The sequence below is a fragment of the Canis aureus genome, chromosome 26, assembly GCF_053574225.1.
Source record: "Canis aureus isolate CA01 chromosome 26, VMU_Caureus_v.1.0, whole genome shotgun sequence".
In the NCBI taxonomy this organism is placed as follows: Eukaryota; Metazoa; Chordata; class Mammalia; order Carnivora; family Canidae; genus Canis; species Canis aureus.
The window spans coordinates 31,587,318-31,657,243 of record NC_135636.1 but is presented as its reverse complement, the minus strand read 5'-3'; the positions used below and the strand labels follow the sequence as shown (position 1 = coordinate 31,657,243).

The 69,926-nt window shown below is 46.8% G+C and overlaps 2 protein-coding genes and 4 long non-coding RNA genes across 11 annotated transcripts; 3 read left to right on the top strand and 3 right to left on the bottom strand.

Moving 5' to 3' along the window:
• Positions 1-11,274: 11,274 nt before the first annotated feature.
• On the bottom strand, positions 11,275-14,427 carry LOC144298319 (uncharacterized). The gene is made up of 2 exons (XR_013365247.1): positions 13,467-14,427; positions 11,275-11,717 (listed from the first exon to the last, which is right to left on the bottom strand). It is a non-coding gene; the product is annotated as an uncharacterized LOC144298319 (long non-coding RNA).
• BLCAP (BLCAP apoptosis inducing factor) lies at positions 13,732-24,369 on the top strand. Its single transcript, XM_077873115.1, has 2 exons — positions 13,732-13,886; positions 22,405-24,369. Exon 2 carries the CDS (start codon positions 22,581-22,583, stop codon positions 22,842-22,844), a length of 264 nt encoding a protein of 87 aa, XP_077729241.1. The 5' UTR covers positions 13,732-13,886; positions 22,405-22,580; the 3' UTR covers positions 22,845-24,369.
• On the bottom strand, positions 18,150-20,577 carry NNAT (neuronatin). 3 transcript variants are annotated; one of them, XM_077873118.1, is made up of 3 exons: positions 20,401-20,577; positions 19,395-19,470; positions 18,150-19,167 (listed from the first exon to the last, which is right to left on the bottom strand). In XM_077873118.1, exons 1-3 carry the CDS (start codon positions 20,470-20,472, stop codon positions 18,938-18,940), a joined length of 378 nt encoding a protein of 125 aa, XP_077729244.1. In that variant the 5' UTR covers positions 20,473-20,577; the 3' UTR covers positions 18,150-18,937. The 3 variants fall into 3 exon arrangements, with proteins under 3 accessions (XP_077729244.1, XP_077729242.1, XP_077729243.1); XM_077873116.1 differs by having other exon boundaries at positions 18,935-19,167; positions 19,390-19,470; XM_077873117.1 differs by lacking the exon at positions 19,395-19,470 and having other exon boundaries at positions 18,935-19,167; positions 20,401-20,575.
• On the bottom strand, positions 23,769-55,065 carry LOC144298317 (uncharacterized). 2 transcript variants are annotated; one of them, XR_013365246.1, is made up of 4 exons: positions 54,498-55,065; positions 50,460-50,666; positions 25,828-25,929; positions 23,769-25,332 (listed from the first exon to the last, which is right to left on the bottom strand). It is a non-coding gene; the product is annotated as an uncharacterized LOC144298317 (long non-coding RNA). The 2 variants fall into 2 exon arrangements; XR_013365245.1 differs by lacking the exon at positions 54,498-55,065 and having other exon boundaries at positions 50,460-51,383.
• Positions 24,551-45,792, top strand: LOC144298320 (uncharacterized). Of its 3 annotated transcripts, none has more exons than XR_013365250.1 (3): positions 24,551-32,188; positions 35,900-36,052; positions 36,138-36,710. It is a non-coding gene; the product is annotated as an uncharacterized LOC144298320 (long non-coding RNA). The 3 variants fall into 3 exon arrangements; XR_013365248.1 differs by lacking the exon at positions 36,138-36,710 and adding an exon at positions 43,174-45,792 and having other exon boundaries at positions 24,554-32,188; XR_013365249.1 differs by lacking the exons at positions 24,551-32,188; positions 36,138-36,710 and adding exons at positions 32,202-33,316; positions 36,819-45,792.
• LOC144298321 (uncharacterized) lies at positions 51,766-58,022 on the top strand. Its single transcript, XR_013365251.1, has 2 exons — positions 51,766-55,216; positions 57,588-58,022. It is a non-coding gene; the product is annotated as an uncharacterized LOC144298321 (long non-coding RNA).
• The last annotated feature ends 11,904 nt before the right edge of the window (positions 58,023-69,926 follow it).

Genomic DNA, 69,926 nt, shown 5'->3' with positions numbered 1-69,926 from the left:
TGTCAATTTTGTTAATCTTTTCAAAGAATCAACTTTTGGCTTCATTGATTTTTTTCTCTACTGTTTTTCTGTTGTCTATGTCATTTATCTCTACTTTAATCTTTATTATTTCCTTCCTTCTGCTAGCTTTAGGTTTAAGTTGTAAACTTAAATTGTTGACTTGAGATCTTTCTTGTTTTTTAGTATAAGCATTTATAGCTATAAATTTACCTATTAACACTGCTTTTGCTGAGTCCCATAAGTTTTGGTATATGTGTTTTCATTTTCATTTGTCTCTAAGTATTTTCTCATTCCCTTTGTGATTTGATCATTATTTAAGAAGTTGCTGTCTAACTCCCACAAACTTGTGAACATTTTCCAGTTTTACTTCTGTTGAGCAAGTCATTTTTTAAAACTTGAGAGGATAGCATATGAGTGCATACACTCCTCAGTATAGAGAAAGGAGTATTTAAGATCAGTTAGAATAAGCCCTTCACTTCAATGCTGCTTGGTTTTGGATGAAGATGAAATTCTAAACAATAAATTAATTACATCATTCTCATTTTTTTAAAAATCAAGCAGTGAGAATCCCTATTTATACTCAGAAGGTCCTCAGGTTCATTCATTCAACAAACACCATTTCACCAAGCATTCTGCTAGAAAAAAGGGTTACACCAATGAATGAAACAGGCAAATATCCCTGTCCACATGAAATTTCTATTACAGAGGGAAAAGACAGATAATAAACAATAAATATACTAAATAAATAAATTATAAAATATGTGACAGGCGGCAAGTGCCATGGGGAAAAAATAGAACAGGGTGAGAAGAATTTGAATGTAGAGGTAGGTTGCAGTTTCAGATAGGATGATCAGGGTCAGCCTTGTTCCATAGGTCATACCTGAATAAATATTTACAGAATATGAGGAGGTAAGCCATGAAAATATCTAAAGGAAGAGCATTCCAGCAGTGGAACAGCTAGTGAAAAAATCAAAGGGGGGAGGGGCAGATGTCTGGAATCTTTCAGGAACAACTATGAGTCTGGAAAACTATGGAAGTGATATCAGAAGGGTAGCGGGAGGTAACTTATAGAAAGCTTTATAGGATCTAGAATTCAACTCTGGGAGAAATAAAGGGACAACAAGGATTTTGAAGAGAGTAGTAACAAGTTATTTTTAACAAAATCACTTTGGCTGCTGAGTATTGACTATAGTAGAGCATGGATAGTACAAGAGACCACTAGGGAGGCTTCTACAGTAATCCAGGTGAGAGGGATGGTACCTTGGATCAGGATATTAGTGGTAGAAATGGTGAGAAGAGGTTGGATTCTGGAGATATTTCAAAAGTAGAGTCACAGAGATTGACCAGTTGTAGAGAAATAATCAAGGATGACTCTAAGATTTTTGGTCTTAGAAAATGGAAGAATGGTATTGCCATTGGCTGAGATAGGAAAGTGCACAAGATAGAGTCGATTTGGGGTGGGGGAAGGGTTAAGACTTCTGTTTGGGACACAATGAGTTTGAGAGGCCTGTTAGGCATCCAAGTGATGGTACCCAGTAAATAGTTCTGGAATTCAGAAGAGTGACACAAACTCCCTCTCTGATAGGGTTGGACAGTAACATTTCATTCCTTATCAAAATGAAGTCATTACTTTTGTACAATAAACTTTTGTTTCTGGAAGCCATCTGAAGCAATCTCCAGAATCTATCCTTCCATTGAGTGTGTCAAGTTCTTTATCCATGTCTGCAAAGTGATGGGAGAAGGGTTCTTATCCACTCATGGCTGCCGTCTGGCTTGGGAAAATACTCACAATGGTCTTTTAATTCAATTTTTAAGTGTCTCTTCATCTTGTGCAAAATACTTTCAGTAAGTTCTTTTTCTGAGTTTATAACCAGACTATTGACACCACAAAAATGATTTTCAGCATTTGTCTTATAGTTGACAGACTGTGTGGGATTGGCGTGCTCCCTCCTAGGGAACAGGGGCTTGTGTGGGATCGCAGAGGTCGCAGGGAAACTACTGCTTCCTGAGTGCTTACTGCATACCATGCCACGAACTGTGCCAACTGCTGTATCTACACCGACACACTGAAGTGTCACGACCGTGCCAGGAGAGAAGAACTATAATTATACCCATAGATCTGGGAACCTGAGGCTCCAAGAGATAGAGCGCTTTGCCCAAGTTCACATAGAATGCTTTGAGGGACCCTGGAGATGTCTTTGAAGCAGCTGGGGTCTGCTGGTTCAGTGTGCTGAGGGCTGACTTCGGGTCAGGGGGTTTGGAGGCTCTTGTTCCCTGCTCTGAGCTGTGGAGGAGGGCTGGGCCACCCCAGCACTCTGGACCTTGGAACCACTCTGTCCTCCTGGGTCTACTTCAGGATCTATGCCCCTGCTAGTCTATAGTCCCCATGGAAGGGCCACAGGATGTGTGGGAAGACACGAATGGTCAAAAAATGAGGACATCACAACCCCCCACCTTGTCTCCCTTCATTCTGCACACCTTCCCTGCACTACCTACAATGCCCTCTTCTCCATTTCTGAGAATGGTAGACAGAGTAAAAGTAGGGTGTGGGGACACATGGGGTGTTATTAACCATTTGCCCGCTTGAGAAATCATCTCCTCCCTGTCTGTAGCCTTGATAATCCTTGAGATTCCCTCCACCCTCCTCCCCTAGTCTCCAGCCTCATTAATAGGAGGTGACAAGTGGAAAGAGGTCAAGGTGATCTGGAATTAGAGTAGGGCTCAGGGAAGATGGGGGAGGTGGCTTCTGACGGGGACCTTTCTGTTGGAGGATGATGCAACCACCACCCCACCCCACCCCCACTCCCCGCCCTCTTAACTATTTATGCTTGGGACTGGGGATTCATCTCTGGGATGTCATTAACTGTCAAGCAGGTTGCAGACTCTACAAGGGCACTCAGCCAGGGGTGAGAAACTGAAACCCAGCCCTTGCCTCCCTCACTGTGGAGCAAATCCACCTAGCAGAAGGGGTGGCTTTTTCTAATTCACACAAAGATGTTGTATGGGCTAGAGGTTAGTCTCTTAATTAAAGAAAAGGTCTTAAAATGTTACATGCAAAGCTTAAGTGTTTTATTCTAACTTTAAACATATAAATGTGTATTCGCTCTCCAATCTTTTGATATAGGTCCAAGGCTTTTCCTTTGAGGAGTCCACTGGTGGGAATTCCAGTTCATTATCTACGCCTATAATTTCCAATTTTGGTGTCTTGAAAGTGGAAATGGCCACTTAAGACTCTTATGAAGTGACCTGAAGGCAGAAGTCTTGTGGATTTCTCTCTCACAGCTGTCCTACTCTTATCTAATTAGAAAGCAGTATTTTTACGACATGCCATTATTGGGGCTCCACAGACTCCTGCCTAGAGCCCAAAGTTCCTGCAAAAGTGCCTTTGTCCATGGACAGCTGCAAGTTACTGCTGCTGAAGGGGGTACAAGCAGAGGACCACCCATGCTACCACCTTACTGCCGTCTTCCTTTACCAGTTTTTTAAGCTGGCATTTATCAAGCATTTACTCTGTGCCAGCCTGATACTGGATATTTCTCATGCATCTTCTGCTACACTAAGAGGTCAGATTTATCAGCCCCAATTTACAGATGAGGATACTGAGGCATAGGGAGAGGAAATGCTTTGCCTTGCTTTCTGATCATGCTTCCTTTTTTAAAAGATTTTATTTATTTATTTTAGAGAGAAAGAGAGAGCAGGAGAATGAGTGGAGGGGTACAGGCAGAGGGAGAGGGAGAAGACTCCCTGCCGAGCAGGGAGCCCACAAGGAGCTGGATTCCAGGACTCTGTGACCATGACCTGAGCCAAAGGCAGATGCTTAACCGACTGAACCACCCAGGCGCCCCTGATCACACAACTTCTGTGTTTATTCAATTCTTTTTTGTTTGTTTATTTGTTTATTCAATTATAAGACACATTTTTTCACATTGCTAAAATTAGGATTTTGATGAAATACAGAACAAATGAAGAAGTCATGATTTGTAAGCATATTTTTAAAAATTTTAAACTTTTAGTCTGAAATCATTTCAAACTTACAGAAAGTCACAAGATTAGTGCAAAGATTTCCCTTATGCCCTTGACTCAGAATCTCCTGTTGTTAACATTTTGCCACATTTACTTCAAAATTCTATTTTTTCTCTATTCTTTTATATATATATATGTATATATACATATATATATTTAGAGAGAGAAAAATATATATATTTGAATCATTTGAAAGCAAGTTATAGGAGCACCTAGGTGGCTCAGTCAGTTAAATGTCTGCCTTCAGCTTAGGTCATGATCCGGGGACTCTGGGGTCAAGCCCTGCATCAGGCTCTTTGCTCCCTCTCTTTGCTGCTCTCCCTACTTGTGCTTTCTCTCTCTCTCCATCAAATAAATAAATAAAATCTTTTTTAAAAAAGTAAGTCAATTAGAGATGTCATGCCTCTTTCCCCCTAAATATTGTCCAAGAACAAGGAAATGCTCTTCCATAATCACAGCATAACTATTAAAATCAAATATTTGACATTGAACAATGTACTATTATCTGGTTCATAGCTCACATCTGGATTTTGCCAACTTTTCCAAGAACATCCATGATAGCAGATTTTTCTAATTCCAAATTCAACTCAGATTCACATGCTACATTTTGATGTTCTATCTCTTTAGTCCTCTTTAAATTCCTTTCTTTCTCTTTCTTGCCATTGACATTTTTGGAGAGTTGGGTCAATCATTGTGCAGAATGTCCCAAATTTGAATTTGTATGATTGTGTTCTCATGATTTGATCCAGGTTACACACTTTTGACGGGAAGACCAGGGATGTGATGACCTCTCCAGTGCATCCCATCCAGAGGCACATGTGTTGGCTTGTCCCACCACTGTGATGTTACCCTTGATCACTGAGCTAAGGTTGGGGTGTATCAGGTCTCTGCTATACCAATCGCTTTTCTTTTGTAATTAAAAAGCTATTTGGAAGGAGAAATTGAGACTGAATATTGCTCTCCTCAGCAAACTTCCAATAGTTTCAGGATCCGTGGATGTTTCTCATGCCCATTTATTGCTATTATAGTTGTAAAACCATGCTTTTCTTATGCCGTCACCCCTTCTATATTTCTTAGCTGGCATTCTGCTGCAAGAGCTCTCTCTCTCCTTTCCCATGTATTTCTTTATTAACAGCATAGACTCATGGATTCTTACCTTATTCAGTGAGAAATAATGCACTACTGTCATTATTTGTGCTGATATTTTATTGTCACAGAGGCAGGATATGAACCCACGTCTCTCTAATTCCAAAGCCTATATTCCCAACCACTCTTCTATGCTCCATGCTGCTTACTAGCTGTTACCTTGAGCAAATTGCTTCAACTCTCTGAAAACCCAGCTTTAACACTGGAAGGATCTCAGAGCCATGTGTAATGCCTGACCAAGATTCTAAAGGGTAAGTCTGCAGTGTTCCCCTTCAGCTGAGTCCTAGGACAATTCCTGTTCCCTGCTGGGACCCCAGCACCATTCTGCTCAATCAAGGTCAAGTTGTACCAACATTTGGCCTGGTCTTCTGCTAGGGACTGAGACCTGGCCCCTTGCCTTACTGAGGCTGCTCCACACCACTGGGTTCCAGAGAAACACAATAGAGAATAGAGCCATAGTGGGCATGTAGCATGAATGAGAAATAAATTTTAGTGGTCATCAGCTACTGAGATTCTGGGTTGGTTTGTCCCTGAAGTATATCTTGTCTATAATCCCCCATCCTAGGTTCTGGAAGTATACCAGGGCCCGAGACAGACTTAGTCTCTGTGGTCTTAGAGCTCACAGTCTACCTGGGAAGACAGATGCTGACCAAATGAATAATTCTTTGGTACAACTATATTAATAGTTACAAATGAAAACAAACAAACAAACCAAAAAAAGAGCTTTTCCTTTGAAAAGCACTTGGTATTGGGACAGAATCTACCAAGGACATCCGACTTCATTTGGAAAACTAGAGGAATGTTCCCAAAGAATCAGCCGTAAAACTAAGTCCTTAAGAAAGGAGTCTGAGTGGGCCTGGTGAAGAAAGGCAAGCGAGGTATTCCTGCAGAGGGAACAGCACAGGCAAAGGACCTGGGGAAGGGAGCCTCCTGGTTTCCTACACTTTGCAAGCTTCTTCGAGTGCCTCTCAATTTTCTGAGCCCAGAAATCCCATGGAGACATTGCCTTTTTATTTAAACTAGCTGAAATTTTCCTGCTTTCCACCAAAGGAATATACACTTTGTACTTTAGGCAGGAATTTTCCGCTCAGAGTCACATCAAACCATGTGTCTCAAATAAACTCCCACCTCAATGGACTCATTGGCCGGAAAGAAGTTCCTATGCTAAAGCATGTGTGGGCCCATCTGGTTTCTCCTAGGAAAAGTCAAGAGTATCCTTTTGCGCAACTTAAGATTGAAAAGCCATATGATTTCCTTTGTTTGTTCTGTTTTGTTGTTGTTGTTGATTCTTCAGTATGAGGCACTGATGCTGATCTACACAGTGGCAGTGCCACAGAGTCCAGCAGAGGCTCCCAGCAACACTCTGGCACCCATCGCCTCCTCCTATCTCCTTGTCAGGGGAATCTCCTGGCATCACCAGAGGTAAAAAGAAGAAAAAAAGAATCTCTACCTTCTGGAGTAGATGTGAACTCCAGAGAGGCTCCCCAAGTCTGCTCTTCTCTCAGTCTTACCCATTTCAATAACCCCATCTACATGTGGGTTTTTTTTTTAAGATTTTATTTATTTATTCATGAAAGACACAGATGGAGAGGCAGAGACAGACGCAGAGGGAGAAGCAAGGTCCCTGTGAGGAGCTTGATGCAGGACTTGATCCCAGGATCCTAGGGTCAGGACATAAGCCAAAGGCGATGCTCAACCACTGAGCCACCCAGGTGCCAATTGCCATCCAGATTTAAAAGCCAAAATCCCAGGAATCATTCTCAATTATTTTCCTTAACCCTTCACATTTAAGCAATCATCAAGTGCTGATGGCCCTGTCTGCAAAATACATCACAACTTAGCCCTCTTCCCTATATCACCACTGTCTCCACCCAGAGCCAAGCTACCACCACCCTGACACTTACCTGGCCGCCTCCACCACTCTCCCTACCTCCCCTCTTGCTCTCCAGTCCATTTAATTAGCAGCTAGAGTGAGTAGTCTTTTAAAGAGGCAAATCTGTAGCTTGAAGCCTCCAGGGGCTCTCCATTGCTTTAGGATTGTTTGAACTCCTCTCCTTGCCCTTTAAGACTCTGTGTGAGGGACACCTGGGTGGCTCCGTGGGTGAGGGCGTGATCCCGGAGTTCCAGGATTGAGTCCGGCTTAGGGTTCCCTGCCAGGAGCCTGCTTCTCTCTCTGCCTATGACTCTGTCTTCTCTCTGTGTCTCTCATGAATAAAGAAATAAAATCTTAAAAAAAAAAAAAAAGACCCTGTGTGATTTGATCACGACACAGGTCACTCCCCTCTCACCCTCAGAGATCCAGCCACACTGACCTGCTTGTGGTCTGTGGAACACCCCTGACCTTTCACCTCCAGACTGTCTCAAATTCTATTCTCTTTGCCTCTAATACTGGCACCCATATTCATGATCCAGAAAACTCCTTCTTCACCTCAGAGTTGAGGTTGAATATTTTTACCTTCCGGTGGACCTCCTTGGCCAGCCCCAGACTAACCTAGTCCCCTTGTTTATGATTCTCCTCCATCATACAGTGACATGCTTGTAATTTGTGTTCTACATCTGGCTCTCTTGTCATTGGACTGTGAGCTCATTGAAATCAGGGACTCTCTTGTTCACCACTGTATCCTTAGAGCCTAGAGTGAAGCCTGGCTCAGGCTCATACTAGGTACTCAACAAGTGTTTGCTGTAGGGATGAATGAATGAATAAACGAATGGCAAGTGGGATTCTGTAATCTAGCCTTCATAGCTAGCCTGTGGCAGGATCCCAAAATCTTCTGGGATGAACTTGGTCTCTTGAGAAGGAAAAGTCTCTTTAGGTCTTGAATTCTTCAAGGGATACTAGGGAGACATTTTATAATTTATCTGAGGACAAGAACCTAAGCCTCATTTATTCTCTCTAAAATAGTTATATTCTATAGAGGCAGGAATATGCATTTTTCATGTTTTTCCAGGACTCATCCACAGGCCTGACACAGAGAGGTTAAAAATGAAGACTTCAGGTCCTTGTGGCCTGGAATCAGATCTTGCTCTGTCAGCTACAACTGGGTAGGTAGCCTTAGGCAATTGACTTCATCTCCCTGAATCTTCTTTTCCTCACTTTTTTTTTTTAAAAAAAAGATTTTATCTATTTATCTGAGAGAAAGATAGAGAGAACAAGCAAGAGGAGGGACAGAAGGAGAGGGAGAAGCCAATTCCCTGCCGAGCAGGGAGCCCTGCTGAGGACTCCATCCCAGGACCCTGGGATCAAGACCTGAGCCAAAGGCAGACGCTTAACTGACTGAGCCACCCAGGTGCCCTTCATCATCTTTAAAATAAATATAATACAATCTTTTTTTATAGAATTACACTGAAGGTTAACTAAGTTCATGTAACAGTTTCTAGCACATAGGAAGAGCTTAATATACCACTATTGTTCCAATCATTAACCGCTAGATAAGAATATTGGGCATTTCCCTCAAATTACCACTGGATGTCGCCACAGACTTGGCTAAAATAGTGGCACAGTTGCCCAAGTGTACATGCCTCCAAGTCTGGAGCAAAAAGACCTTAGAGAGAAATTGAGGACAAAACCAGCAGGGACTGCTCAAGGTCATGAAAGCAGATCCAGGGTTTGAACCCACTGGTCCTGCTCCCTTAAGGATGGCAAACTCCTCACCAGGGCTCCCACAGTTCATCCTGCCCCTGGGATAACTGGTATGATCCACTTGAACCAACAGCTAACCATGAGTGTTAATTATGTGACAGGCACTACTGTACGCATTTACAACATGAACTCATTGAATTGGCAGAAACAACCATAAGGGATAGATTCTAATGTTTTCCTCATTTTATGGATGGGAAAAGTGAGGCTCAGGAAGGGTAAGTAAGTTGCTCAAGGACACACAACTAAAAAAAAATGCAGGGGGATTAAAACCCTGGCATTCTGGCTGCAGTCTGTGCTATCCCAGAGCCTACTTCTTTGGTCACTTTGGTAATCATGTGTCTTATCAAATTTTAAATCTTTTGGTAATACATGGCTTCTTTGATGATTTAATAAATCACTGTCGTTCTGTCACAAGTTACATTTCCCATATCTTGTCTTGCTAAAGAAATAATGTTGATTTTCAGAAAAAGTAATTGTCAAATGGAATGATGACATAGGAAGGTAGGTAGTGTGGTTTCACAAAACACTGCACTATAAATAACATAATCTTTTGCTTATTCTTTATCATTTAACCCCAAGTTTGCTATCCAGTGCCAACAGAATACCATGGACCCAGTTACCAGCTCAACTGGAGGCTTGGAGGACAAATGGGAAAGAAAAGAGCTTTGGCTAGGTCTTTCATCCATTTCCTCACTCCTTCACCCTTTCATTTATTCCACAGTGACTGCCTCCTCCTCCTCTTCCTCCTCCCTGTCAGGCCTGGTACTAGGCTCTGAAGCTAAGAAATGACCCCCACATTAGCTCTGCCCTCAAGGAGCTCACAGTCCAGTGAGAGTTAACAAGAAGTACGTACACACTGGCACTGCTCTATTGACCATCTCCCAAGACTCCTTAGACGGCATTTGTCTATTCTTCTCTCTATCCTCCATTCCTAGCATAGTGCCTAGCACACGTTAGGTACTCAATAAATGTTTGCTAAATGAATACAAAGTCTTCGTGGAGGAGGCGGCATTTGATCTGGGACTTTGACAACTAGAAATTTCTTTTTTTTTTTTAATGTTTTATTTATTTATTCATGAGAGACACAGACTGAGAGAGAGAGAGAGAGAGGCAGAGACACAGACAGAGGGAGAAGCAGGCTCTATGCAGGGAGCCCGATGTGGGGCTCGATCCCAGGACTCCAGGATCACAACCTGGACCGAAGGCAGGCGCTAAACTGCTGAGCCACCCAGGGATCCCCTAGAAATTTCTTGACAGGTGAAAACAGAGAAGAGGAGACACCCACTCAAGAGGAAGAATGACAGGGTCATTTGAGAAAGATCATCCTGGCTTCTATGAAGAGGATGATGGCTTTGGCTGAGATGTGGAGCAAGGAGACTAGTGAGAGGCTGCTTCAAGGGTGAGTGGGTGGTAGTTTGGACCAAGGTTTTGGAGGTGGAGACAGAAAAGCCTGAAGCAGGATGCAGAAAAGATGGGCAAGACTTGGAGAGCATGAAGCAGGAGAGAGAAGTCACAAGTGAGTTTGGATGTCTGGTGGAACAAGGCAGGTTGGAGAGGTCTTGGCAGGAAGTTGAGGTCTGTTGAGCAAAATATTAGGGCAGAAAGACCTTCCAGGTCCCTCAAGTCAGACCCCGGTTTTGGTGTCATTTCTTTTTTTTTTTTTTTTAATTTTTATTTATTTATGATAGTCACAGAGAGAGAGAGAGAGAGAGGCAGAGATATAGGCAGAGGGAGAACCAGGCTCCATGCACCGGGAGCCCGACGTGGGATTCGACCCCGGGTCTCCAGGATCGCACCCTGGGCCAAAGGCAGGCACCAAACCGCTGCGCCACCCAGGGATCCCTTTGGTGTCATTTCTACCACCAGAACTGAGCTTGGAGAGGAGAGCAGTCCTGTGTGTACAGAGGAAGCAAGCCAGCTGGCCGGGAGCCAGCCCCATGTGAGTGAGAGCCCTGTCTTACCTTCTCCAGTTTTCTGGGGCCCCAGAATAAATGAATGGCAAGTGGGAAGAAGGTTGGCCACAGAGGCCTTGTCAATGCCCAGACCTGGCATCAAGGTTACTGGAAGGCAGAGTCTCTCCAAAAAAGTACCTTCTGATTCTTGCTCAACAGCACAAACCACTACCATGGATTGGCAGGATACCTCCCTCTATTATATCTTCTTTCTCTTGGGGTATAACATACATAAAGTACATAAAATCCCCTAATCTTAAGGTATAGCTTGATGAATTTGTGCCAATGTAATCACCAAGCAGATTAAGATACAGACTTTTTCCAGCATCCCAGAAAATTCTCTCTTGTTCCTTTCCCACCTCTACTCCTCTCCCACCAACACAGGAAAGTACTATTTTGATTTCTATCACCACAGATAGAACTTTATATGTGAATGGAATCATACAATATGTACTGCTTTTGTGTCTGGATCCTTTTAGTACACATACTGTATGTGACATTAATCCACATATCACATATATCAGTTTATTATATTTTTATATGTATAACATAGTATTCCTTTGGATGAATGCGCCATAATTTATCAGTTCTCCTGTTGATGGACATTGAGCTATTTCTAGTTTAAGCTATAAATAAATCTGCTATGAAAATTCTTGCACGAGTCTTTTTGTGAACATAGGCACTCATTTCTCTCAGATTGAATACCTAGGAGTGGAAATTCTAGGTCACAGCTTAGGTGTATGTTCAGATTTCGTAGGAACTGCAGGTCTTCAGAAATGGCTGTATCCTCTTTCACCAGCTATATGCAAGAATTTCAGTTGCTTCACGTCCTTGCCTCCACTATGAGACTCTTCTTTTCTTCCAGTGTTATTTTGGGTGTACCTGGCATGGGTGCATTGATCCCTCAGTCCGCAGGCAGCAAAATAGAGAGAGGCCACATCCAGTATGTTTCTAAGCTGGAGGAGGAATGGACATATTGACTTGAATGTGACTTAGGAACTGGACTGGCCATCTTATGACCATGAGCATGAAACCATCATAAGGACAGCAGAACAGAGATGAAATAAACCTGGCAGATGGAATGTCCCTTGATGACACTGCCAAGCCACTCAATTAATCTGCCATTGGGTGGCAGCCTACTTATTTTTTAAGCTAATTGATTTGTTTTTTGTTTGTTTGTTTGTTTGTTTGTTTTTGTGGACGTACAAAATAAAGAATACAATTCATAAACTCTCCTTGTAACCAAACCCAATGGTGTCATTTCTGTTGTCTACAGCAGTCAGCCCCACTAAGCACTTTCTCTTTCTTGAAACCTCCTCTCTGGGATCCCATGCTCACCTGGTTTTCCTCCTATCCCTCTGGTCATTGCTTCTCAGCCTCCTTTCTTGGCTCCTCCTCCTCTGTTCCTCAAAAATCTACCTTCCCTTCCTTGGGAACTCATCCAGCTCCGTGATCTCATCCATTACATATGTGCCGATGCTACCCAAATATGAATCTCCAGCACAGACCTCTCTTCTGAGCTCATCTCATATAAAAATGCCTATTGACCCTTTCCACCTAGACATTGCCCAGGCATTTCAAACTTGCCTTCTCAGAGCCAAGCTCTGTATCTTCCCCCTCAATCTGATTCTTCTTCAGGCTTCATCACTGTAGTGAAGGGTTCTTGACTCCTACTCAAGGCAAAAACCTAGATGTTCTTGCCATTGCCCCTTAGCACACATCCACATCCAATCTTCCATCCTTTACTTCTCCATCTCTCCGAACCACCAGCCTGAGTCATCATTACTTCGTAGCTGGAAAGCTGCAATAACCTTCTAACTGGTTCCCTCCCCGCCCCCCCACATCTGCTCCCAAGTGTTTTCCAAGCCATGCAACCAGGATTGCCTTTCAGAAATCCAAATTTGTTATCATTCCCCTGATGAAAAGGGCTTCTCGTTACTGTCAAGATAGAAATCCAAATTCGTTTGGTAGCACTACCTGCACTACGCCTTGCTCACCTCTCACCCACACCCTGCTCCTTCCCACCTTATCTGGGACAAGTGGTTCTTGCTGCCTGGAACATTTCCCGTCTCTCTTGCCCTGCACAACTCCTAATTGTCCTTGGTGTCTCAATCTAAATACCAGCTTCTCAAGGAGGATCCACCTCCACCTCGTGCCCCATATTAGGGCCTCATTCACTTTCCATAACCCTCCTTACTTTCCCCCACTGCCCTCTCCATGCTGTATACTTACATATCGATTTGGTTAATATTACTAACACAGTGATTCTCTGCTGACCTTCGTTCCTCTCCCCCCCTCCGCCCCCACACTTTCCCCCACTAGACTGTCAGAGCCTTGTGATTACAGCAATGTCTATGCCACACTCTTCGCCTTTAGCACTGCACTAAGAGAGTAAGCCCTCAAGGAACTCAATTAGCTAATAAATGAATCCTGACTCATTCACTCCCCGTAACAACTCTGTGAAGAAGGCATTTCATCAGACCCGGGGAAGCCGAGAGTCGGGGTAGACCAGTTGCCCGGGGTAGAGGGCCCGGGGAGGAGTCGGGTCCTGACCCTAATCAGGTCCTTAGTTCTGAACCCGATTTCTCCGCTCCTGAACTTTGGCCCCTCGGTGAAAGGGCCAGGGAGGGGGCGGACTTTGAGCCACGAGGTCCCGCCCGGATGACACGGGGGATCCGCGCAGGGAACCAGAATCCCGAGCTCACCTACGGAGCCTAAGGTACGCCCCCTCGGCGCTCAGCGAGCGAGGATCACAATCTGCTGCATATGCATGAGGGGACCATGAGGCCGTGGTGCTGGGCTGTCCGGGGCGCGCCTGATTAAAAATTCTTCAGGCTTGAAGACTTGCGAGTCCCCTGAGTTACTCACACACGCATAGAAAACTTTTCAAAGGCCCGTCTGAGGCGCACATTGGGGGATATCGGGAGAGGACGACCCCAAATTGTGCTTTATGATCAGGCGTCTGCCAGAGGCAGCCCGACACCCGAAGGGGTCCTCGGCCTGCTCCACTAGAAGACGAAGGGGGCGTCTCCCCGGCTTCCTGCGGCGTCGGTGGCGAGCTGAGGTGGAGGCTGGCTGCGGCAGCGAGGGCGACAGTGGCGGCGGCGCCATGGCAGGGCTCGCAGGTACCGTGGCGTCGGCCCCCTGGGGACGGGATGAGAGGCCCTCGGTGCGGCGGCGGCGCCATGTTGTCCCTTCGGGGTCACCTTAGGCGTCGCCTGGTCCCTTTCTGGGGGTTTCCTTCCGCGCACCCTAGGGGAGCCACCCCTGTGTGGGGTCACGTGATTGCCCTGTGTGGGCCCCCGTCCCCCTCCCCCCCCGGGCCGCGGGGGTTCTTTCCCGGTCTGAGGGCGAGGCCCCGGACCCCTGGGTCTCGTTCCGGCCTCCAAGGTCAGTCAGTGCTCGCCTGTCTGTTCCCGGGACGCGACAGGCAGAGTCGGGGGGCGCGGGGCTGAGGGGGCGCGACTCCCCGCTCCGCGCCCCGGGGGGCCCCTGGCAGGGGGCCCAGTTTCTGAGAGTCCTGCTAACTTGTCCCCGCCACTTCAGTCGCATTTTTCCTAGCAGGGCCGCGGGTGAGAGGGGGCGAAAGTGGTCTCCACCCCAGGCACCCGCTGTGGTGTCCGAGGTGACGGGGTAATAGGCTGACGCTCTGCTTTGAGTCGCGGGTGCCTCCTCCTCTCATAACTTTGTCAAGTCTGTACACCCGATCCCTTTCCTCCAGCATATGTGGGGAGTGGCCCTCAAGGGCAGCCGAGGGAACGGAATGCCCGGCACTCCAGTGGCCTACAAAGAAGAAAGGGGGATGGGGAACAGTTGCTTTGTCGCTACCCCTTCCAAACCTGTGAGTTCTGCCAGGCCTCCACGTCCCTTTTCAACGCTAAACGTTGGGACAGACCGGGGTCTGTCCTAGGGAGGAAATGATCTTTCTGTTTATAGGTTCGGATCGTGCTTTATCCCTTTCAGGGAGCTGGTGTGTTGGGAACAGCTTCTGTTTGCCCTGCCTGACATGGTCCAACCATCCCCTCAGCCTTCTGGACGGCAACACCAAAGCCAGGACCAAAAAACAAAACAAAAACAAACAAACAAAAAAAGTTCCAGCTTAAGTGCTAATGCCAAGTGTTAGATCTTATTTATTTGTTTGTTTTAGATCAGAGACTAATTAATGTCAAACAAATCTGTTAAAAGATTCAGAGCCCTGGTCAGTTTCCAGTGACCGGATCAATTCTCTGTCTGTCATTGGTCTTGTTAGAACTGCTGCCAAAAACAGTTTAACCTTTTATCTGTAATATGTTGTTTCAAAGAGGAATCTGGAAGTCTGGGTTTGGCTGTCTTTTTTTTTTTGTTGTTGTTCTCTTATCTTTGAGACATGCATTCCATTTCAAGCCTGTCACTGTGCTATACCGAGGACCATGTGTTGCCTGCCTCTCTGACTTCCTGTTCTGGGAATGCTCAGGAATCTGGATCCTGCTGGGGTATGGGCCCTGTGGGAGGGAGAAGGGGTGGAGGGGAGGGTGAACGGAATCATTCCCAGAGAAGATGGTGACATGTCTCTGGGGCATATAGAGGAAGTCAGAGGCCACCAGGGAAAAAGTGACTGTTGTTAGGCTAATGTTTTGTGTGTTGTGTGCGAGTTTGTGCACGTTTAAATCTCTGGGGATAATACTGCAAATTCAGAATCTCACTTTAGGTTACTGGCTCCTGAGTAGATACAAGTTTGACAATAGCTATCTAGCAAATGGCTCACAGCAAACCTGCTCCCTCATCCAACCCAGGTGTAATAAGCTGCTGTTGCAGCTGAAGCTTAAGAAACTTGTCCCCTCACCCCTTCCTTCAGTCACAGTTCAAATACTCCACAGAGATAGTGTCACAGCAGCCCACACCTTTGAAAGTCATGTTACCTAATTCCCTCTCCCCTCCACCCCCAGCTTAACTGGTTAGGCTAAGACACTAACTAACATCCTTCTTGGGGCATTAGTGCAAGAGTCTTGCCTGTTGGTTGAGTCCTGCAAAGCCATCCCAGTAGCCTCACAACTCATCTGCTATATGCTTGGTCTTAATGAGGGCAAAGCCTTTTTGGGAGTAGTAGAAACAGTTTAGGAAGAAGGGAGGCCTGTGAACTAAGGGCCCTGCAATAAAACTCTAGTCATTTTCAACTTCTACCATTGCTCACTATCAGAATAAAATGTTTTAACGGTATTGCTTCTGGAAAAATTTTTATAAACAGGATATGTTTGGACCAGACTTCTAGGCACCACACAGGAATAGAAAGTGTGGACACATTCCTTCTCCCTTTTCCAGTGGGTTGTGTTTGCTGCCAGAACATGAGGGTTTGGGGCTGAGGGATGAAGTTGGGGGAGTGGACATTGCACACTCAAGCCCACCCATGTGGGATGTAGGCCACCAGGACAGCCCTTGCCTGGAAGTCTGTCATCTCGCCATGCCACACTCGCTGATGGATGGATGGAGAAGTCCCACAGATGGGCTTCACCAAGATTATCTGGAAAGCCATAGAGCTGCCAGCAGCCTCCCGCCTTTCAAAGGGGGTACAAAAAGCTAAAGGGAGCATGCTCTGTCCGAAACAGCCAGACCCTTCTTTCCATCCCTGTCTATCTGAACCCAGCCACTTTATAACTGGGCTGAGGTTAGAGTATCTGGGACAGTGGGACTGTGGGCACACCTCTTGAAGGCTCTGAGGTGAGGCAGTCTTCACTGAGAACACATGTTGAAATGTTCATAGTTATGTAGGTTTAGTGTGGAAAACCACAGCAACTTCCAGTCTTGAGGCCTGCCAAGATAATGGCTTCAGAAGGGAGGTGTGGGCATTGCCTGCAGATGAGTCACCCTGGGGCAAGAGGAGACCTGCCTCACCTTCAGGCTATAGTAGAAGCTGGAGCCACCCAGCCTAAGGAAGATGGGAGTTTCTGATTATACATCTCCATGGGTCCTGATTGCCACTTTGATGGCAGAATGTTTTTTTTTTTTTTTTTTTTTTTTTTTTTAAGATTTTATTTGAGAGAGGGAGACAGCACAAGCGGGGAGGAAAGGGAGAAGCATGCTCCTCCCTACCAGGGACCCTGGGATCAAGACCTGATCCGAAGGCAGACGCTTAACCCACTGAGCCACCCAGGCGCCCCGGCAGAATGTTTCTAGTATCCTGGAGTTCACTGGGATCTTAACAGCCCATTTACAGGGGGGAACTGAAGGTGAGGGGTTGGTAGGAGTTGACCTGGCCAGGTTGCCTGGGCTGATTGATGACAGCCCAGTACCAGAGCCAAGGTCTGTACCCTCTACCCCTATAATTCTCTGATGCTGTACTGAAGTTCCAGATGCCTCTAAAAGTGCTGACACTGGGGTTTTGAAACTTAAGGGGTTGCTTAGAGGAGGGAAAATATCAGGCTCAGGGGGCAAGGTGCTTTGTGCTCCAGAAGTGTTTGTGACAACTGTGACTAAGGGATTTGAGGAAGTGGCAAAAAGGGAGATTTATGGCCCTCCAAATCCTCCCTTGGTGTTGACCCAGGAACAGGTGTGTAGTGACAGGGACACATTAAGCCAGAGACGAGGCTGAACAGGCAGCAGGGCCATTTGGCGAGGCAGTCAGCTGACCATGTGAAAGGAGTCCTGGCTCATTTAAGAGTGAAAGAACAGAGAAAGAGGTTGGGAGCCAAACTGCCAGCCCACCTGCCCACGTACCCTGGACATGGCAGGGGAGAGCCCAGGGCCAGGGACCTGGTAAGCACCCCTAAGAATATAGAGGCTAATGCCAGAAGTGGAGAACTCACTAATGGGGAGAGCTAGAGAGAGGTTCTTGGGGTGTTGGGAAGGAGACCTGGAGAGTAGCAAGGCAGGGCAGAATGCTCTTGTAGTGGTCCTGGTAGGAGTTATAGGGCTTGGAGGCCAGGGGAGGCACCATATTACACCTTTTTCCCAATTCTCAGTGTCTAAGCCAGTGCCCGCCGTGTCCAGTGCTCATTTCCTTGGGGCTTCTGGTTGGAGATAAAGCTTTGTGTTCTGAAGTCCTGATCATCCCCTTGGTCTCTCGTACCCCATCTTGAGGGCTACTCTCACCTTACGCCATCTTTCCTAGTAATTACCTGCTAAGGCCCCTTATTCCAGGACAAGTGAAGGCATCCACCCCCCCTGGGGAGGGGAAGCAGTCCTTTATTCTGAGACCATAAGTAAAGATGTAGACCTTTCTTTTTGGGGTGGGGGAAGTGTTTCTTTATCTCAGAACAGTGTTAAGATGGAACTGGGTGTGTGAGGGTCCCAGCTTATTCCCCTTTTGTTGCCTTCCCTCCCTCTCCCAAGTAGTGTACCCCCTCCACAATAGTGCATTAGCCCAATCTTAGGAGTACGTAATTGAAGCCGCAAAAGAAGTCACAAGAGACGACTTTTTGGTGCACCTCCACCACCCCGCAGGGTCTTGGAACACTGTGCGAGATGGGGGAGGTACTGGTTTTTTATTTTTTGTAGAGGTGGTCCCTGTCCTCCAGGAGCTTACAATCTAGCTGGGGAGACACAACTAATGCACACTTATACAATCAGTACAATTAGCGATTACCACGATATTGACCACAACTGCGTGAGACCAGGGAAAGCAAGATCAGTGAGGGGCTGGGGGCTCGGAGAAGGTGTTTTAGTAAAGATGGCATTCATTTACTGGTGGAATAGGTCCAAATTGAGTGACACATTTCTTTGGGGTAGGCTTAAGAGGCAGTGAGGGGGGAAAGGGTACTGAGGGAGCAAAGACAGCAAGGCTGGAATGCACGTGTTGTAGGCAAGGGACAGTGAGAGGGCCTCACTCTGTTTCTTAACCCTCCTCCCTCACTCCTGCCCTCCAGTCCCGCCACACAGGCACGCGGTTGGTGCCTTGTCTGCTGCATCAAGATTCAGGGCTTCGGCTGGTGATGCTGGAATGTCCATTCTGCTGGCTGGTGCAGTTGTCTGGATCTCTGTGGTGGGGCCTGCTGGCACGGCCATGGCTGCGGGGCTGGGATGGCACTGTCCCAACTTGGTCCAGATTAGAATGCATTGCCTGTGCCCAGATCTCGGGGGTATGCTCCCCCCACCCCCCCTTCCCTCTACCCCGCCCAGCAGTCGGAGGGGTGCAAAGGGGTTTGGAAGGGATCTGGTATTGTCATCATTGTCGGTTCTGCTTCTCCGGGGGCCTACCGGCCCCTCACTGACCTTGGCAAATGCTCCTCTGGCGAGAGAGCACAGGGGACTCCCCATTCCTGTGCGGCACTGGCTCCCATGCTGGCTGAGAAGCACAGGAGCACCTGGTGACGAGGCCGCCCAGGGCTGGGGGCTGGGGCCTCAGTTGGGGGCTCGCTGCCGGCGCTCTCCCAACACCTGCCGCCCGGTCCTCGACACCGTGTATGCCAGCTTCTGCAGGGAGTACCTGAACACCTACAGCAAGAGACCCAGGACCAGCCCTTAGAGGCAGGCACCAGCAGCTAGTCTGCAGCACTGCCTGCCCGCCCCCGCCCCACCCCCTACCCCACCCGCCTGTCGGACTTAGAGAGGCAGGCGCGGGTGCAGCTTGTCCACGAGTCAGGGCAGCTGGAGCTTTTCCAACTGTGCTGAAGGCTGCATGGCAGCAAGCTGATTGGACCCACAACTTAGGTATACCTCACTTCTCGCAATGGGCTGTGTCCCTGGAGGATTTCGAAAAGCGAATCCTACCCAGTAAATGCAGCATTCCAGGAACACCTTAAAGGAAATATGCGATTCCTTTGGCAAAGGATTCCTTTAGCAGGGAATTAATTCTTCCTGCAAGGGGTGCTTTTAGGGTAAATGATTTTATGGGCAAAGTGCTTTCTTTTGATTTTTTTTTCATTTTTACAAAGCACTTTGCCTCTATTTGATTTGTTTTTTTAAATAAAGCAAATTGCCCTTTTTTGGAAGTGCTTTTTTTCTTCTCCCATTTTTCCTGCAAAGAACCGTTTCTAATTGTTTGCTTCAGAGCGCTTTTATCCGATTTTTCTCTGTTAGTTCCTTTGTCTGATTTTTTCTGCAATGCGCTTTTTATCTAAATGCATTTTTTCTTCCAAGTGCTTTTGCCTGATTTCTTTTCCTGCAATGCGCATTTTCTCGAATTCATTTTTTCCCGCGAATTACTTTTTTCTAATTCGTTGTGGGTTTTTAGGAAGTACTTTTTTTTCCCTGAGACGTGCCTTTTTCTAACTTATTTTTGGTTCCACCTTCGCAAGCGCTAAATTTTTTTTAAAAATTTCCCTGCAATGCGCAATTTTTTAAGGCGGAAAATTTTTGCTATACGATCGTAAAGTCGCTTCGCAAAACAGAAGTGCCCCGCCTCCCTCCTGGGGTCGAGTTTGGATGTAGCGGGTTTTTCTTACCGCGTTGGTCGCTAAGAGCCTCGGCGATCGTCAGCGGCTGGCGCCCGCCGCGCCCCAACTCTTTGTTCCCGGTCGGGCGCGGGCGCACTGGGAAGGGTCTGCGCGAGGAGGAGGGCGCAGGGAACGCGCAGGGGCACGCGGTGCCAGCCGCGGCACTCGGGCAAGCAGGGACCGCGGCAATAAGGGTAGGATGGGTCCCGGAGGCGGCAATTAAGACGTGGGCCTGCCGGTTAGGGGGCGCGCATAGGGACCCCTCTCCCGCCCAGAAACTGGGCACACTTACCTGCAGCAGCACACGGAATATGTACCAGCCGATGATGAGCAGCTCAGCCGAGGCTGCCGCTACTGCCGCCATGGTTCCGAGAGCGGTGGGTTGAGAGCGAGCGCGGTTCGCCGAGGTCCGCCGATCTCTCGGAGTCCGCTGTTGGGCGCACTGCTGCAGCCGCGGTGGCCGCGCCTTAAGTATCCGCCTGCCATCCAAATGCGCATGCGCGGGTTTTTTTTTTTTGGGGGGGGGTGGTCCATGAGGAGGGGTGGCCGGGGGCGCTCCTCATTCGCCAGGAGAGGAAAAAATAATCCATCTGCTCTTTCCACACCGACCCCCGCCTCCTGAGTTCCATCTTAGCCCCTTTCCAGAAGATTCCGCTATGCCCGTTTTTAAATTTTAGTGTAAAATGGAGGGGAACTACAACTCCTGAGTAGTAGCGCAAAAGGCTGGAGTAGGGGATGCACGCCTTTTGGCACGGAACTCCTCGGAGCTGTGGCCTGCAAATTTGAGCCCAGTGTCCAGTGACGCGCCAGGACCCACCTTGAGCATGAGTGGAAAACCTAACTTAGGTATCCTCTACTCCGCAGAGGGGAAAAAAAGAAGATGCCCCTTCCCGTTCCCGGAGTCTTGGCTTCATAGGCCCCTGATCAGTGTACTCTTATTCTGATATTTGATATGCCTGTAAACCCGTGTCCTCTGCTTCACTAGAGTCCCTGAGCACGGAACTTTTCCCTGATTTCTTTGCATCCCCCTTCTTACGGTTACTACAACAGTGACGATTGAAAGGAACTGAACCAGGGCACTGAACTCTAGGCGCAAAAGTGATAGTCCCCGGAATCTACCCTGTGGGAAGGATGTGGGAGGGATTGGCGCCTTTGTGTGCGCGCAAGGGATGAGATGAGCTCTCCGAGAAGTGGTCGGAAAATGCTCCGGGATCATTTCTGCTGGACAGATCTTCTCAACCTCTCTCTTCTGCTCCCCCCGCCACCCCCCCCTCGCCCCAGGCCCTGATAGGTTTTAACACAGCCAGTGAGGCTCTTTGTACCCGTTGCGCTGGGCGGCTGGAGCTAGGAATGGGGTTTTGCTGCCGCCACCAGAGGGTTGTGGCTGCTGCAGGTCCATTTCCAGGCACAGCGGGAAGACCGCGGTCTGCAAGTTCAGCTCCGGCGCACTGGTGGCCGGCCACTGGAGAGCACCTCTCCAGCAAGCTGCCTAGCCTAGCTCAGGGGCCAACTGGCATTTGCCCCTGTGTGAATAGAAAATTAATTTCAATTAAAAGCTCACAGAGGTCAGGGTCTATACAGCACCAGCAGCAGATGGAAAGTGTAAGTGATCCAAACGAGGTCAGTTTGGACGACTAAATAGCATGGTGATTTTTTTTTTCTATGTTGACTTTCGAAGAAGTTGGCTGGTTTTGGCAAAATGATGCCGGGCTGCCATCTTAAAACAAGATATTTGGTAGTGTTGCCGCTGCAGCTTCGCAGAGAATTCAAAAATCCAGTCTCTGTGAACTCCAGCAGTGTGGTGCTTTAACTCTCCCCTGAGCACCTGCTGTTGCAGACACTAGATTCAGAACTGAACCCTGTTCTTATCTCGTGGGGGCACAGCACGCAGCCCGTGGCCATCCAGTGGTAACCACAGGGCGGTATTGTGAGGTCTGGGCCCCTTGAGGACGGGCTGCAGCCCCAGGAGGCGATACATGATCTCTGCTGGGCAGGGCCCAGGCAAAGCCAGTCCACTGTGCCAGACCTGCCCGAAGAGCCCTCTGGCCCAACTCCCCAGCAAGCCCAGGGGAGATACCCCAGGAGCTTCCTGAAACGGTGATGTGGAGAGTAGACTTCATGGGTGGGCAGGGAGGAAAGGGCATTCACATTTACTGTTGTTAACCATGATCCATTTTCCCAAATAAGTATACATTCTGTTCCTGTTTTTTTTTTTTTTTTTTTTCTGTGTGTGTGTGTGTGTGTCTGTCTGTCTGTTTTTTGTCTGTCTGTCTGTTATGTTGACTTTTCTCTTCAGGATCCCTGCTGCCTTGGTGATCCCGGGCTGACAGCCAGAGAGCACAGCGGCTCAGCTCCTGGAGAGTGAGGGTTGAAGAAAGCGGAGGGCAGCTGCCTGCGCCCGCTGGCTCCCATTAGGTCGGTTCCTGCAGCGGTGCCCGGTGGCCTTGGTGAAGGCCCTGCCCAGCAGAGATCATGTATTGCCTCCAGTGGCTGCTGCCCGTCCTCCTCATCCCCAAGCCCCTCAACCCCGCCCTGTGGTTCAGCCACTCCATGTTCATGGGCTTCTACCTGCTCAGCTTCCTCCTGGAGCGGAAGCCTTGCACAATCTGTGCCTTGGTTTTCCTGGCAGCACTGTTTCTCATCTGCTATAGCTGCTGGGGAAACTGTTTCCTGTACCACTGCTCTGATTCCCCGCTTCCGGAATCGGCGCACGACCCCGGCGTTGTGGGCACCTAACAGCCTGCTCAGTTAGCTTTCCAAGGAAGCAGAAGATGGGAGGGGAGGCATTGACATAGGTCATAAAGCATTGGAGTTTCAAATCCCGCAGCCCCGCGGGTGCCACATTCCTGACGGCGCCTTTCTTGGCCTGTGATGTTTTATCCTTATAATGTGAATAATGGCACTGACCGGTGCTTTTATTGTAGAGTCCTGTAGTCGTGGGTGGTCTTGTGATTGTGTGTGTTCTGTCCCCATCTCGATTCCCCCCCCACCCTAAGGCTGGCAGGATGGTCACCCCCCTCGCCTCATTCCTGCGAGGAGTCTGCACCCATCCTGGTCAACCGTCCCAGCATGACCTGGGCAGATAAAATGCCAGTCTCATCACCTCTGTGACCCCTCCTTATCAGGGTCTCTTCCCTTCCCAGAATGTTACCCCCTTCAGTCCCTCTCCTGGTTTCCCTTTAGTTCTCTTCTACTCCTTTCCTTTTTGGGGGAGCACCTGTCCAAGACAGGGCTCATTTTTGCACTTATCTCGAATTTAAAAGAGATTGCTGACGCCCGAGAGCCTCGCTTTTTCATCCTCCTTTCCCCAGTCGGCAGCCCAGACAAAAATGTGTCTTGACTGTTTGTTGTCCACAAATTTCCAGTATTTTCTCCACGTCGTTTTTAAGAAAGAAGTAACATACTTGTTGCTCTTTCACCTGGGTGTCTGGGTTCATGCTTACTAGCCCAGGCTCACTTTCTTTGCCCTTCCTCCTGCCTTTCTCAACTGTCCTGAGGAGGGGGGGCCTCCCTCTGTCTCCTGTGCATGCTCTGCAGGATTGAGGTGTGGTGTGTCCACGTAGATGTAGCAGTCCCCAGCCGAGTGAATGGGAGAGTCCTTGTGTGTTTCATAACAGCCATGATCCCCTTGATAGGTGTTTGGGTATTTTTTGGTGTGCCGTGAGTGTGTGTGTGTGTGTGTGTGTGTGTGTGTATACAGATACATGTGTATATTCCTTTTAAAGAAGCTTTATTGAACGTGTTCTGATTTTGAGGTTTAGCAATAGCTAGCTATAGTAGGTGCCGCTACAGTTTTTATTTAGCATGGGGATTGCAGGGTGACCAGCACACTGGACTCCAAGGTGGTTCAGACAAGACAGAGAGGAGCAGTGGCCATCGTCCTCGTGCCAGGAGCTCCTTCAGTCCTGCGCATATAGACTGTATGTTACGAAGAATACACAGGAAGACTTTGTGACTGTCACTTGCTTTTTTGCTTTTTCTGCGCTTCAGTAACAAGTGTTGGCAAACGAGACTTTCTCCTGGCCCCTGCCCACTGGGGACCGGCATGGTTGTCCGTCCAGTCTAAATCATCCATCTTTCTCTTGCCTGAGTGGGAAAGGCGGTGGGCCAGGCAGAGGACAGAACTGGAGGCAGTCCATCTAGGGAATGGGACTATGAGGCCACACTTGTGGAACATTTGGACTGCTATTCTGGAGCTTTTATTTTTGGTGTGTTCGTTGCACAGCTGTTTGAAATGTTTAATAAAGCTTTATAAACTTTACTTTGTGGTTTTATATGGCTGCAGTCCATTTGGGTTGTGGTGTTGGATTTCTACATTGGTGGGGGGCAGGGGATAGCGTGGAGGGGCTGAGTCCTTGGCGCCAGAGTACCTTAACCCGAAAATTTGATCTGCTCTCTGGAGAGCAGATGGTGGGGTTGGGGGAGGGGGAGCAGGGGGCAGGCCAGGCGGTGAACAGGAGGGAGTCTGAAAGTTTTTAGAGATGAGACATTTGTGTTTCTCAGCTCCCATGGCCTCGCCTGAAACTGTTTCCCTCCATAGGAGATTTGAGTAACCGATCCCTTGACAAACAACTTAGGACAGCTGGAGCTCTAATCGTCAAGGATTTTTTTGGTGCTGCTTTTGAAGTAAAAATAAAGTGAAACCCCTTATGGTATTTCAAGTGGAAAAATAAATAAGGATGGCTTCCAACCAAGGGGCTTAAGGTGATGGCTGGAAGTGCGAGAGTGTGGCAGGTACTGTGGCTGTGACCTTTGAGACAAAGCGAGTAGCTTGTCAGGGATCTGTGCTGAGTGTCCACCTCTCAATCTCTTTTCCTTCTAGAAAACCTCAGTGAGCACTGCTGTCCAAAGCACAGTGCTGTTGTAAGGGTTTATGGAGGTAACCGTTGCGAAAGGGCTTTGGTGATTTCATAGGTCACATGTCTTATCTAGATTTTTAATTTATTGCCATAAAGGTTTGTATTTTCTCCTTCCCCTTTTAAATTTCCCCATTGTCAGTTTGTCCCTTTTTTTCATTCCTAGCATTGCTTGTCCATGCTTTCTTTTTTCTTGACCAAAACTTGCCAAAGATTTATCTATCTTAAAGATATTTTCAAAGACTTGAACTTGTATTGATTATATATGCTGAATATTTTCTGTCTGGTCCTCTTGTGCTTTTACCTCTGAATTCTTCTTTTCTGGATATATTTCATGGTTCAACAAAGTCTTGACAAGCTGCAGAGTCCTACACATGGAAAGGAAGATATATTCAGCAAAAACTGAGCCCTTGTATGAGGCTTGCCGGGGATTTCGGGGCAAGACCCAGGCCTGACCCTCCAGGAGCGCATGATTCTAGCCTAGTGGGGAAGACTTAAGAAAATAGACAATTGCAAATTCCAAAAACAAAACAAGCAAACAAACAAGGCTTTTGTGGCCCCACTCTCCCGTGGAGGCACCTGGATGATAAATGAAGCCAAGATTATTGTTTATTTTGCTCTTCCTCAGAAAGCAGCTTTCTGTTGTAGGTCAAGCCCGCTTAAAAGTTACAAACAGGCCTCCCTCTGAAAGATTTGTGGCCCTTTCCCACAGGGAGCCTGCAGCCCGCTCCCCCCCCAAGGTGACTGCCAAATCAGCATTCTGTCTGTGAGGCAGCGCTGCTTTCCACCTTGGCAAGGCAGCACCGGCAAGCACCCTGCCTTCTCTTTCTGAAACACCTTTCAGGAAAATGAAAAGTAGATACCTCTTTGGGAAAAGAACAGGGGCACTGGGCCTTCGAAAATCATGCTGTGCGATCCCTCTGGTTGCTGTGGCTTCCAGTGTGAAATGGTGGCTCACAGGGTACCTGGTAACCACAAGACCCCTTGAGGCTTCTGTCAGAACTGCTCTGTGCGCTGCTCTGGACCTCACCTTCCTTATAGATAAAATGTGGTATTTGGAACAAACAGTTCCTAACCCTAAATACTGGGAATCCTTCATAAGGTTCTTAAAGTGCTCCTGGATGCACTTGAGGAAGGTGACTGAGCTCTGGAAAGGTGGCAGTTCCCTTGCAGGACAGCCTGCATCTGCTTTATGATTAAGTGTACCCTGTGAACCTAGATATGCCTCTGTCAGGAAGCCTTCCTGAACTTCATCCCTCTGCCTGAAGATCACTTGCCTAGAGCTCTTTGCTCAACCCTCTGTTGAGTGGCAGTGCTAGTGCTTCTGCTCATCAGATGTCCGCTAAGCAGTGACTCGGTTTCTCCCACCCCTCAGGGGAACCTGCACTGTTATTCATTCAGTCAGGGGATAGGAGTGGGCCTGAGGGCCACACAGAGTAGACAGTGCCTGCCATTAAGGAGTCATCCAGGCTAATGGAAAAGGGTAGGATATTGGGTAAATAATCCCACCAATACATATAAAACTATGAATGGCGGCAGGTGCTATAACAGGAGTCCAAAGGGGGATCTGATGCAAGCCAGGGAGGATTGATGTTCAGGCTGAGACCTGAGGACAAATAAATGTTTGGGCAGTGAACTAATAAATGAGATGTTATTTCTCAGCATCTCATCAAGCATCTTTGTTCTTGAAGATAAAGAAATGGGGCTGAAAGTCAAATGAAGGGCCACCAGTAGCTGGCTGCCCTAGAATCAAAGCCCCAGAAAGCTTTTGGGGATAGAAGTCAGGCTATTCAAAGCTTCAAGAACTGTACTGGAAGATACTGAGGGGCCTGAGGCTGACATGCTAGTGGCGGGCCCCCAAACAGTGCCGAGGAACTCTTCGATTTCCAGCTGACTTGGAAGCATCACAAACAGGGATCTGGTGGGAATAGGGGATGACCCAATCCGAACAGCATTTTTAAGGTGAGATTCTTTCAGCAAGGAACAGGACAGCTAACATTTGAGTAGTGAAGGCTATAGGGCTGTTGAGAAGGCCATTGTCCTGTCTGGCTCCTGAGAAACAGGGAAAAGTGGATCTAAGTAGTGATGGTGGTTGGACAGATGAAGGGAGGAGAAAGTAAGCTGGGGAGGGAGGAGGATGGAGAAAGGTGATGGAAGGAAAGTTGCCTCCCATGGAACAGCTTCAGGAAAGGAGGCCAGAGAAAGGTTATCACCGGTGTCTAGTCCCCTGCATCCAGTGCAAAGCTCACCCCTCACCCTCTACCCACCCCATAATGGGTGAGAGGGTCACCACTCTGAAAAGAGGGAAGAGCAAAGAAGTGCTCTTCCCAACAAGTACTGTAAGGTGATCCTGACTCAGAGGGGTTTATCCAGCCTCTGCCCAGTACTTTGCCTCACCACTGTCTTCCCAAAAGCCAGAAGAGGGGTAATTTGGTCTGCCAAACTTCAGAGAAAGAAGTCAGTATCTTGAGAAAAACTTTAATGATAGAGTGGGCTTGGGGAAGGGAGAAACCTGGCCCACCAATGGCTGAAGACTTCATATGGAAGCCATTGGTCTCCCTTTAACGTATTGGGACTCAAACAGTGGGTGGGAGTAGACTTGGGGAACAGTTTAGGACCAACAGACCTTGAGAGGTGAGCTTCAGGGAGCCCTGGACCCTATGCCCCCGCCTTTGTGACCACACCTCCTGGAGCCTGTTTCCTCACCTGTAAAATGGACATCTTAACATCCACCGTAGCCTGGCTCAAGATGCAGTCTTCACAAATGTTATTCCCTTTCTTCTTTGGCCGTCCACCTCTAACCATTATTGGGCTCAAGCCTCTTAGGGATGTGATCTGATCATCCAACTCTCCTGCTCATTTGTTCATGCTAAAGCATTTGTCAGGCCCTGTGCCAAGCTTTGAGAAGCTGATGCAGAACAAGACCATGCTGTCCTTGAGCTCAGCCCAGCAGGAAGGAGGCACCCTAGCAGCCCAATAGGCAGATCTTTGGAGTGCCAGATCTGGCCTCTCACCTCTTTTCCTGGGCAGCTGTGGGGAGTCTACACTTGGCCAGCTCAGCACTTCTGCCAAAGCTAAACCCTCAGCCAATTCCCTGCCCCACACTGGTGGTTGCAGCCCTCTAAGGAGGCCCGACCCCCACCCACTTTCATTTCCCATGTGACTTTGTTCTCTTCTGCTCACTCTTCCCAAGGCGTCTGTTCCCTGTATATATGCCAAGGAGGGGACTGCACCAGACCGGAAGTCTTTAACATTTCCAGAGCCATCAGTGAACTTCACCCTTGTTATTTCACTACCCTTGTTACTTCTTAGAGATACAGGGTGAAAGTGTGTTACAATAAGCAAGTGTTTCATGAAAGGATTTTTTTGCATTAAAGACTAAACTTCAAATCTATTGGGTGCAGGATCTGAGAGTCAGGGCACACTTGGGAAGATCCCTGAGGGAAGAAGGCAAACAAAGCCCATCAGTGACTCCCTGTTGCCTGTGCTCCCAACTCAGGTTGGCCATCAAAACCCTGTACAACCCTTGAGGGTGGGCACTTGGTCTTCATCTCTTGACCAGGCATCGCCTGACCAGACCTGGCAAGGAACCTGCTGATTAGCTGGCCAGGGGAGTGGATGGAGGGATGGCTCTAATCTGGGACTTTCTAAGGACTTAGGTGGCCCAGTCCTTCCTACAAGTAAGAAAATTCAGTTTGTGTCCCAGTGTCTCCTTAGCTACTCTGAAGTGACAATATTTTCCAGCCTCCAGATGAATAGTTCATGCACAGAAATCACGGAGACTACTATTTCTCAGATATGTGAGAATAACCTTGTAAAAGGCTCTACAGCCTGGCATGCTCCTGCCAACAGGTGGCTATGAGTCACATGTTCTCTCTGGGCCTCAATTTCCCCATGTGCACAATGAGGCAGTTGGACTAGGTAATCTCGAGTTGCTTTCCAGTTCTAGCATCGCCTTCAGATGCCCTGGTACCTAAGCAGTCATTGGACAGAAGGCGTGGTGACTCCAGGGTCTGGGTCAAGTCCACATCTTGGAACATGGATGAATCTTGGTGATGGCTGCAGCCTCCAGAAGATGAGCTTGGCAGAACTGGCTGGGAGATTTTTCTGCCACTGGCAACATGTCCTGGCAGAGTTGATGCAGGTAGGTTGATGCAGATGAGGGGCAGGGTTGGGCTCTCCCTTCTCTTGTGATCCCTGTATCATGCTTATTTGCAGGATCAGAAGCCTCCAGAACTGGTGGGTGCTGGCTAGATTCAGCCATTCATATTGGCAAAGCGGGTAAACCGTCTTTTCACACACTGTCCTGGGAGGGCTTCCAGAAAGGTTTTCTGCTTCCATTCCTTGAAGTCCTCTCTCTATTTCATTGTCTGTGCCTGGAATCATACTTTCTCATAGCCTTCCAATTCCCCATCCAGGTGGCATGTTCTGTGAGAAGATTGTGGCTCTGATGCCATAACCAGTCAGGAATGGTTTAGCTCAGAGTCAGAGCCATGAGAGTAATTCTTGTCCAAAATTGGGGCTCTGACTATTGAAAGAAAAATATTAATCCATTTCCAGTGTCACCTCAGAACACACACCCAAGTTCAAAACCTATTTTAAAAAGTCAAAAAGGAGATATGAGCCCATTAAAAGCCAGGGAAGAAATGAATTGGATAATTAATGAGTGAATGGAGAACCCCACTAGGGTAAAAAGCAACAAAATGACATCAAGCAGGCAAAGACCAACCAATCTGACTACATTAAAACTAAGTATTTCCAAAGTCAAACCATACCACAAACAGAACCAAAAAGTAATGGGTAAACTATTTGCAGATCCATATGTGTAAAAGGACACAAGCAAACCTTAACAGTAAAAATGCAACCAAGAAGTGTATACCTAAATTGACCTTACAGAAGAGGAAATAGAACTGATTAAAAATTTTTTTGAGAAAATAATCCACTAATAACCAAAGATCAACAATAAAAAACAATAAGGAGTGATGCCTGGATGGCTCAGATGTTAAACTTCCAACTCATGGTATCGGCTCAAGTCATGATCTCAGGGTTGTGGGACTGAGCCCTGCATCAGGCTCCATGCTAAGCATGGAGCCTGCTTAAGATTCTCTCTCTCCCTCTCCCTTTGCTCCTCTCTTGGAAAAAAAAAAATGGAAATATGAGTTTTCACCAACAAATTAAGGGGGAAAGTTTGAGGATACCAAATGCTGATGAGGATACAGTGGGCCAGGCACTATTATTCAGTGCTAAGGGGACTGTGAATTGGTGTAAACTTTTTGAAAAGTAGTATGAGAGTCAAAGAGAAGGAGCAAGATGAAAGTTTCAAGAAAGGGCAAGTGGCCTATATATTTACACATTTATTGTCTACTTTGTGTCAGGCATGGTGCTAGGTGTTAAAATATGAAAATAAATGAGATAGCATATCTTGGGCATATAATCAAAGAGGTAAGATACACAGATACTAAAATGATGTGTACTAAGAAGGCCAGAGATGTGCTTGGGACATGAGCAAAGCATGGAGCAGCTAGGATGGGTGGTGCAAATGTGAGGCTTTATAGGAGTATCTGGGGGGTTCTTAGAAGAGATGCCCAAATGAGCAAGAGTCACAGAGACAGAAGTCAGCATCATGAATGAGCTCGTAGATAGTTCAGGGTTGCCAGAGCATGAAGTAAGAAGTAGGGGATGGAGAAGCTGGGACCAGATCACACAGTGCCATGTCTGTCCAGTTGAAGAGCTGGGTCATCTTCCTCTTGACAAGAGGGACCCTTTGAAACACTTTGAGCAGCCAGGTCCCAAGGTGTAAGATTTATGTTTTAGGGTGACTACTCTGGTTGCTTGGAGACATTTGGAGGGGCAAAGACTAATGAGATGATTGCGTTGGTCCAAGTAGAAAGGGCAAGGCCTGAATTAGGGCAGGGGCCAAGAGGATGGAGAGAAGGTAAAGTTAGAAAAACCTAAAAAACAAAACAAAAACAGAAACAAACCTGCTGGCTGACTAATGGGTTAAAGAAAGTCAAGGTGCCTTCCCTGTTTCTGTCTTGGGTGACTGGGTGGATGAAAGAATACCCAAGAGAAAGGACAGACTTAGGGGCTGGAGGAAGATTGTTGAGCTCAATTTAGGACAGGTTGAATGAAAGGTGGGCATCCAGGTGGAGGTGGCCCACAAGGAGCTAGGAAGAGGGTTTGGATCCAGCGGGAGATTTGAACAAAAGATTTGGTTTATAACTGATTGCGATTGTAGCTGTGGGCTTTGATGAGGAGGATAGCTGGAGAACTAGGGATGAGCTTGAAGGAGAAGGTGCAGAATTCCCAGAGCAGGGCCAGATACTGAGCTGTGATGGGCATTTTAAGAATGGATGCAGGAGAGGACCTGCCAAGGAGACTGAGCAAGAAGGGCTAGAGGAGAAGACCAGAAAAGTGGGCATCCCAGAAACCCAGGGAGGTGAGATTTTCCATGGGTCAGTGTGGCTACTGGTGGGCCCGATGCACAGAGGTCAGGGGAGAGGAGGGCATCTCCCACACCTGGTTTTGGGGTCCTTCGCCACAGCAACTCTGGGGGAGGGATGACCTGGAGTCTGGCCGAGAAAGCAAGAGAGGAAAGGGAGAGCTGGGGCGGGGGGGACAGCAGGGCCCAGGAAGGTGCTGTGTCTTACCCACTGACATTTGGAGGGTGGAGGGCTGTGGGAGCCAAGTTTGAGGAGCAGGGACGGGTCACGCAAGGGGCCCCGGGAATCGTGAGATTAAGTGTGGAGGTGAAGGGATTAGCCTTGTTGGTGGAAAGAGGCAAAATTAAATCATGTATATCTTACGAGGTAACTTGATCTCCATGTTCTTCTGGAGGCTTTTTCTCTGCCCTCTGGGCACCGACTACAGCTCTAATTAGCAGTAGTTTCATCCTGCCTCGTGTCTGGGGCCATGTCTTCCTCGTTTCTTGTACCTTTTGGCACCTAGCAACAGACAGCGAGCTAGGTAGAGGCAGAATAATTATCTTCTGCTTGAAATCAAATGCCTGAAATGGAGGTTCAGAATTCTGTTTCATCACAAAGGTTTTATGACAATTCCCAGGGAATCAGTGAACAAGGAAATAAAATTCAAGGTTGGGGCTGCCTTGGATGTGAGGCTGTCTGCATCTCAGGAGATACAACCTGTAATCCTCTGTGGGCAGAACTCTACAGTTTACATGGTGGATCATTATGTTTGTCTCATAACCCCATCCTCCCACCCCAGGTGAGGCACACAACTACCACCAGCCCCATTTCACAGGTTAGGAAACAGAGACTGAGGGTGGGGGGGCAGGAGGGAAGGAGAGAGTGATGGACAGTGAAGTGGGTGAAGACCCAGCACAATCTGAAATGCTACATTCAGGGTCTGCTAACACATAGTATCTCCTAGACATTGAATAATTCTCTTCCTTTCATGTTGGAATAGAAGTCAAAGTCAAAAGAGAGCTTTGGTCTAACTGGCTCAGCTCAAGCCTGGTGCCACCCCAATGGGACCTGGGTGGTAAGAAGCAGGAGCTGGAGGAGGAGCCTCTAGCTTCTGTGTGCAAGAGCAGCCCAGATCTCATCACAGCCACATAAAATAGAGAACAGGAAACTACCGTAAATATAACAAGGGGCCTTAGGAGGAATAAGAGATCCTAGAAAGCCTAAACCCTAAGACATCCATCACAAGAAGTAACCAGCCCAGGGGCAGAGAGATATAATAGGAAACCAAGCTCCAGATAAGAAAGGGAGGGGCCTGAATTATACCAGTAGAGATGAAGAGAAATAGATCAGAAACTTGTAGTAGCTAAAAACCAAAAATAATTGTGTGAGTCACTGTCAGGTAAGAGAGGCTAAAGATGAGGGTGACTCCCATGTGCCTTGGTTGGCCCTGAGTTGGTGGCAGGAAGGCCCCTGTGATGAGAAACACAGCATGGGGAGCCAGTGTGAGGAGTGCGGCAGTGTACTCAGATATAGCCAAGGGGTCAGGGCCACAGCCAAGTGGAGCCCAGCAGGCACTTGGATCTGGGCTCTGGGGCTCAGGGAGAGATTGGACTGGAAGTACTGGCCCAGGGCCAAGGCCACTTTGAGAGTAAAAGGGAAGCCCGAGAATGAGTGAGATCCCCAGAAAGAGAATGGGACAGGGCCCAAGGTAGAATCATGAGTTACAGTGTCATGTGAGGAGCCAATCAAGGTGAGAGCAGGTGACAAAAGGGAAGGACCTCAGAGATGCGACAAACAACTAGGAGAGGGGTTGCCAGGGCAACCAAGGGAGTGAAACATTCCAAGGAGAAAGTAATCAACTGTTGTCAAATGCAGCAGAGAACTCCGATAAATAAAGTTAGAATATTTTCTTTGGATTTCATGATTAGTAAGTTTTGGGTGACCTTAATAAGAACATTTGGTGGGGAGGGGGGTAATGGAGCATAAACTGAAATAACCATGTGAAGGGGAGGCGATTTTGTCACTAAGTCCTTTGAGGAGTCTGGAAGGAGGACTCGGAGAGGTCAAAGATTAGAGGTGTACGAAAGATACGAGCAGGTTTATAGGAAGACATCAGCTCCCAAGTGCAATAAGCATTGTTGAATGACAAAAGTTTATTCATTCTACATGTTCTAACTCAGTGCCTATTATGTGCCTGGCAGTGTGCCTAACAGCGGGGATATAGGCAGAATCCCTGTTCCCGTGGAGCCTGCGGAGTAGAAGAGAAAGAGACGAATGAAATAGTGGCGCTTATTGGTCCACAACAGGGGCAGGCACTCTAAAGGAAGGAGCCATGTGACAGGCGGACCTGTCCTAGGCTGACTCCAGGAGGCTTCCCTGAGGAGGTGACACTTGAACCAAGTTGTTAAGAAGGGAAAGGAGTTAATTAGAGAAAATTGGGGAAAAGCATTTTGGACGAAAGGAACAGCCTGTGCAAAAGGAGATGAAGCGAGACTAGAAAGGCAGGCAGTGCTGGCTGTGCGGGCCCATGGAGGCCAGGGCTGAGCTCCTGCCCACATCCTGGAGCAAGGGGAGCAGGGCCAAGACCTACTCTGGTATGTCACGGTCATCTGAGACTCTCTGTGCTATGGAGAAATCAGAAGAAGCACAGGGAGACTTAGGGAGACCAGTTAAGGAGTTTTTGTGGTCATGGTAGACAGGATTTAGACACAGTCAACATAGTCTGGTTAGTCTTGGTGCTGATGGAATGAAGTCGGGCAGGGAGAGGAGGTATTCAGAATGACCCCTACATTTCTGGCTTGCCTTACTGGTGAGGTGGCAATGCCATTCTCAGAACTGGAAAGCCCTGGAAAGGGACTAAGTCTGAGAGGCAGACTCCAAGGCTGGTGGTACAGAGCTGAGACATCCAAATGGAGATGGGAAGGGAGTGGCTGAATACAGATATCCAGAGCTCAAAGTAAGAAATTACAGAGATGGGCTCAGAGTTCCTGAGGGATCCCAAATGTGAATTAAAGTAGTGTTAGGTTTCTGGAATATCCTGAGGCTATGAAGGGTGGCTGAGGAAGAAGAGGCCAGAAATGGAGCCCAAGAAGCACCAACACTTGGGAGCTGTAAAAGAAAAGAAGGATCTTCCTAGGACACTGAAGAGAAAGGGCCAGAGAGGTCTTTTGGCAGAAGGATGAAGTGATCAGCAGTGAGTATCAGGGGGGTCAGAGTATCAGAGTATGCAGAGAGGTCAGGGGGACAGGGCTGATCTGCGGGCCCCTCCCATGTACAACTGCCCAGGTACCATGGTGGCCCTGCTGATTGGCACCCACCAGGGCCCATGTTCTGAGACCTTTTGGGGACTTTGACCGAGGCAGCTTGGGTGGGGGTCGATTAAAGAGAGAAAGGAAGAGGGAGCAAAGTCTAAGGTTTTTAAATTTTAATGTTAAAGGAAAGAGCAATGATGGCATAAGAATTCTGAGGGAAGCAAGCCTGAGTGATGAAGTGATTAAGGATGGAGACAATTAGTGTGAAATTAGCTCCCAAAGGGGTTGGGATCAAGTACAGAGGTGGATAAACTCGTTTGGGGCAATGTGTATCGGACTGAATTAGGCAAAATTAAATTATATACCTTTCAGAGAGTAACTTATCTCCATGTTCTTTTGGGAGCTTTTATTTGACCTGTGTACTGACTACAGTGTTAATTAGACCCATTGTATTCTGTCTTGTGGCCAGGATTGTGTCTTATTTTTTGTGTTTCTCAGCACCTAGCAACAGGCAGTAAGCTCTTTGGGTGCCAAATTGGTATTTTCTGCCTTGGAATCAAATATCTGAAGTCATTGGTCAAACTTTTTGACCAAAAATAATCCAGGACTTCTCCAGAAGTTACAATGCAGGAAAGAATTGGGGCATTGTCATGAGTGGCAGGGGTTTGGGTGGGTGGATGGGTGCAGAAAAAGTAGAGGAGCAAGCTCCCCTCCCATCCTTGTAAGCTCCATGACTTATGCATGTTTATATTCATCATCCCAAGTGACCTTCATATCCCCACCCCACCCCCAGCCATGAGACAGAGCATTACCCAATTTAACAGAGGAGGAAACCGAAGCCAGAGGAGGAAGTGCCTTACTGACACAGCACACGTGGCGGGAACTAGGTTCAGACCTCAGTCATCTAGTGTAACAGTCCTTCCTAGGACCAGGCTAAGCTGGAGAGAAAGAGGAAGAGAGGGGGCCCATGAGGTGCAGGTGGAGATTCTCTGCAGGTACTTGCAGAAGAGTGGAGGTGTGGTCCAACTCCAGACCTACCGGATATTAAAGCATCGAACCAAACCACAGCGATGAAATCCCAGTGCTAGCACAAAAGCAGGTAGCACTCTTGCGTAAGCACCCCCGCTGCATGAATGATAAGTACATTCTCTCTTTGAATCTAAAACTTATGTATTTTTTAAAATTTTAAGTCTTTAACCCATCCGAAATGTATTATCATGTATGGTATGACACAGAGATCTGATCTGATCTTTTTCCAGTTGGATAACCAGCTTGCTAAGCACCATTTATTATCCCAACACCATCTTTTCTCCCAGTTCCCTATGTCTAGACTATTCAGATCTGTTGATCTGTCTACTTCTGGGCCAATACCAGACTTTAATGAGCAGAGCTTTCTTTTACTGCCTGATAAGGTAAGTACCCCCTCTCCTTGGCCCTTGTTCTTTTTAAAAATTACCGTGGTCATATTGCACATTTACTTTTTCATATACATTTCAGAATCAACTTACCAAAGTTCCAGGATAAAAATCTTATTGGAATTTTGAATGGGATTGCATTGAAGGGAAAAGGAACACCTCTAGGATGCCAGTTCTCATCTGTGAACATGATATCTGTCTCTATTTAATCAGAGTCTTATCTCTTGGATTTGATTTTTAATGCCTTTTAATAAAGGTCACCCACCTTTGCCATAAAGGTTTTTCACACTCTTTAACTCAGGTTTATTCCTGAGTACCTTATCTGTTCTGTTGCTTTTGCAAGTGGGAAGAGTTTTCCTTTTCCTCTTCTGGCTTTCCAAATTCTAGTCAATTTACTAATCACTCTGCTTCATTCACAGACACACTCAAAGTAAATGTGCTTTGTCCCTGGGCACATAAATGAGAACACAGCACACATGTAAAGCAGAGCTAATTGGCTAGAAATGAATTAGAATTTTTGAATTAAATTTTAATTATACAAGTAATACATGAATACATTTTCCTTTAAATAAAATTAGAGTGTTACAGAGAAAGTCTCTGCTGGACTCCCCCCCCCCCCCCCGCCCCATGCCCCCAATCTCTGCCCCAGGCCCCTCCTCTCCTTTAGAGGTTGCTGCTGCTCTTAGCTATTTACTTAAAATATTTTCTTATGCCCATTGAAAGACGTCTTCTGTTCTCTTTTTGTGTGTGTTTCTTTGCACAGACATGGTGTGTACACACTGGAGGTGTTGCTCTCAGGTTAGTGTACCCTGCAAGATTCCTAGTGTAGCTTGTTGCAGCTGGTGACTGGTGGCCATAACCGATTACACCACGTTTGATTTCCTTGCTTCCTGTTAATTGACTGTTAAAATGTTCCCAGTTCCATTCCATTAAGACAAATCTGTGAGAGCATCCTTGTACATTGCCTGTTTTGCACATGTACAAGTGTTTCTCTGGGACAGATACTTGAAAATGGAATTGATGGGTCATAGGGTACATACATCTTGAATTCTAATAGGAACCGCTAAAATGTTCTCCGAAGTACCTTACTAATGTAATCTCCTGCCAGCTGCATATGAGCATCCATTTCCCAGGCTGTTTCCAAGTTTTACATGTATAACCAGTCTGATGAGTGAAAAATAGTATCTTGTTTCCATTTGAATTTTTCTGATTTACCTACAAGACTGAAGTCTTCATCTATTTACTGTCCATATTTATATTTCCTCCTCTGGATTGCTTGTCCACATCCTTTGCCTATTTTTTTAAAGTTTTTTTCTTTTGTCTTTTTGCTATTGACCTTTAGGAGTTCTTTATGTATTTTGAATACTAATACTTTGTTATGTATATTGCAAATGTTTTCTACACTGTGATTCTTGTTACTTAATTATATGGTATCTTTTGTTTCAGAAATTTAAAATTTGATAAATCAAATTTATCAATCTTACTTTTATGTCTTTTTTACAGTCTTATTTAAGAACACCTTTGGTATATGAAGGCCATAAGCATTTCCTATGTTTTCTCTAAAAATTATAGTTTACATATAAATATATATTTAAGCCTTTGTACTATATACACAAACTAAATTCTATATGCATGGATCTTAAGATCTGACTTTAAACTCCCCATTCCCAAATAGATAGGTAATTGTCCTAACACCATTTATGTAATAATATATCATGTCTCCACTGATTTAAAATTGCTACCTTCACCTGACACTAAATTCCAATGCGAGTCTATGTCAGAGCTCTTTCTGGTCCACTGATCTATTTGTCTACTCCTGAGCTTGATAATATGCTTTACCAACTGGCGGGACAAATCCCACCCTCTTTGTTGTTTTTGCAAAATTGCCTTGGTCATCCTTGCATATTTGTCCCACCACATGAATTTTTAAATCAGTCTGCCGGGTTTCAGGAAAAATTTCATTGGGATTACTTTGAGTTTACGGGTAAGTTTGAAGAAAATTGGCATCTCTGGCATATTTGGTCTTCCTACCAGTACACAGTGCCAGGCTACCTCTCTTAGGCCTGGTCTTATATGTCTTCCTGGGAAGTTTTACATGTTCCTCTGGTCAAAGTCTTGAATATTTCTTGATAAATTTATTCCTGGATTTATCTTAGGTTTGGCTGTCACCTGAGAATAGACCTCTCCTTTGTTTGTTTGGCCCTTGTTTTTCTTTATTCCATTTCAACCTGTTTACTAATCACTGTGCTTGGTTTGCAGACACACACACAAAGTAACTGTTCTTTCTCCCTGGCACAAACATATGAGCATAACCAAACACATGGAGCTGGCATAATTGGCTGAAAACAAATTAGAACCTTTTTAAATTATACTTTAATTAAACACGCAGAGCATGAATACATTCTCCTTTTTAAAAGTAGAACAATATCAATATAGCTAAAGTTTCCTTTGGCCACCTGAGATCCTAGTGCCTTCCCTTTCCATGGAGGTGCCGCTATTCCCAGTTTTATATATTGCCTTCCATAGTAAATATGTAGTATTAATGGAAGCATTTTAAATTAATTATACCACATCAGAGGGATTATACTTTATCCTGCATTTTTTCACTCATTATCACATTATTGAGATCTACCCATGTTGTTGACATACCAGCTCTTGTTCATTCTTTTAACAGCTATGTGGTACTCCGTCACATGACTGTACCATGTTTTCCCTATTCTAGCATCCAAGACCCTGTCAGGGCTCCCCCCGCCGCCGCCCCCCATCATGAAGAATGCTGCTGAGAGGGGCGCCTGGGGGGCTCAGTTGGTTAAGGAGCTGCCTTCAGCTCAGGTCATAATCTCGGAGCCCTGGGATTGAGCCCCACATTGGGCGCCCTGCTCAGCCAGAAGTCTGCATCTCCCTTTCCCTCTGCCCTTCACCACCCACTCTGCTGCTCGTGCTCTCTCTTTCTCAAATAAATAAATAAAATATTTTAAAAAATTAAAAAGTTTGCTGCGGAGAACATTTTGGTACCTGTCTCATCCTGAAATATTTCTGTGGGGTAGGTACTGAGAGTGGAACTCTGGCCTCTCTGGTGCCCACTATTGTAGTGTTAATAGACGTAGCCCAAGTTGTTTCCTGGAGTGGCTATGACAATTTCAACTCCCTCCACAAGTAAATGTAAATCCTTATTTTTCCAGACCATTGCCAGCGTTTAAAGTTTCCAAACCTCAGGGGTAAAAAATGGGTTCTTCTTGCTTTAATTTGTGTTTTCCTGAGTGACTGGTCGTGCTATGGTCTCCTCATGGGTCTCCTGGCTGTTTATGTTGTGTCATGTTCAAAGTATTGTGCATCCCCCCACCTTGTCCATCTTTGTCCTGGGTGTCTTTTTCATATTGATTTATGGGAATTCTTTATGTATTCTTGATAGTACTTCCCTTTCTGCCCTATGCATTATGCAGAATCCTCTACCATTTGTCTTTTAATTGTAGTGTATCTCTTACTACACAGCTTTTTATTTCTATGTCAAATTTATAACCTTGCTTTGAGAAGGCCCTCTTTACACTAAGATCACAACCATTTTTCCTCTCTTTTTTCTAAAGCTTTTATAATTTTCTTTCTCACATTATTTTACATTATTTTGCAATTTTCACATTTAAGTCTTTGCTATGTATGAAGCTTATTTTTAGTGTGAAATTGGTATTTAACTTCAATAAGTTTCAAAACTGATAACCAGTGTTTTTCAATACCATTTACTGGATAATCTGTCATTTCTCCATGGATTTAAAATTGCTACCTTCACCTGACACTAAATTCCAATGCGAGTCTATGTCAGAGCTCTTTCTGGTCCACTGATCTATTTGTCTACTCCTGAGCTTGATAATATGCTTTACCAACTGGCGGGACAAATCCCACCCTCTTTGTTGTTTTTGCAAAATTGCCTTGGTCATCCTTGCATATTTGTCCCACCACATGAATTTTTAAATCAGTCTGCCGGGTTTCAGGAAAAATTTCATTGGGATTACTTTGAGTTTACGGGTAAGTTTGAAGAAAATTGGCATCTCTGGCATATTTGGTCTTCCTACCAGTACACAGTGCCAGGCTACCTCTCTTAGGCCTGGTCTTATATGTCTTCCTGGGAAGTTTTACATGTTCCTCTGGTCAAAGTCTTGAATATTTCTTGATAAATTTATTCCTGGATTTATCTTAGGTTTGGCTGTCACCTGAGAATAGACCTCTCCTTTGTTTGTTTGGCCCTTGTTTTTCTTTATTCCATTTCAACCTGTTTACTAATCACTGTGCTTGGTTTGCAGACACACACACAAAGTAACTGTTCTTTCTCCCTGGCACAAACATATGAGCATAACCAAACACATGGAGCTGGCATAATTGGCTGAAAACAAATTAGAACCTTTTTAAATTATACTTTAATTAAACACGCAGAGCATGAATACATTCTCCTTTTTAAAAGTAGAACAATACCAATATAGCTAAAGTTTCATTTGGCCACCCTCTGAAACCCTGGTTTCCTACCCCCTCCACAACTTTATGTGTCTCCTTTCATAGAAATGTATAGTAGTCATGTAGATATTTTGAATGGATCATCCCACTTTATGAGGATTTTAATGTAATTATTTCACTCAATCATATATTTTTAGAATATACTCATACAAATGGCTCTTGCTGGTTCCTTTTAGTAGCTGTATTGTATTCATTCCTCTGATAATACCACATTTTCTCTTCTCTAAGATCCTTGGACAAACGCAGTTGCTTTCTTTTCTTTCCTCCATCATAAGCAGCACTGCAGAAAACAGCCTTGCACATGCTTGCTCTGTAATTTTTTTCTGGGATTGAGAATGGAATTTGGGGTCCCAAGGTGTCCACATTTTTAGTTTTAACAGATACTACCAATGTGTCCTCCGTAATTTCTGTATCGTTTAAACTTCCAGTAAGAGGATATGAGAGGACTCAAATCCTCATACCATAAGCAGCTGTTTTAAATATTTGCCAATCTGATGGGTGAAGAATGGAAGCATTTTTTATATGTCGGTAGATATGTTTGCAAGTGAGATTTTCATGGGCACTGACATTTGTATTTTCCTTTTTCTGAATTATCTGTTTATTTTTGCTCATTAAAATAGATGGTTTGTCTTTATCTTACTGATTTGTGGAATTTCCTAATATAACCCAGATATTAATCTCTTATATATACATGGCGAGTATTTTCTTCTGGCTCATCTGTTGCCTTTAACTCTTTGTAGGCTCTTTTAGAAGTTATCAGTTTTGACCTAACCAGATTTATCAGTCTTTTCCTTTATTCCTTTTATGGATATATCACACTTAAGCCTTTCTCACACCTATGGCTTAAATATATTCTGTATTCTTGTCTAATAAATTTGTCTTTATTTGGGTCTTTCATGAATGTGGAATACATTTTTAAGGTCGAAGTGAGGTATGATCTAACCACTCCCCAAATGTACAACTGACTGTTGCCACTCAAGAAACTAACCAGTTCATCCTTTCTCCACGGATCCAGAGTGAAGCTGCCTCACACACTGAGTGACAGCATCTAGGTTGGTGTGAAGCCCCTGTTCTGTTCCACCAGTCTATATATTCCTATTTTATCTGCTAGGGCTTTATGCTACCTTTTGATATCTTTTAAGTAAAATGCCCCCTTTCACTGTGCTTCTTTTTCAATTATCTAAGTGAACTATCACTCTGCACATTAACTCCTCCACATGAATTTTTAAAATGGCTTGTCAAGTTCTGTGAATTTCAAGATTAATTATGGGAAATTGACATCAATACAATAGTGAGCCTTTTGATCTGCGAGTTCAGTAGAACCCTGCATTTATTCTGATTGCCTTGTATCTCTTCAGTTACAATACTTTTCTCCATCAGGAACCTACCCATTTCCTAATGGGTTTATTCCTGTATTTTTATTGCTGTGAACAAGTTCTGCACTTCTTTTTTTTTTTTTTTTGCTCTTGCTTGCTACATTTTCTAAAAATCTACTTACTAATCACTGTAGTTCATTCACACACACACACAAAATAGACGTTCTTCCTCCCTGGACACAAACATGCAAACGCTGCCAAACACATGGAGCTGACATAATTGGCTGAAAATGAATGGGAATTTTTTCAAATTAAAGTTTAATAACACAAGCAGAACATGAATACATTCTCCTTTTTAAAAAATAGAACATTGCAGATGATGCCGAAGTCCCTTTTGGCCACCCACTGCCATCCCATTTCCTCCCTCCTCCCCAGAGGTAACCACCGTAATGGGTTCACTGTGCATTTTGCTAGACTTTCTAAAAACTTCTAAATTCATGGGTAGGTACCCACAGGAAATATATGTGATAGCTGTCTCAAATAATGAGAATTGTGTCTTTTTCTTTCCAGTTTTCATTGATATTCAATTTTTGTAGTGACCTGGATTTTATTATGGTGAAGGAATAAAATGTCAGTGTTATCACCTGTCACAATGTGAAAGGAAAGATGTAGAAGTCAGAAGACAGCCCTGGAGGGGGACCTGGGGGTGAGGGCTGATGGGGATGATGAGGGGAGGCAAGAGCTTCTGTGGGCATGCAGTGGATCAAGGCGTGAAGGGGCACGTGGATTTCTCAAAATTGAAAAGATAACTAGTAGAGGTACTTTAAAATGTTGGGAGAATCAGGGATGGAAGGAGTATTCTCCAAGTGTCCTAAAGCCTAATCTTCCAGTTGGGACATCAGTGGATCTCATGAACTAGAAATAGAGGGTAGCAGATGCTGTTCAGAGAACTCCTGTGACCCAATTTTGTCTAGGGTCTTAAAAGGAAACTTTTTCTGGTAGTGTCAAGGAAGCATTTTATTCTCTGATTAAGGTGATGCACCGGAGAGCTTTCTTGGCCCTGCCCCTTCCCTTCTGCCTAGGTGATGTTGGGTGAAACTGTGATGCATGGAGGGGCACCTTGAGTGCTCAGTCACTTAAGCGTCCAACTCTTGATTTTGGCTGAGATCATGATCTCAGGGTAATGAGGTTGAGCCCTGCATCATTGGACTCCATGCTGAGGGGAGCCAGCTTGAGATTCTCTCTCTCCCTCTACCCCTCCTCTCCCTCTCTCCCCCCTTCCCCTCTCCCCCTCTCTAGAAAGAAAAGAAAGAAGAAAGAAAGAGAAAGAAAAAAAGAAAAAAGAAAGAAAGAAATAGAAAGAAAGAAAGAAAGAAAGAAAGAAAGAAAGAAAGAAAGAAAGAAAGAAAAAGAAAGAAGAAGAAAGGAAGGAAGGAAGGAAGGAAGGAAGGAAGGAAGGAAGGAAAGAAAGAAAAAGATGGATAATGTGATGCATGGAGCTCTGACAGTCATCTTGTGACCAGGAGGGGAAGGCGAGGAGTTGAAGCTCTCTACTGACTCAGAGCCTGGTCACTTGGAACCATTGATTTCTATCTGGGCTTTTCATTCTCTGAAATAAATGATCTTACTCTTTAAGCCACTTTTAGGTGTTCTGTTAGATGCTGGTGAAAGCATCCTTCCTAATTCAAGAGATCTAAGAGCTTTTTAGAGTTGGGGAAGTGATCTCAAGGAGCAGATCACATAGTCTAGGGTGGGAGTTTAGGGGTAGGGAAAATATGGAGAAGGCTGCTCTTCATCAAAGTCTTGCTATTCTCTTGGATTTTTTTAAAAAAGACTATGTGTTGTGTTACATGTAAATAAATAGAAAAATATTTTTTTAAACAATTCTGATAAGTGTGTCAAAATGTAACCAGTGGCTGCCCCTGGTTACCTTGGGTATGCAGTAACCTTCTAAGATGTCCTCAAATTATTTCTGTAGTTAAAAAAAAAAAAGTCCAAGACCCAGGTTTTTAAGAGATGGCACATGAAAGAGGTGAATTTTGAGGCAGGAAAAGGAAGGAACAGAGGTGAAATCCTAAACAAAGACCTCTCACCTGGCCCCACGAGGACCGCCATGGGCTCAGGGCATGCGTGGTGCAGGAGATTTGTGACAGATCTGGCTGGCCAGCACACGCAGGGCATCATGCCAATGAATTTGAGCTTTTATCCTAAGGGTAATGAATCAGGGATGTGCTAGAGCAGGGAGGCAGGTGTGAGCTTGTTCTCATGCAGTCACAGTTCTCCTGTGGCAGTGAGGGAAGCTCCACTCAAATCCACTTGGGCAGAAGGAGAACTCAGTTGACTTCTATAACCAAACCACAGGCCAGGTTGGGCCTCTAGGTCACCTGGAGCTATGGACTTGGCCGTCAGACCCTCTCTCTTGTCTCCGGGCTGCCCCATCTCCTGGCCTGCCAGCCTCACTCTCTGGAGCCCGCTTCTTCCACATACTGGCATCTTGGCTAGGAGCGCCTCACTTCCTTCAAGTTGTGACCAAAAAGAGACCCAGGGGGAAGCTCAGGAGTTCGGTTAGCAGGCCTCCCTCACTTGAGTCGTGCTCCTTGTTACTTACTGTCTAACTGCTCTGTCCTCAGCGCCCTCATCTTCAGACCACATTTCATAATAACAGCACCAGCCTCATTAACACTAGTCTTATGAGGGTCAAAGGAGATGATGTCTGTGAAGGGCTCAACCAGAGCCTGGTGTGTAGTGAGTGTTCTATAAATGTTAGGAGCTCTCTCTGCCCCCAAGTTAAAAAATCTGGGGACAGGCTCTGATTGGCCCAACCTAGGTCAGGGGCTCGATCCCCTTGGCCAATCAGTGATGGCCAATAAAGTGTAATAAGGTGAATCCCATTCAAAACAGATAGGTTGGAATGCAGAGTGACTAACCAGGAGAGTTGGTGCTGGTCTAGGTAAAGAAAACAATGAATATGTCCTGTTATTCCTCTGCTGTCTGCAGAAAAGTGTTTGAAGAGGGCCTCAGAAGCCTAGAGGGACAGAGGATACCTAAGAGGCCACCACGGTTGTCCCTGAGAAGTGTTGCAGGCCTAAGCTAAAGAGTGGATGGAGAGCAGGTGGATTCAAGAGAGGTTTTGGAGGTAGAACTAGGGAGCATGGTGCCAAGCAAGCACAAGAGATGAGAGAGAATGAGAGGTTGCTGACCCAGAAACCACCACAAACAGAGGCTGGCCAAAGTATAGCTTCTTTATTTCTCCAAGATTGAAGTTCATTCTACCACCACCCCTGCCCCTTTCTAATCAGCAGCAAAAACAATCTTAGTTCAAGGTAAATGCAATCACTTCTGGACTTGACCTAAGTCTCCCTTAGGCAAATTCTTGGTCTGCTTCCAGCTTTTCTGCTTCCCACTACTTCCCTTCTCCTCAAGGGTGGTCTTTTTTCTGAGATCTCCTATTTTGCCCTGGCACTGGGGTGTACATCTGATCCATTCGCTGAGCCAAGGCATCCCCGCTGAGTCCTTGTCTTGACCACAAAGCATGTGCAAGTCCACCAGCTACACTCTCCCACTTCCCTAAACCCTCACCATCAGCACCTTGCTATGGGGATATACAGGACTCCAGGGGGAACCCCTAAGCCCATTTGTCAGATACTTCTTCCCATCAGGGCTCTCCAGCCCAAGCTGGGTTGAGGAGGGCAGCTGGTCTTCTGGTCAACACCATTAAAAGCCAGGCAACAGCTCTTTCTATTCTTTTACTTCTTTTGGGAGATCTAGTATTTACTATTACTGATGTCTCCATATGATTCCCCTTCTCACTAGCTAGCGAAACCTTTATTTCCCTTCAGGCCGAAAGACAGTTTCTGCATTCTACCCTATTTGCTGTTCATGACATCAATTTCAAGTTCTGAGTCCATTGGGTTCTTTCCTCTTTACAAAAAGCCAGCAACCACAACTAAATGTCCTGTCTCTTTGTAGGTTTCAAGAGACTATTTGAAACCATTGACCATCTTGCTGCATTCATGCTGTAATAACCCCTGTCCTCCCCCAAAGCTTTGACTGTATCAGGAGAAAGTGACCATGGCCACCATCATTTCCTGCCTCCCTATATATACATACTATTCCTCACATCAAGTAGTAGAGACTACTTTTCCTGCCCATGAATCTGAGCTGACTTTAGTGATTTTCTTGGGCAAAGGAATATAGCAGAAGGGATGTTATGAGACTTGTGAGACTAGATCATCAGAAGCTTTGTAGCTTCTCCACGGGACTCTTGAAATACTTGGTCTTGGGACATTTCCTCTTGCAACCGAACTGCCACTATGTGAGAAGTCCATCCTGTGTGGTAAATCCACTTATGGGCACTCCAGTCAACAGCTTCAGCTGAGCTCCCAGCTGGCGGCCAGCTGTGTAAAGGCACCTTCCTGCCCAGCAAGCCCAGCTGAGCCTTGATGACTCAAGTCCGGCTGCCATCTGACTGCAGCTGCAGGGAGACTTTAAGCAGGAACCACCCAGCAGAGCCCTGTCAACCCCCGGAACCATGAGGACTATTAAATTGCATTTTTAAGCCACTAGACTTTGGGGTCATTTCTTAGGCAAAACAGTGACCGGCAAGGAAGTGGGAGGGAAGCACATTAAATAGTATATAAAAAATTCTATTACAGTATGGTAAATGCAATAATGGAACATAGGTACGTACAGAGTTTTCCAGTGGAGGTGACCAATGGTCTGACTTCTTAAAGATGAGCAGGAATGAGCAAGGTAGAAGGGACAAGAAGGACATTTCAAGTAAAGGAAGCAGCACAAGCAAAGCCCCACAAGTGAGAAGTAGCGAGAGTGAGCTTGCAGGCATCTAGGCATCTGGTATGCCTGAAATATAAAGGAAGGAGGGAATAGGAAGAATGAGACAGGAAGTGGACAGAGATCAAGCCCTTCAGGGCCTTGGGTGCCCCCCACATCAAGGAGATTGGACACCATCCTGCAGTCAGTGAGTACTATTGAATGCTTTTACATCAGTGACATTTCAGATTTATCTGGGACAATCACTGGTAGCCAGCATGAAGCCTAGATTTGGAAGGTGACAGTGTCTAGGTAGGGAGATGAATCAAGAGACTGTGGTCATGGTCTAGATAAGATAGGATGAGGCCTACCTGAAACCATGATGGGGTGGGGTGGGGGAGGGTTTGGACAGGACCCGGAAACCTTTAGAAAACAAAGCCAGAAATACAGGATGATTGTTGGCTATTGGGGTGAGAGCAAGGGTAGAGTGAAGGGTGACTCCTGTGTGTCTTAGGTGGAGATGGTAGAGAGGTTCTTGGAATGGGGAACATGGTACGGAGGCCAATGGGCTCAGTCTCAGGTAGAGCTGAGGGGCTGGGGGGACTGCCAGGTGACCTAGAATCTGAGGCTCAGGAAGAAATTCAATTGGAAGGGCCAACCCAGGGATAGAGGGTAATGGGAACCTCAGGAATTGTGAGATGGCCAGGGAAAGAGTGTAGCAAGAGAACAGGTGAGGGCCCAGGGCAGAATTGTGAGCTACAGGGAGATTTGAGGGGCCCCAGGGATGTGGGCAGGCAACAAAGGAGAAAGAGAAGGAAGGACCTGGGAGATGCGACAAACAACTCAGAGAGGAGTTGCCATGGCAACCAAGGTAGTGAAGAGTTTCGAGGAGAAACTAATCAACTTGCTATATGGCCTGAGTCTTAGAAAAGCAAGAAGCAAACTCTTTTGAATTTAGCAATCGAAGGCTATTGTGAACCTTGGCATGAAGAATGAGGGGTAATAGCTAGTTTACAGGGGGCAATGAAGGGAATGGGTGGAGGAGATGCAACCCCCGGTCCTTAGAGAAAGCTTGAATGACTAGGGCAGGAGTTGGATGGCAATGGGATGATTGTGGGTGATCACAGGAGGATTTTTCAAAACAAGAGACACTAGAATTTTCTCATCTTGAAAGGGCACCAGCAAAGAGGGAGAGGATGAAAAGAAGAACGATTTGTTGGGATTCATCCTCTGAGCTCACCTGAAAGGAAAACAAGTAGATATGATTGGAGATGTCTCAAGAGGAGAGGGCGAGACCTGAAAAGACTCCCTTTTGTGCCCTTTCCAATCCTGACAACTTGGAGGGAAGATTGTCTACACTGGCCAGTTCTGTAGGGTAGTTGAGATTACTAAGGGAAAAAGTTGCATTGCAGTAGCTAGGGGGTCATTTGGTGACTGTTGTGGATGTTCCTCACTGGCTCCTTGAGCCTTTCTCTTTCTCCATCCTCTTCTGTGCCCTGGATGGCTGATCTCTACACCCCCAGGCTCCTTGCTCCCTGGCTTCTCATTGAGTTTGGCAAATGGAGGAACCAGTGGGGAGAGTGGAGGGAGGGAAGAAAAAGGTTCCCCTGGGTGACTTTCTATGGGATGTGGGTTGGCAGTGATTGCATTCTTTTACTTATGGCCACAGGTAGGGTCCCCTTCTTAAAGGCACCGCCTTCTCTATGTGTTCTGAGAACCCACATCCTCTTCTCATCTCTTCAGTCCTGGAAGTGGTGATGGTTTCCAATTTTAGTATATGTACTGCCGAAGCGAGCACTGGTGATGGTTCCAACTGTTACTCCTCTGTGGGTCCTCTGTCATCACTAGAACCCTGAACCCTGCCACACTCTATGAATAGTCCTTTCACTGCACTGGTTTCAGTTAAATCCTTTTGAGCACACCACTCTCTTTCCTCCCAGGACCCTGAATGAACTGGTGGATTTGATTCTTCTAAGCACTGGGACGGACATGTAGGAGGGTGTACAATGCTGAGTAAGGACAGAGGTGGTCTTGGCCTGCATATGCTGCCAATCCATTGAGGGAGACAGATATTAATCAGGTAAATAAAGATCTCCGTAATCAAAAACTCTGATAGTGCCATGAAGAGATCTTCCTAGATCAAAGAAGTAACCTTGGATCAGAGAAATGGAAGTTCATTAGGAATGAGGAGAGTGTTGCACATAAGGAAGCAGCATACACCAAGCTCCATGGTGGGAGAGTGGTGCATTCCAGAAACCAGAAGGCCACCATGGCCATGGCACTTATTGGTAAGAATGATTTTGAAACAAATGATAGAAACTCAACCCGAAAACATTTAAACAATAAGAGATTTATTGCCACACATAATGAGAAGTTCCACGGGAGGCAACCCTAATGAAATCAAGGACCCAGGTTCTGTCCGTTCCTCAGTATGTGCGCTTCTGTTCCCATGGTCATAAGATGGCTGCAGCCACTCCAGGCATTATAATGATGTCCGTAGATGGATGAAAGGAAGTGATTCTTCCTTATACTTGTTTTTAAAGACTAAGAAACTTTTCCCAAAAGACTCCACCACCACCACCTCTCATTGGTCAGATTTGCCACAACTACTCACTCATAAACCAATCACTGTCAAGAGAAGTAGACCTGACCACTGTGACTGGCATTAGATCAATCTGTGTCACATGGGGAGTGGCTTCTGTTAGCAAGAACCAAGGAGAATGACTGTCAGGAGGAGAGAGGCTGGAGAAATCAAAATTGATCTTTCTTGAAGATCACTGAATGGTTTCAATACGAAGAAGGCATAAAAAAATATGTATATTCTGAAACGGCCACTTGGGCTGTTCTGTGGGGGTTGGAAGATTGGAGGAAGAGCAGATTTGGAGAGACCAGTCAGTAGGTAACTGCAGCAAGAGATGGTGGCTTACACTATGCAATTACTGCTGCTAATGGAGACATTAAGCCTCACAATGGGATGAGGTCGGTGATGAGGAGATTCTAGGGCAACTGTTAAGTGTCTCCCACCAAAGTGGTGGTATCATCTCCTCAAAATAGGAAACACCAGATGAGGACAAACTCAGAGAAGAAAGATTAAGAATTTTAATAAAAAGAGATAATCAAGTGGAAAAAGAAAAACAGACCAGGAGTTTTATTGGGTCATGTTGGTGAAGATATCAGATATTGGTAGATGGTTGGTAGTCGAGTTCTGAGCTTGGAGTAGAGATCAGGACTGCAAATGGAAGAGCAGTCACTAAGGAGAAAGATGGGCATGTTGGTCTAGAGCTCAAATGTGGCTTGGGCTGCATTGTTGATTTGGGGAGTCAACCCCAGGAGGCAGGTACAGCTTTAGGGATGCACAAGATCAAGGGAAAGGGGACACAGTGAGAGCAAAGACCAGAGACCCATGGACATGCGAAGGGGAGTCTTTGAAAAGAGGGGAAGACAAGGAAAGGGGTTCTCAGAAGCCCAGAGGTCAGTGTGGCCACTGGTGGGCCCGATGCACAGAGGTCAGGGGAGAGGAGGGCATCTCCCACACCTGGTTTTGGGGTCCTTCGCCACAGCAACTCTGGGGGAGGGATGACCCGGAGTCTGGCTGAGAAAGCAAGAGAGGAAAGGGAGAGCTGGGGGGGGGAGGACAGCAGGGCCCAGGAAGGTGCTGTGTCTTACCTGCTGATATTTGGAGGGTGGAGGGCTGTGGGAGCCAAGTTTGAGGAGCAGGGATGGGTCACGCAAGGGGCCCCGGGAATCGTGAGATTAAGTGTGGAGGTGAAAGGATTAGCTTTGTTGGTGGAAAGAGGCAAAATTAAATCATGTACATCTTACGAGGTAACTTGATCTCCATGTTCTTCTGGAGGCTTTTTCTCTGCCCTCTGGGCACCGACTACAGCTCTAATTAGCAGTAGTTTCATCCTGCCTCGTGTCTGGGGCCATGTCTTCCTCGTTTCTTGTACCTTTTGGCACCTAGCAACAGACAGCGAGCTAGGTAGAGGCAGAATAATTATCTTCTGCTTGAAATCAAATGCCTGAAATGGAGGTTCAGAAAATTTTCTTTTTAGCACAAAGACGTGAGGACTCTGAAGGAGGGAGATTACAGGCAGAAGGAGCTGTTGGGGTAGGTGAGGTGAGGGTAGAAGGCTAGGGGATGAAAAGTCACCAGGCTAGTCTGATGGCTGGGGACCAGCAGATGTTCTCGGAGGGTGGCACAGGAGAAAGGGCCAAGATCCCTCCCAACGCAAGTCCAGCTCTTCCCAGGAGGCAGCACAGCCTACTGGCCAGGCCTCCATCTCACCCATTCACCACCACCTCGTTCTTTTCAATGACCCCATTGCCCAACCCGGCAGATACCCTTCTCTCCTGGAATTCACTCGGGCCTCATGGCCACCTCTGATACAGCCGACCGACCGCTCCTCCTAAAATCACCTCTCCTGGTCTCTATGACCCCACTGTGACACCAGATCTCCAAGTTAACCTCTACCCTCACTGGCCACTCCTCCTCAGCCTCCTCCACCCACCATCTAAGGGGTGAGTTCCCTCAAGACTCACGCCCTGGCACTTTCTATCTCCCTCTGTGTTCTCACCCTGGGTGGTCACTAACGACCCCAATTTCATGTCCCGCCTGCCAGTCCAGAGACCAGCATGCCTACCTACCCAGCCAACAGCTCTACCAGGATGTCTTTCATGACACCCCCAAACCTGCCACAACCAATCAGATTGCTCACTTCTCCCCAGAACTTCTCTCCTCCCTTGTCTTTTTTTAAAAATATTTTATTAAAAAATTAAAAAATAAAAATATTTTATTTATTCATAAGAGACACAGAGAGAGGCAGAGACATAGGCAGAGGGAGAAGCAGGCTCCTCGCAAGGAGCCCGATGTGGGACTCGATCCCAGATCCCGGGATCAGGACCTGAGCCAAAGGCAGACACCCAACTGCTGAGCCACCCAGGCATCCCTCTCTTCCCTTGTCTTTTTCCCCTTTTCTACAAAGCCCCAGCCTTCAACTCAGTTTCCCAAACCTGGCTTTTGAGTGTCATCCTTGACACTTCCCTGCCCTCCCCTCTTACCCGGTCCCAGAGAATCTGGGCAGCTCAGTCTCATCCCCAGCCCAACCGTTCCTGCCCTCCCCTCTTACCCGGTCCCAGAGAATCTGGGCAGCTCAGTCTCATCCCCAGCCCAACCGTTCCATCCCCAGTGCCACCACCTGGTTCCGCCACCTTCCACCCTCCACATTCCATCTTCTTTCGGCCATGGCCTGGCAGTATTCTCCCCACGGAGCCCTCTACTTGTCGCACAGAAGTAAAAGCAGACTTCTTAAAACCCGAGTAGTATCACATCATGGTCCTGCAAACTCGCAGCTTTCCGAGATTTCCCTTTGCCCTGAGGACAAAATCCTGTCCCTTCCTCGCAGTCCACCCGGTCTGCTGGCCATGTTGGTCCACCTGGGATGCTCCAACTCACTGCCCTCCGGCCACAAGCGAATTCTTTCAGTTCCTCAAGTGCTCCAGCTTGTTCCTCTCCTAGAAGCTCTGCTCAGCTGTTTCTCATCCTGGGAAGGCTCTCCCCTAACTCCCTCCTCTCAGCCTCTCGGACTTACATGTCCTCTCAGAGAGGCTCTCCCCGGCCCCTTGGCCAGAGCAGGACCCCTGCCCATCCCTTCCTCCACATTCTGTTCTTTTCCCTCGGGGCCCCTGTAATCATTTCTTTGGAGTTGCCTTTTTTCACTCTGTTTTGAAGAGCGCTCCCCTAAAAGAGCACTTAGCCATAGTCACTCTCCTGGAAGCTCCCTGAAGTCCATTTCTTAGAGACCATCTCCTTCCTGCCCATTCTGGTATTTCCACACCTTGTACACAGTTATTGAGGGGAGAATAAAGCTGTGTTGATGTTCTTTACTTCACTTGACCACCCCAGACCCGTTTTACAGAAAACCGAGGTCCTGGGGACACGGTGCACAGTGGGCACAGGCACTGCTCAAACTCAGGTCTCCAGACCTCACCTTCAGACTTCAGGGCCGTGCCTGCCACTCGACTCTCTCTGTGGAGCACAATGATACAATTTGACTTCCAGGGAATAGAAATAACTAAAAATTAATTAATTAATTAATTAATTAATTAAAAATAAAAAAATTTAAAAGTGGGTATATGAGTGAAAAAGTGGTGCCGTGAGATATCCATTGTGTGATGCCCAAACGGAGGTTCAATGTGGGCGTCAGATGCTTGGGCAGCTGAGCTGATGTGAAATAGAGCTGTCCAGGGCTCTAACCCCAACAGCTATTGCAGCGTGATATGACACAAAGTAACAGGGTTTTTTGTTGTTTTTGTTTTTAAAGAAAGACATCTCAGTGGAATAGGCTAGAAAGCCCAGACACAGATCCCTGCAATATTTCCCACTGTGGCTTATGAGAGCAGAGACATCACAAACTAATGGGGACTAGAAGGGTTTCTCATTGAGTGGGGCTAGAAAATGATTTTTATCTGGGAAACAAAAAGCAATTTTTACCTCCCTTTATACTAACACTGAAACCGATCGATGCCAGGTGATTAAGGAGCACACTTGTTGTGACGTGCACTGGCATATGGGAGAGTTGAATCACCACATTGTACACCTGAAGCTATGATCACACTGTATGTTAACTAACAGGAATTTAAATAAATAAATAAAAACCAATGCCAGGTGATTTAAAGAGTTAACCGCCCCCCCCACACACACACACAAAAGCGTACTACTCACTAGGAAAAAAATGGAAACGATTCATTATTCAAACTGTGATTAAGGGAGGCCATTGTAGCTTTCATAGCAATAGAGAGAATTATAATGGAAAATACAAACATAATTGACTATAGGAAATGTAAAGCTTTTCTGTGTTGAAAATTCTCATAAATAAAACATTCACAGAAGGCAGTAGGAATTTTCATAATGAAATGTTGGGGCAATAAAAGGCGGTAAGGGTCCATTTATAAAAGATGAAGTTCAAAAGGCAAATTCAGTTGCAGATGTTGAATTTAGTCATAATAAAATAACCGTAAATTAGGATGGAGAGATACCGCTTTGCGCCCGTCGAAGGAATGCTATAGAACAAGAGGCTCGCAGCGCTGGCTCTGTCCTGGTGGCATGGGGCTTCTTGTACACAGCTGGCAGGACTCTGAAGGAGCAAAACCTTTCTGGAAAGCAATTTGCTTAAGATGTGTGAAAAGCCTCGAAAAGGTTCACACTGTTTGACTTGGGAGTTCCATTTATAGGAAGCTCATCCCAAGAAAGTGATCTAAAACACTGTCCCAAGCCTGGTACGGAAAGATGTGCACTGCGGTTTGATTTATAAAGGTAAAGAAGAGAAAAGGAAAAAAAGAAAGAAAGAGAAAAAAGAAATTCTCCACAACTCCAGCCCCAGAAGAATGGTTAACAAAATTATGTTTCATTCATTAAGTGGATTATCAGACAGCCATTAAACGTAATAATTACAAAGAATGTTGACTAACATGGTGAAATGCTTAGCATATAATCAGTGTGAAGGGGTGGCACAAGATTATATATATTATAAGTATTTACTGTAAACAAATGCATTAAAAAATTTTCTGAAGAAACGTGCTCTTCACATGCATTTTCACATAGCATGGCAGTTCCTGGGATTCTTGTCAAGATTTTTCTGTTCCTCATTCTTTCGTTACGCTCCAAATTTTCCATAATGTTCACGTATCACTATTTTATGGGAACATATTTCAAAAGAACACAAGAGAACAGGAATAGTATAATGAACACAATATACAATATACTTACTATCCAAGAGCATGTATCACCTTCATAGTAGGAAAAGCAAGAAAAAAGAAAAAAAAAGAGCCAGGTCCTAAGGGACTGCTGGTACCTGCATTGGGCAAGTTTTGGAGGTGGGTGGAGGATGGGCTGGAAAGGAAAGGAAATGGTCCAGGGTCTGGAAGGCTACCCCAGCGGGTTCCTTTTTCAAAGAGTTGAGATACAAGGACCTCTGTGCTCCTAGTGACTGGTGCTCTTCATTTGAAATGCCTTTCCTAGAATATGGCAGGTTCCCTTTGGACATGGATTTGATCCTGAACTCTGAGTTGCCTAGGTCAGCATGTCTATTCCTGACCATGCTGTTGAATTGCTGTTGCTTTGTCAGATGCTACCTAGTAGGACAAATCCAGTCCTTTTACTCCTACTATGTGCCCACCACTTGTTTTTCTTTCTCAAAATTCTCTTAGTTGTTCTTGCCGATCTCCTCTTCCATATGACCTTTAGAATCAGCCTATTAAGTTCCACTTAAAAATCCTGGTGGGATTTTGATTCAGAAGGCATTGAATTTGTCCGTTAATTTGGAGAGAATTGACATCTTCAACAATATCGAGTCTTCAGGACCCTAACATTTCAAGGGTGGTTGAGTCAGAGCCTCTGATTAATGAGACTGGGAAGACAAAGTCGTCATAGAGACGGGTTAAAAACAAGGAGAGAGTGTTGTCATGGAAACCAAGAGAGCCAAGCGTTTCAAGAAGGCGAGAGTGATCAACAATATCAAGCCCTGCAGAGAATTCCAATAAACCAGGGATGGAAAAACACCCAGTGCAGTTGGTAATTAGGAGGTTATCGGAGCCCTGGGTGAGAGCAGTTTCTGGGGTGAGACAGAGCAGAACCCCAACTGCAGGGCCTGAGGGTGAGAGATAGTCAGCAAAGACGCCCCTTTTACAGAAGTTTGAATAATTAAGTTTAGATAATTAAAAAAGTTTCGAGGATTGTCTGGAAGCTAGAGAGTGAAGTGTGAAGTCAAGAGAAGGTTTTCAACTCAGTTCAACAAATATTTTTTGAGTGAGTCCTCTGTGCCAGCTGACCGTTAGGGAAATGGTAAGAGTAGGACAGACATCTCCCTGCCCGCATGAAGCTGATAGTCTAAGTTGGGAAGCAGATGTGAAGCAAGCAATCACAGGAGCACATGGATAATTACAATGATAATCACAAAGGAGAGGTGTATGGGGCTGAGAGCTTCCAGGGGGCTGGAGTCAGGGAAGAGAGGATCTGTTAATATTTCCCAGAGGAGATCTGAAAGATGAGTGAGCATCAAGCAGGGTAAGAGCATTGCAGGCAGAGGGAGCAGCATAGGCCTGGGGCCCTGCCGTAGGCAGGACAGGGTCTGTTCTGGAAAAAGGGAAAGAAGGCCAGGGAGCCCGGGGCTGGTGGATGAGGGGGAACAGGGCTGGAAATGAACTAAAAAATTGGACAGGCTTGGATGGTGTGGGGCTGTCTTCTGAGAACGATGGAGGTTGGGGAGCGGTGCTTTGGTGTTGTTTACAAATGCCAGCAGCTTGTTCCCATTTGCATGTTGAAGATCTCTGGCTGCCGGTAAGGCAAGGATTGCTGGGGTGCTAAAGGGCTGCAGGGAGACAGTCGTTCAGACTAGGGCTGGTGGTGGCTTGGGCTAGGACGTTGGTGATGCAGGTGAAGACAACTGAAAGGACCCAGGAGCCATTAAGAGGTTGAGTCTCCAAGGCTGGAGTCTGGACTGTGGATGTGGGTATATGTAAGTGAGCTGAGGAGCAAGACGCCAGGCGTTTGGCTGATGTCTTTCTAGGACATGCAAGACTCTAGGGAAGGATTGGATTTTGGACAATCTGTTGAGTGTGTTGAGTATGAAGTGCCTTTGGACTCCTGGGTTCTGGAGCCCAGAGGAGAGCTCCAGCTGGAGATAGGCACTCAGCAGCTTCAGGCACAGGCAGGGCTCAAGGGTGGAGGGGATGTCAAAGCAGCTCAGGGGAGGGGGTGATATTAAGGAATAGAGTATGAAAGGAATGAGCAGAGGACAGGGGCTGAGTCCTGCATTTAGGGGGTTGGGCAATATAGGAAAAAGAGGCTGAGAAAGAAGGTCCAGAGGGGGAAGGCAAGAGAGGCACTCTGCAGGAGCCCAGGGAGAAGTTTCCAGAAGGACAGAATGACCCCTGGCAGGCTAGGGCTGAGGAGGTCAAGAGTTCGGAGGAGGTAAAGGCTGATTGGCTTGCCTGCACTTGGCCTTTGGGGCCCTTTACCAGGTTTTTTTGCAGGGGGTAGTGATCCAGAGTCTACCTAGGAAGGGAGAAGAGCACATAGAGGGCGCAGAAGTTTTCATTTGTTTTTGGTTTTACTAAAAGAGCAATATTCACATATTAATTTTCCCAGAGGAAGGCACCAGTGGGATATGAGCCATTGCAGAACAAAGGCAATTAGCTAAATGAGGCCTCTGAGGGAAGGAGGCCATGTGGGCCAGAGGGAGCCATCTTAGGCAATAATGTGCATCCCGCCTCCCGAGAGAGAATTCAATACTTGGCCTTTTCTCGAGTAAACTCTCTCCAACTTTCTTTCAGGGAATTTGTCTGTGACCTTTGTGACTTAACTGAGTTTCCCTGTAGCAGGAATTTCATCCTGCCCATGGCCCAGACTTTGGCTTATTCATTTTGGAATCATCCCCAGACTGGGGCAATGAACCGGGCACTGAATAAATATATTCTGGGGCTTAAAATAAAATGTCAGAAACAGAAGGTCAAAATTCTTAGCCAAAAAGAGTTTGCGATCGATAAAACAATCAGACAAACACATTTAGTGTGTGTGTGAAGTCCTGCAGGGGAGAATGAATGAGGGTTAGGAGAGTTGGAAGGGGAGGGGGTTAGGTAGCTGGCAGCCTGGCCTGCAGGACTGAAGGGATATGGGGAGAGGAAATCTGCCCTTGACACAGAACCAGGACAACCCACCCCAGCATGGGCTTGGGTCTTTACAGTTTACACAGTGGGGTCCTAACCATTATTTCCGTGTGGTGGGTCGTTATACACCCCGTGAGGCAGGTAGGGTTGGGCAACCTATTTTACAGACAAGGGAAGAGGAAGCTGAGCCAGGGTCGGGGTGGGGGGTAGGGGGGGGTGGAGACCTGTGGAAGACCCTGGGGTGTGTTAATGGCCCGCTCTCCTAACTTTGGCTCCAGCGACCCAGCCCCTCTGCACCCCAGGATGAGCCCCACAGAAGCTCCTGTTCGAAAGTTGGTTGCTGCAGGAAACCAAGACCAGAGTCCGAAGCAAGAGTTAAGAAAGATGAAAGCAGTGTGTGCGTCTTTAGGAGAAGCCGTCCATCAGAGGGCTTCCTGGAGCTCGAGGTCCACCCAATCCTCCTGCATATCAACACATAACTCAAGGGGTGCCTGGGTGGCTCAGTCAGTTGGGCATCTGCCATCAGCTCAGGTCAAGATCTCAGGGTCCTGGGATCCAGCCCCATATCCGGCTCCCTGTTTATCAGGGAGTCTGCTTCTCCTTCTCCCTCTGCCCCTCTCTACCCTACTTGTGTAGAGAGGGGCTACCCTACCCTACTCGCTCTTTTGCTCTTTCTCTTTCTCTAAAATAGATAAATAAAACCTTTAAAAATATATGTATAACTCAAAATGAGGACACAGTGGCCAGGTACGGGTCCAGGCCCTAGGACTGGAACCAGCACATGGTCACAGGCAAGATAGCCATGCGGTTTAGCTATGCTGGGTAGAATCTTGCCTCTTCTGATTCCATCCTCGTGCCAACAGCCACAGCCGCTGTTCCACAAGCTCTGCATCCTCCTCAGCTTTCCCTAGCTTCCCTGGGCCTGCCAGGGAAGGCTCTCGGCAGGCACCCAGGCACCCTCAGATGCTCCATGGCCCCCACAAGACCTCTCCAGGGTGTCAGCCTGTGTCCAATTTCATGTAAGCACCAGGTTGGACTCAAGACTTCTGTTCTGAGATCCGCCAAACTTCTCTGGGACCGCATCATATTCCTCGCTGGGACTCAGCCTAGCGGCTGGGGCATGATATTCTGCTGGGGAACCAGGCAACGCCAAAGTTCTAGTCAACGCCCTTGGATTTCTCTCCGTCTACCCACAGGTTGAACATTTACCCTTTCATGAGGCCCAAGCTCTGAATGGTCTTCTCAATCTGCTTACTGTCTTTGCGTAAACTCTTTGTCCCTTCCATTAATTTTGACTCTAAGCTTAGTGACATCCAGAATCTTTCCTTTCTCAAGGCCCAACTCTAGTTCTGAAAGGCAGTGGCTCTCATAATGTAGGCTCCCCTCTGGACGAAAGTCTGCATGATCGTTGTCTGTGCTATGGACTTAACAGAAGCCCACACAGCAGCTAAAGGCCAAGCTAGGGACTCTATATAAATGTCATTACCCCCAAGAGCGGTGCATCCAGGAAGTTTGGATAGTGGGGCAGGGAGTGAGGTAAGAGGGAATTCCACCCACACACAGCATAAGAGAAAAACATTACCATACCCCACACAGTTAAAAAGGGGGTGCCCTGAAGCAGTAAGGAAAGAAGAGATTAGTCAATCAAAGGTGCTGGACAGATCACTAAGCTGTTTGGAAAAGCAAATCCACTTCATTCTTAACTTCGAGTCATACATCAACATGGAGTTCAGATGGATTAAAGATTTAAATTAAAAATCACACTCGAATAAAGCACAAGTGAATATCCATTTGAAACCCTGTGTGAGTGTTACCTTCTCAGCTTAAAAGCAAGGGAAGCATTCAAAAAGAAAAGATAAATAAAAAGGATTTTAAATTTTAGACCTTATAAGAAAGTTGAAAACAACTTGGAGGATGTCATGCAGAGGGTTAATATCCTTGGTGTTTAAGAATCCATACAAATTGAGTTTTAAAAATTCAAATCACTGCTGGATAAATGTGAAGGGATAGGAACACTCAATTAACAGAGATTAATTTTTTATGGCTCATAGGTTGAACCTATTTTCCAATATCTAATTATTTTTTAAAAAGTAAATTAAAACAACAATGAGATAACACTTTTTGCCCAGTACAGAGCAAAGAAAAAAATTTTAATGAGAATACCCCATGCTGGCTAGGGTGTGATGAAACAGACAATACTGCTGATGGGAATGTAAATTACTACAGCCTTTGACCCAGTAATCACACTTACAGCACTCCATCAAGAGGAAATAATCTCAAATTGACAAAGATTTATGTACAAAGAGATATAGTGTGGCCTTGTTTATAACAACAACAGAAAAATTGAAACAACCAAAATAACCAATCGCTGGAAAAATGTTAAACAAATTATTTCATATCCAAATGGACTAGTATTCATCAAGGAATTGTGATTTAAAAAAAAAAATCTCTGAAAAATCCTTTCTATATCAAAATGGGAAGACAAGTGAGAAACCAGGGTGCAGATGGTATGCTGGATACTATCTCAGCTATGGAAACAAAGAAACAAGAACTTTTTTTTTTTTTAATGAAAGGATATGTGCTGGGACCCTGAACCTAAGGATAACAGAGGGGGTTCAGGACAAATAAGCTTTGAGGAAGGCAGGGAAATAAGTGGTCAAATCCTAAAAGATGCCCAAGTGGGGTCCTGGTTGTCATCTCAAATCCAAAGAATTTTATAGCTGGAGGAGAGGGGGAGGGAGAGGTTCAGCCTGCCTAAAGCTCGGAGAAAGAATTGCCTTGGGCATTGAGCTCAAGAAACTGCCATTTGTTCAGTACACACAGAGCAAAGAATGAAGAAGGATGGTGGGAAATCTGGGTGAGCAGCTCACGCAGTCTCATTGAGCCATGCCAGGGAGGTTAGGATTTTATCCCAAGGTCAGTGAGGAGCCCTGAAGATTTTTAAGCTTTCCATTTAGATAGATTACAGTATTAGCAGGAACTCTCTTTGCAGTAAGTAGCAAAAACCCAGTTGAAACTACTCAGGCACAAAAATAAAAGTAAAACACGAGCCTGAGTGGCACATTTGGTTAAGTGTCTGACTCTTGGTTTCAGCTCAGATCAGGATCTCGGGGTGGTGAGATTGAGCCCCATGTCGGCCTCTGGAGTCAGTGTGGAGTCTGTTTGAGATTCTCTCTCTTTTTTTTTTAAGATGTTATTTATTTATTTATTTATTTATTTATTTATTTATTTATTTATTTATTAATGAGAGGCAGAGACACAGGCAGAGGGAGAAGCAGGCTCCATGCAGGGAGCCTAACATGGGACTCGATCCCAGGTCTCCAGGACCAGGCCCTGGGCTGAAGGTGGCACTAAACCACTGAGCCACCTTGGCCGCCCTACTTGAGATTCTCTTTCTCCCACTTGTGTGCTTTCTGTCTCTCTCAAATAAATAATCTTAAAAAAATAAAATAAAAGTAAAAAATTTAAAGGGTAAAATCTAAAACTATAAAACTTATAGAATAAAACATATGAGAAAATCTTTGTGATCTTGGTTTAGGCAAAGATTTCTGAGCTGTGACAACAAAAGCATGATCCAAAAAAAAAAAACAAAAGCGTGATCCATAAAAGAATAAATTGATAAGTTGGACTTCATCAAAGTTTTAAAAAACATGGTTTTTGAAAGACATTGGTGAGTGAATGGAAAGACCAACCACAGACTGGGAGAAAATAGTTGCAAGTTTTATATCTGACAAAGGACTCGTACCTAGACTATATGAAGAAGCGGCAAAACTCAGTAATACAAATAAACAATCCAATAAAAAAAAGGAGCAAAGGATCTGAACAGACACTTCACCACAAAAGATCTACAAATGGTAAATAAGCACATGAAAAGATGCTCAACATAAAAAATAAAATAAAATAAAAAAGAAAGAAAAGATGCTTAACATCATTAGTCATCTGGGGAAAGGCAAATTAAAACCGCAATGGGATACCATTTCGTATCTATTAGAATGTTTAAAATTAAAAAGACCTGATCAGGGGCTCCTGGGGGACGGAATCAGTTAAACACCTGCCTCTTGATTTCAGCTCCAGTTAGGAGCTCAGGATCCCAAAATCAAGCCCTCATCAGGCTCTGCGTTCAGGAGGGAGTCTGCTTGAGGATCCTCTCCCTCTGACTTTCCACCCCGCACACTTGCTCTCCTCTCTCAAATAAATAAATAAATCTTAAAAAAGACTGATCAGGGATCCCTGGGTGGCGCAGTGGTTTGGCGCCTGCCTTTGACCCGGGGCGTGATCCTGGAGACCCGGGATCGAATCCCACGTCGGGCTCCCGGTGCATGGAGCCTGCTTCTCCCTCTGCCTCTCTCTCTCTCTCTCTCTCTCTCTCTGTGACAATCATAAATAAATAAAAAAAATTAAAAAAAAAAAGACTGATCAGACCAAATGTTGGTGAGGATGGAACTGGAACTCTCATACATCATGGGTGGGAATATAAAGCAGTACAAACACCTTAGAAAATAATTTGGAAATTTCTTTAAAAGTTGCATATACACCTGTCATACAACCAGCCATTCTTCTTCTAGATATTTATCCCAAAGAAATGAAAGTGTGTGTCCATACAAAGACTACTACATGAACATTCATAGTAGTTTCATTCGTAATATCCACAAACTGGAAACAGCCCAAATATCCATCAAGAGGTGAATGGATAAATAAACTACGGTCCACCCATACAATGGAACATGAGTCAGATTTAGAAAGGAATAAACTATCAATACACCTCATGGATGAATCTCGAAATCTGCTGAATGAAAAAAGCCAGACGAAACTGGATGGCTCCATTTGTATAAAATTCTGGGGATTACAGATTAACATATAGTGACAGAGAGTAGATCAAGGATTGCCTGGGGAATGGAAGGAGAGGGTAGGGTAGGTAGAAAGGGAAGGGAAGAGGCGATGACAAAAAAGACACAAGAAATCTTTGGAAATAATGAGTATGTTGATTATCTTGACCACCCATGGTTTCATGGGTGTATACATGTATCAAAACTTACCATGTTGCACTTCATATATGTGCAATTTATTTATATGTCAACATACTTCAATTAAACTGTTAAATAAATAAATAACAAAATAGGAATTATATTGGTCCAGCAGGGGATCAGGGACATTGCCCCAGCTGTCATCTCTATGTTCAGTTTCCCAGGAATCCAGATGAATACCTGCCCTTCCTTTTGCCTAAGTTGTTTCAAACCTGGTTTCCATTGCTTGCAACCAGAAACGTTCTGGGCTAACATAGAGATAATGCTTAGAGCATTATCAGAACACAAAAAGGGGTTTATAACCTCACCTTGGGGACTCAGAATCAGTTAGTGGGAAGGGATGCCCAGGAAAGGGTGGGCACCCCAAGAAGGTAATACCTCAGTTGACTTCTCAAGGAGTGGGGACCAGGGTAGAAGAGACCAAAGAGGTCTCACGCTGCAGAGGGAGCAGCATGAACAAAGTCATGGAGGATAGGAGACAGGACATGAGGTGTGTGCTTGAAGGCAGCTGGGTGTTCCTGGAATTTGGGATGAGAGAGGGACTGGTGGGAAAGAGCAGGGAGTAGCTAGTGCTATGTTAAAGAGCCCGAATTAACCTTGTTGGTGATGGGGAGCCATGGAAATGTTTAGAGCAGTCAAGTGCCATGGACAGATTTTTGTTTGAAGGAGCTGTCTCTGGGACCTGGAGAAGCAGGTGGACCAGGGAGGGGTCATTGGCACAGTTGAGAGCTGACTTTGAAGGGCCTGCTGACACCTGGGAGGGATGACCGATAGGGAGGCAGGGCCAGGACTCCGGTTCTCTGGAGGACATCTCCCCTGGAGACATAGAGCTGGGGTGGTCACTGTGCCCATGGCCATGGCTGGGGAAGGCTGACAGGTAGAGCGAGCCCCGCCAAAGTCTGAGGACCTCCAACCCATCATTTCAGGGGCTGGCAGAGCCTGGGGCGCCTCCAAAAGCAGCAGAGAGAAGGAAATGTCAGTGCCACGTGGCCACGTGAGCAGAGCGGAGAGCAGGTTGTCATGGAAACTGAGCTCGTGAAGCGTTTCTAGGAGAGAGGGATCAGCAAGACCAAATGTAGCATAAAATTCCAAACTGATGAAGGCTGAAAATTTTCTTTTGATTTGGCAATTAGTAGAACATTGATGAGCTTAACAAGAGCAATTTCAGGAGCTCGCGGACCAGCAAGGGGGTGAAGATGGAGAGAGATTTAGGAGGTAAAACGGACCAGAGTTGGTGATGGAGCACATACTGGAGGAGGAGAAGCAGGAGGGTGGTGTTTAGGAAGACCCCCGGTTCTCTGGTGCTCAGAAGGGACTCGATGGCAGTGGGGAATGCTGCAGAAGGATCAGGTTTGCAAGAGGAAGATCAGGAGTTCTGTGTGGGACATTTTTATCTAACAAACACATTTTTGCTTTGACGGTATGCTTGATATCGTTCTAAGAACTTTACTTATATGAATTCATTTATACTTATAATTATCCTATAAGGTACCTGCTACCACACTTACCACCATTTAGACATAAAGAAACAGAGAGAAACTTGCTTGTAGCAAGGAAGGAGCGGTGTAGGGATGTGAAGCCAGGCAAACCAAACATGTTGGTGTGAGGTCCCCAAGATAAGCAAATGGGGCGTCAGGGGGCAGGTGGACCCAGGCTCCAGGGCTTGGCGGGGAGGTTCTGGCTGGAGGTGTAAGAGCAGCCACCATGTGGGGAAGGACCTTGACTTGCCTCAAGCCAGTGGGAGGTTCATGCTGGGGTCCCTGGGTCTAGAATAGGGTTGAAGCTTCATGGACAAGTGATACCGTGGGAGAGGGTCCAGGTGAAGGCCCAGACCATGCCAGCATTCAGAGGGGCCCACCAGGGAGATGGGAAAGACAGGACCAGAGGGCAGATGTGGGGAAGGCTGTCCCTGCAGGAGGCAGCCAATGGGAGGCCTTGTCCAGAGAGGTCAGGGGAGGTGACCGGGCCACAGACGCTTCTAAGAATCTTTGCCAGGTCAGTCTCAGGGGAAGAGACAGGAACCCCGACAAAGGAAGCAGTCAAAGGTCTGGCTGTGAAGGAAGAAGGGAGGAGGAGTGCTAGGGAGGAGAATAGAGTCCAGAAAGGTACTATTTTTAAATGAAAATGATTTTTTAATTAAAAAATGTTAATTAGAAAATGCATTCATGTGGCTCAATATTTAAAACCTACAAAAGAAGGTCCAGTGAAAAGGCTCCCTCCCACGCCTCTCCCCGTCCCCCAGGTTCCCTTCTTCAAGGCAACCAGCCTATCCTCCCAGAGACAGAGAATACAAATTCACAATTTGGGATTCTCCATTTCTGTAAATACACACAGAAAATACATTTCAGAACATTGAAGCTCTTTGGGGAAGAATGCCTTACAGAGCCAGTGATGGAACAGAGGGACCCCCAAGCTGGAGCCACGGGGGTCCCAAATGGTAGTGGAATATTAGTTTTGGACAAGAGCCTGTGTTTCATTGCGTGGAACAAAATTATATCATCCTCCCGCTACCAAGTACCCAGTATGGGGAGCTCGGTGTTCCGGGCCCCCTTGGCCGCCTGGCCCGGTGGCAGCTCACACTCTGAGGAGTCTGTCCCACCCCACGGCCAGATCCGGGGTGGCCTTTGAATCACTCTCTGCCCCTGGCAACCGCCTCAATCCCGGTGGCTGCTGAAGAAGTGTCTCCTGACACAAAATGAAATGTCTGAAAGGCAGCTCAATCTTTTTTTTTTTTTCTTTTTAATTATCGAAACCAACTGGAGTGTCCAGGAGACATGAATGGAGCCTCCGGGGCTGAGGGAAGGGTGGCAGGGACTGGGGGCAGCGCGGGGGTGGGCAGGGGGGCTCCAGAGCACCAGCTGCCTGTGGCTTGGGGAAAAGAAGCCGCCTGCAGGGGGGCCGTCATTCCTGGGGCGCTGGGGCCCCCTCACAGTAGGGAAGGGGAGCTCGCCCCCCCTTGCCACAGTCCCTGACTACAAGGACGAGGATGCAGGCCTGGACTGAGGAGGAAGCCCAAGGGGTTATGGGCTGGGCTCGTGGTCAGGGGTCACTGTGTTCCCCGGTGCCTCTCCTCTGCCTCACTCTCTGACTCCAGGCAGACAGCGCTTCTCTCTGCATCTGTTTGGCTGTAGAAATGGATGGAGGGGTCTTGGGGAGAGCTTGCATGGATGACCTGTCCTTGCTGCCACCATTTTGGGCCTTGACCACAGTGGACTCTCGGGCTCTATGGCTCACCTTCCTTATCTGTAGTGATGCCCCTGCAGCCACCCAAGACTCTGTTCACCACCCATGGGCCTGAGGGGATCCCACTGCCCAGCACACACCAGCATCATGGATCCAGATCATGGGGGCTCATGAGGTCGGTGGCACACCTGAAGACTAGCTTCTGCTATGTTGGAGGAGTTGAAGCTGGGCCCTAGGGCCCACCTGAGCCTTGGGTGGTACATCCTGGGAGAGCCAAGTAGAGGTGGCTGGGTCACAAGGTCACAGGTGGGCTGTACACAGCTCACATGTTGCGGGGGGTGTGTGTGGCCGGTGCTCCCTACTGCCTGGCCCTTCATTCCTCCTGCTTTGGAAAGTGGCCTTCGACAGCCTCGTTCAGTTCAATGACCCCTAAGCAGGGGGCACCCAGGAAACTGCTATGAGGCATTAACACTCTTAGATACATTTTTAATTGAAAATTAGTACATATATGGGGTGAATGCCTCAGTCTCCCTCCTCAGAGGCCACCTGTCACCCGGCTGTTACCAATCCTTGAGGCCTTATCGGGGATGGGTGGAGGAGAGGGACTGGGGGTGCACAGGAGAGGCTCCCCATCAGATGTGGGGGTGACAGGATGGGAGCAATGGGGGTGCTTGTGCCCAGGCTCCCACCTGGGAGAGCCAGTGAGTGTTTGCAGTGCTCCCATGGGGGCAATCGGTAAGGAACATTCTCAGTGAGAGACAACTCATTGGGTTTAGGACACGTTGGACTTTGGGAGGCCCAAAAGTCAGGGAAGAAATTGCCTGGCAGAGCAGATTGGCCAGGTACATCTCACCAGCCTTCCCTGTCTCTCTAGAATCTTCCCCTGCACGGTCCCAGCAACTATTTCATACATTGTCCACTTTCTGTAGAACACTGGCCTCCTCCCCACCTGGCCCACTTCCCACCAATTGTCCTGCCATAGGGTGGCCATAGTCTTGCCTCAGACCCTGTAGCCTCCAAAGCGGGAATCGCCCTTCCACCCAATATCAGCAGGCCTGTATTTCCCTGAGGCTCCAGATCACCCACCCCCTCCACCCCCGCCAGCCTTCCCTGAGCTCACCCCTCCCCTCTGAATCTCCAAGCCCTCACGCCCTTGCAAAGGACCCCAATCCCATCCAAAGCTGATTGAGGCCAGGCTCCCTGGACCCCATGCCCCACCAGCTCCCGTTTCTCTCAAAGTCCTGGCAAACTTCCCATTTGCCCCCCACACTGCAAGCCGGATCCACTCCCCGTGGGACCTTGAGACCGCTGGTGGCCAGGTCCTGGCAAACCCAATGCCATCTCTCAACTCTCACCTTGCTTGGTGTCTCAGTGAGGCCCCACTGAGGCCCTGAGTGGTACTGCCGACCACCGCCCCATCCACAGCCTCGCCTCGGTGCCCAATGCCACCCTCTCCTGTCTCCCCTTGATGCCCTGCCTTTCGGGGCTCCCTTTCCATGTCCCTTTCCAGGATTTCTCCTCAGCCGTCACATGCTGAAGTCCCTCACGGTGGCCCCCAGAGCCCTTGGCTCTGCTCACTCACAGCCTCTGCACCCATCGCTCTCCTTGCCGTGGCAGGCGGCAGACCAGCCTCTTCAGGTGGGAGAGTCAGAGAGGACCTCCGAGGAGGTGGCATTCCATCAGAGGCCAAAGTGACTGGAGGGAGGGAGTCAAGAGAGGACAGGGGCGGGAGGCAGGCCTGGCAGAGGGAGGGCCTTAGTTTGCTGGCGCTGCTGTACCAAGTACCACAAATGTAAACAATGGGAATTCATTGGCTCACAGTCTGGAGACCAGAAGTCCAAGATCAGGTCGCCGGCGGGGTTGGTTCTGTCTGAGGGCTGATCGGGAGAGTCTGTCCCAGGCCTCTCTCTTATCTTTTGGGGGTTTGCTGGCCATCTTTGGCATTTCTTGGCCTGCAGATGCAATACCCCAATCTTCGCCTTCATCTCCACATGTTCTTTCTGTGTGAGTGTGTGTCCAAATGTCTCCTTCTTATAATGACACCAGTTTTTTGGGGTTAGGGGCTCCCCCTATTCCAGCATGACCCCATTCTAACTGAACTCATTATACCTGTAGTGACCCTATTTCCAAATAAGGCCACATTCAGAGCTACTGGGGTTATGACTCCAGTATATGAATTTGGGGGAACACAATTCAACCCATAACAGAGAGTCTCTAGAGGGAAGGCCTGGCAGTAGGAACAAGCCTGGTGTGTTCCGGGAACAGCAAAGAGGCCAGCGTGGCTGCAAGGGAGAGCAGGGGGCAGGGAGTGGTATGTGGAGGTGGGACAGGTAGGCACCTCACATGGGGCCTGGTTGGCGTTTATGCCAAGTGCAGTGGGGAGCACTGTGAGTCTGAGATACGACTTCCATTTGTACAGATCCTTCTGGCTGTCGGCTGGAGAGTAACTGGCACAGAGCGAGTCTGGACGTGGGAGTCCTTTGAACCTGAGATGTGAGGAGGCCCAGCAAGAGTGAGTGGGAGACAAGAGCGTGTTATGGAAAGGACCGGCTTCACACATCAGTGGGACAAGCCAGAGGGCCAGCAGGATTTGGGGAGCCAGTGGCTCTGAGGACAGAAGAGGAGATGCTCGAGAAAGCCTGAGCGCTCTGTGTGCAGCCAAGTTGGGAGGGCGCTGAGAAGCATCTGGCATGGTCGGCAGCCAGGGGGCTTCGGTGGTCTGGTCTACAGCTCCGGGGGCAGATCTAACCCAAAACTCCAGGCAGGGATGGAAGAGACAGTCCACGAAGCTGAGGGCACTCTGTAGAGAGGGATCCAGGGGCCTGGTCAGATCCAGTCTCCGGATGCAGCAAGAGAAGCCCAGCAGGGAGACCGGGAAGGCCCAGACGGGGTGGTGGGGAGAACAGGAGAGGACAGGCTGCCAGGCGAAGGAGGAGGGCGTTTCCAGAAGGCGGGAGCGGTCACCTGTGGGCTGTGAGCACGAAGGTTAGAATGGAGATGAGAGGAAAGCCTGGGCTCAGGTGACTGCAGAACTGCCCGGGCCCTCCATGAGAGGCGGGCACAGCAGCCGGAAAGCTTCCTGAGACGGGAAGGGAAGGAGAGGAGGGAGGCAGGGCCAGTGGGACTCAGTCTCCAACATCAGATCTGGGGAAGTTAGTTTTCAGAGGGGACGCAGCAGGGACACAGCAAGTACAGGTGTGGCAACTAGTGACCATACGGGACCAAGGGTGCAGACAGATGTGTGTTAGGCTAAACAGGATTTCATGAAACCGCCTACCTTTCCTGGGCAACCTCATCTCTCCTGTGTTCCCCTCCACGGGTGACAGCAGTCCACGTGGGTGCTAGTTCCATCCTCCTTCTAGACGGGGATAGGGTTATTGATCACCTTCTATCCCCCAGGCCACTTGCAACAGTCAGTAAAACTGACAAGTGCTGGGGCACCTGGGTGGCTCAGTGGTTGGGTGCCTGCCTTCGGCTCAGGTCGTGATCCCGGGGGTCCAGGATCGAGTCTGGCGTCGGGCTCCCCGCAGGGAGCATGCTTCTCTCCCTGCCTATGTCTCTGCCTCTCTCTGTGTCTCTCATGGATAAATAAATAAAATTTTTTTTAAAAACCTGACAAGTGCTGCATGTATTTAGTTTTGCGTTAAAGCCTCATATACAAGCAGTGAAGTGTGCAGCTCAGTGATTGTCTGATTATGCATACACCCATGTAACCGCCCCCCAGATCAAGATACACAACGCTTTCATCCCCCTGGAAAGCTCTTGGGCACCCCCTCCCAGTTAGCACCCAGCCTCCAGAAGTGATTACTACCCTGACGAGCTTCACCCACGAGTGGTTTTGTTTGTTCTTGAACTTCACACGAACAGAATCAGTGTGTTCCCTGTATCTGGCTTCTTTCACTAAACATACATCTATGAGACTCACCCATGTCCGTGCATGTAGATTGACTTTGTTCTTTTTCACTGCCATCAGGTGCTCCTTTAAGTGAATATGCCGCCAATGGATCTATTTACGCATTCTCCTTTGGGTTGTTTCTGATTTTCTGTGATGACAAAGAAAAATGCATGAATGTTCTGTGCACATCTTTAGGGGGACCTACACACTACTTCCCATCGGGGTAGTCCTAGTAGCAGACTGTTTGGGTCAGAGGGCAGGGGTATGCTTCACTTTTACAGATATTGCCAGTTTTCCAAAGCGGTTGTACCAATTTACACCCAACACGGTAGGTTTTCTTAAAGGTCATGCTTATTGATACACGATTTACAGGGAATGACATTCACTGTTATTTTTGTGTGCAGTTTTGACAAATGCATATCGTAGCATAGCCCTCACCATAACTGAGATAGAAAATATTTCTATCACTGCAAAACATTCCCTCGTGCACCACCGACCACCACTGGTGTGTTCCC

Excerpts from the sequence above, each read along its gene's own strand:
- NNAT (XM_077873118.1), bottom strand. The coding sequence starts at position 20,472 with ATGGCGGCAGTAGCGGCAGCCTCGGCTGAGCTGCTCATCATCGGCTGG. Across the intron at positions 19,471-20,400 it reads TATTCCGTGTGCTGCTGCAG|GTGTTCCTGGAATGCTGCAT; the intron begins GTAAGTGTGCCC and ends ATTTCCTTTAAG. Across the intron at positions 19,168-19,394 it reads GACACAGCCCATTGCGAGAA|GTGTTCAGGTACTCCCTGCA; the intron begins GTGAGGTATACC and ends CTCTTGCTGTAG.
- BLCAP (XM_077873115.1), top strand. The coding sequence starts at position 22,581 with ATGTATTGCCTCCAGTGGCTGCTGCCCGTCCTCCTCATCCCCAAGCCC.